This window comes from Nicotiana tomentosiformis, chromosome 8 (genome assembly GCF_000390325.3).
Source record: "Nicotiana tomentosiformis chromosome 8, ASM39032v3, whole genome shotgun sequence".
Classification (NCBI taxonomy): Eukaryota; Viridiplantae; Streptophyta; class Magnoliopsida; order Solanales; family Solanaceae; genus Nicotiana; species Nicotiana tomentosiformis.
This window is the reverse complement of record NC_090819.1, coordinates 108224627-108293803: the sequence shown is the minus strand read 5'-3', so window position 1 is coordinate 108293803 and position 69177 is coordinate 108224627. Positions and strand designations below refer to the sequence as shown.

General features: G+C 36.1%; 2 protein-coding genes and 1 long non-coding RNA gene across 3 annotated transcripts; 2 read left to right on the top strand and 1 right to left on the bottom strand.

The window, feature by feature from the left end:
* Positions 1-10598: 10598 nt before the first annotated feature.
* Positions 10599-11760, top strand: LOC104090300 (zinc finger protein 1-like). Its single transcript, XM_009595366.4, has one exon. It carries the CDS (start codon positions 10862-10864, stop codon positions 11609-11611), a length of 750 nt encoding a protein of 249 aa, XP_009593661.1. The 5' UTR covers positions 10599-10861; the 3' UTR covers positions 11612-11760.
* A 21078-nt stretch (positions 11761-32838) lies between these two features.
* On the bottom strand, positions 32839-35066 carry LOC138896707 (uncharacterized). The gene is made up of 2 exons (XR_011410105.1): positions 34769-35066; positions 32839-33873 (listed from the first exon to the last, which is right to left on the bottom strand). It is a non-coding gene; the product is annotated as an uncharacterized lncRNA (long non-coding RNA).
* Positions 35067-38351: 3285 nt separating this feature from the next.
* LOC104090299 (deSI-like protein At4g17486) lies at positions 38352-41443 on the top strand. The gene is made up of 3 exons (XM_009595365.4): positions 38352-38923; positions 39856-40143; positions 40987-41443. The coding sequence occupies exons 1-3, from the start codon at positions 38791-38793 to the stop codon at positions 41235-41237; spliced, it is 672 nt and encodes a 223-aa protein (XP_009593660.1). The 5' UTR covers positions 38352-38790; the 3' UTR covers positions 41238-41443.
* Positions 41444-69177: the final 27734 nt, after the last annotated feature.

Sequence of the window (69177 nt, the reverse complement as noted above, 5' to 3'; positions counted from 1 at the left end):
TGTGGGGGAAATTCCCTTAGGATTGATACTGTTGTGATATGTGAGCGTCGTGTGCGTGAGGTGACGAGTGCGTACATGGGCCATTTGTTGTAAGACCCGATTTTTACTGAGTAGTAACATGTTTTCATCTTAATTTAGTTATACTAGCATGTGTAGTTATCCTGCTTAGTCTAATATCACATGTCTACATGCTTTATCTGCTTATTTGAACTCTATGCAGCATGCCTAGTTGAATTCCTGTTTCTCCTTGATTTTTATTGGTCTTAACTGTAGGGTTTTTGCTGTTAACTGTTGTATTTATCGGTTGAGTTGTGTGTTTACTTTTGAGACTACGAGGCGGTACCTCGGGAGTTCTCCCTGCATATTTACTTTTGGGACTACGAGGCGGTACCTCGGGAGATCTTCTCGCATATTTACTTTTGAGACTACGAGACGGTATCTCGGGAGATCCCTTGTTGAGTATTCACTTTTGGAACTACGAGACAGTATCTCGGGAGTGCCCCTGTTGTTATCACATTGTGTTGTGTTGTTATTTCTCTGTGAATTATTTTTGTTAAATTCTCCATTTTAGTTCATTTTATTATATCATCTATCTTATTATTATATCCCAGTAGGGCCCGGACCTGACCTCGTCACTACTCTACTGAGGTTAGGCTTGGCACTTACTGAGTACTATTATGGTATACTCATGCTACTCTTCTGCACATGTTTTGTGTGCAGATCCAGGTGTTTCTTATCAGCCCCGCTATTAGCTGAGAGTGCTTATTATTGTACGGAGACTTCAAGATACATCTGCCGTGTCCGCAGACCTCGGAGTCCCCCTCTATTCTCTTCTATGTCATTTACCTTCCGTATTTCTTTTATTAGACTCTGGTGTATAGAGGTTCTAGTTTCCTTCTGTAGCTTGTGACTTATGATGTTCCGGGTTTTGGGAATACTGTGTATTACTAGAGTGTTGGTTATTGTACATGCCGAACAGCATTGTTACCAGTTATTTAGTTATCTGTTGCTGTTAGTTGTTAAGTTTTGCTTCCATTTTTTTTTGTTATTTTCGTATTTTGTTAGGCTTACCTAGTCGTAGATACTAGGTATCGTCACGACGTCTTACGAAGGAAGAATTGGGTCGTGACAAGAGGTGACAAGCCTTGAGGCAATAAAAGAGTATAATCCATAAAATGATATCCCCATTTCGAGAAATGAGTTGGTGACTCCAACGTGATTACGAGAAGGAAAAGTTAGACCCCCGGAGTAATAGAAATCAGTATGGGCTGGTGAATAAGATAAATTGAACATGAATTAGGGATCGAAGGATTTTGTAATAGTTAGCATCATGAGAATTTCAGAGATAGTTTTCCGGTAATAATAGAATGGACAACAAAAGAATAACCTTTAAAGTTCATTCAGGAAGACGCTTCCCTAAAGCAAGCATTGTGAGCAGAGTTAAGCTTAAGGAACTAATTGTGCCAGTTACACTAGGTGTCACCCTCATGAGTAAGAAATTTTATTATCCTTGGTACAGAAGGGTTACCGCAAGGCAAGTAAGAGTCAAAGAAGATGTGAAAAGACGCCAAAGATGAAGAGATGGGGGAAGATGTTGTGATATGGTATTAAGTAAGAGTTATATGGTTCAGATAACTATGGAGTAGTAAAGGAAGAAGGCGATAAAAATAAGAAAGGGATGAGATTGCACTTATTCAAATCCCACATATAGGTTATGACTCCAGAACATTACGCAAGCACGATGACATGGAGAGGCAGTAAGGGTTCTCGCCCAGATGTTATTGATAAATAAGTTCAAATGAACACTTGATATATAAAGAGACAGTGCGAAAGGCACATTTAGACAAAGAAAATAACCCAAGAGAGATTACGCAAAATATAGATATGAGAATGGATTAACGAGCAGTTAGTAGTTAATTCAGTAAGAGTCGTTATGACTAGACAAGAGGTTATAGACAAATCAGCAGATCATGCAAGATAAACATAGTAAAACCCAATATAGTGAATTCGGCCTCGCAGTTATGACATTGTAATACTTGAGATATATTCAGATATGAGTTGGGGTAGTTAAAGGTACCGTATGAGTGTTACGGAAATAAAAGAGAGTGCCACTGGGAAGACAGTCAAAATATCAGTTCAAAAGTAACCCTACAAGCACAAGGGCGTGGAGGTAAGTAACTACAGATAATTATAGGCGAGGAAGAACACCAAAATTTTTGTTGAGTATACGATGTAATAAGCTCGCAGCTTTACAAGAGTCAGAAGGTCCTCTCTAAGTACTACAATGAAAGAGTAGCAGAGGAAATAAGGAAGAAGGCTTCAACCTAAGTACAGTAACTTGAAGAATAAATGGTCATGTAAAAACAGTCTCACTACAACATTGTATGCACTCCATAAGAAAGTGGCACCTACCGTGGCTAATGAACGGGAAGTAAAATCAAAAGTAATATTCGAGAACATATGAGTTGCACAAAAATTTCGGCATGCGTGGGAACTAAGATAAGCTAAGCATGCACGCAACAAGGGGGCAGAAAGACCAGGAAAAGTAATTGCTCACGTTTAAAGAAAGTTGAGAAGGAACGAAAGGAATTATTCAATCAATGATCGAGAGTTAGTTACGTTATGAACGCACTTAGGATTTCGGAGTATTATCCATGAAGCATATATGTTGACATTCATATGGCCGTAGAAGACTCCGATATAAGTTAAAAGAAAGAATTGAGTCGAGGTCATAGACAAAGGATTGAATTGTTAGAATATTGTATCACGGATATTCCATAGCGCCCATGAAAGGCTAAAGTAATAACTAATACCATGAGACGCTGATTGGAAGATAGCTAAGCCTACATAAAGGTTGATTAGAGGAAAGAGGAAACTAAATAGTTACATCAACTAAGTAAATTAGGAGCCTGATTATTGGACCTAGAAAATTATAGAAATCGTGATTGAGAACATTACAGAATCACTCTTAATATCAGAGATACAAGAGAGATAGTACAGAAACCATACTCTATAACGGCTCTACGATAAAGCGAGTTAAAAGAGTACCGGCCTCATAAGAAGTTAGTATGAAGCTCCCACCAGATTATGTATGCACCAGAGGTGCAAGTATTATAATAGAGCTTCAAGTTGTGTATGTGAATTATACCTATGTGGAAGGGAGGTTGTGAAAGAGATAGAGGTTATGGCGACAAGAATAGGTAAGGCCTCGGGATTAAGCCCATCAAAACAAAAGAGCTGATGGTTTCCGTAAGTTATAGAATGCTCAGTATAGCATGAATGAACTCAGAGGAGTCTATGACTAGGAGAATTTAGAAGAATGGAATGATTCCCTGGTAGTAGAATAAGGGTGCAATTGGGATAGATAGGAGAATGACGTCCTTCGATTGAGTAATGATTCATAGAGAAGGGATTTCACGAATTGCATTGGATTATAATACCCCCATAATATGAACCACGAAGGGATGCCATGAAATATGGTTATTAAAGTATAGTATCGCCCCTAGGTGGATCAGGAAAATAACTTCAAATGTTACTCGATGCAATGTGAGCCCTAGTAACAATGTATTGCGTAAGAGGTTTCAAGTTATCAGTGGTAGATTTTAGATCAACATTGAGGTGAATCAACAATGGATGGATAAAAGTTACAAAGTAAGAGATGGGATTAGGTCGTCATTCTTAAGATGAACAGTAACTAGGAAGCATTAAAGGACTTAGATTTATACATATAGGATAAGCAATTAGAGTAACCTGGAGTTTGGTAGCAGGCCTCAGTAACGATAAATCAAAGTAAGAGTTATGGTATAGTATGACCTACTTAGATGTAGTAAAGCCATAGACGCCCAGAGGGATAACTTGTCATAATTTTGTTTATGTTCACAAAGTGAGGCCTAGAGATTGGCTTAAAGCGGGAGGAAAAAGGAGAGAAGAGTCGCATAGGCGCACATATAAGGACAAAGTCTTACAGACTGCATGATAGAAGGTAGCAACAGTTACGAGATTGGAAGAATTCGACCACAAGCCGTGGTGTGAGAAAGAGGCCTAAAGGGGGTAATGCCCTGGCCTTTGAATTTATTCACATAACAGTTGCCTATATGGCAAGGATAGTACTAAAGTATTCGCAACAGCTATAGGATATGATAATGATAAGTGTATCAGTCAACATTCGAGGACGAATATTCCAAAGGGGGGGAATGATGTTACACCCCATATTTTCGTACGTGAAAGTACGCCATAAGTCAATTGATGTAAGCTCGAAAATGAGATTATCTTTGAAAGAATATAAAGTGATCTAATGATATTACATCTGTATTTTCGTTTAGCATACAAAAGACTAGGTTGAGGACAAATGCACTTAAACGCGAGAAAGGAGATTTTGGACAAATAAAAACAAGCCGCCTGCCTACCCGACGTGCCTGCTTCACCAACTTACTTTCCGTCCTACTTGTTTGAGCTACTTGACACATGTGTAAATTATTTAATGAGGATGAGACACATGTTTCAAAATGAAAAAAAAAAACTAACATGAATCACCTATTTGATTAAGTAGGTGCATCACCTACTTAGAGCTTGTGGATAAAATTAAAAGGGAATAGAAAAGGATAGAGATGGACAAGTCTTGGGGCATCCCAAGACCCATCTGCCAATATAGATATATCTTAATTTCACTTAGAAGCACAATTCATCATCCCTCTCACTCTATTGCAATGTGAATGAGCTCCAAAATATCATCCCAAGATCTCTCTCAAAGTTATCTTAGGGTTCAAGACCAAATCCACAAGTTGTTAAGGTGATTTCTCTCTTTGAAGATCAAGATCGCCTAGTTATCTCTCTCTACTTTGTTGTTTGGGGTAAATAGCTTGTTTGAGCTTAAAGTAAAGCTTAGTTGGACAAGTGTTCTTGCTGCCAAGGTAAGGTTTAACTTCTCCTATATGTATTTAAGATCATCTATGTATATCTAGTTGATTTGATAAAGGAAACTTGTTAAGTATGTTGAACTTCATGTTGAAGTGTTGTAGTTGCTGGACTATTTTGGAGTTGAATTCTTGATGTTTTATGGCTGGATATCAATAGAAATAACTTAAGAATACTATTGCTATTGTGGTTGATGTGTTTAGAAGAAGAGAAGGCTTGAAAAGTGCAAGTTAGAACTTGGTTGTTGGGTGAGATGGTGTGGACTATTTTGGTGATGTATTGTAATGAATATGAGGTTTTATATATATATATATATATGTTTTTTGATATTCTAGACATGTTGGTCTTGTTTGTGGATTTGAGGAAAATGAAAAGAATAAGGGGAGGTGCTGTCCAAAATTTCGTAGATGAGCTAGTCGCTCATTTGTGTTGAGTTCTAGCTTTCGTAAGCTTAACAATGGTCCCTTATTGTTTGTTGTAGATTGAAGTACTAACGGGCTGAACCGATGTCGTGTGGTTAGGTAAATGACAAAGGTATGTAAAGGCTATCCCTTCTTTCCTTTTGGCATGATTCATACGATACAAACAAAACGAGAAAACATACAACTTTCATAAATACCTCTCTCTCTCTCTCTCTCTCTCTATATATATATATATATATATATATATATATATATATATATATATATATCCTTTCTTTCCTTTTGGCACGACCCTATGGTCCTAGCGCTTCGTGTTCTTATATATATACGGCTATACCTATATATATATATATATATATATATATATATATATATATATATATATATTTGTTGACATTCTAGACATATTGGTCTTGTTTATGGATTTGAGGAAAATGAAAAGAATAAGGGGAGGTGCTGTCCAAAATTTCGTAGATGAGCTAGTCGCTCATTTGTGTTGAGTTCTAGCTTCCGTAAACTTAACAATGGTCCCTTATTGTTTGTTGTAGATTGAAGTACAAACGGGCTGAACCGATGTCGTGTGGTTAGGTAAACGACAAAGGTATGTAAAGGCTATCCCTTCTTTGCTTTAGGCATGATTCATACGATACAAACAAAACGAGAAAACGTACAACTTTCATAAATACCTCTATTCATAGAAGCACTAGGGGTGCTTATGTTCTTGATTCTCCATGTTCTTATTATTGTATCTTCTGTTCATGGGTCTCAGAAAAATACGTAGTTGATAAAGTTTATTCGAAGGCATATTGATCTTATGACATTCCGAGAGATCTTATTGACTTACTTCTTATGCATTGCATTCATTTATACATCTACATTGACCCATGACCAAATGGCATTATATACGCGTATATTATATGTATATGGGGTGGGAAAAGGTTATGGTGTTATATACGCACCACCACCTGATCAGCTGGTATACGGTGATGATTTCGCTCACAGTGGCCGAGATAATATAATGGGATGCCCTCAAAGGCTTGATGATGTTATGTACGCATATACCTATGCATGGTATGACATTTATACACATATGCATGACATTAGAAATGTTTCATGATTCACAGAGCTATTCAGACTTACAGGTTGAGTCGTTTACTCCATGTTTCTTTCATGTCTATTATATACTGCTTTTCATGCCTTACATACTTGGTACTTTATTTGTACTGACGTCCCATTTGCCTGGGGATGCTGCGTTTCATGCTCACATGTCCCGATAGACAGGTTGTCAGTCCTCCAAGTAGGCTATCAGCTCAACGGAAGGTGTTGGTGCACTCCATTTGCTCCGGAGTTGCCTATTTGGTCAGTATGATTTGGACATGTATTGATTAGTATGGCGGGACCATGTCTCGACCTTTATGACGTTTATGTACTCTTAGAGGCTTGTAGACAGATGTCATGTATATGGATACTTGTATGGCTTTATTGGACTGTGTTTTGAGTGTACAAATGATTATGTCGGCCTTATAGGCCCGTATGTCACATGTATAAGTTTTTATATCATGTTGGGTCGTCCTATGTCTAGTATTCCCTTATATTTTATTCCAGTTATCTCATGATGGCCCTTCTGGCCCATTTATCTATGATGGTGTGGTAAGAAAGATATGTTACGTTGGTACTCGGTGGAGTAAGGCACCAGGTGCCCGTCGCGGGCCTCCGATTTGGGTCGTGACGATAGTATTATTATTATATTATATTTGACAATAAACTAATGTATAATCATTATACTATGCATACTAAAATTGTATTATAAGGTAAAACCATAAGCATACATAATAAAGTATAATTTTAACTTTGTAGATTATTTAGTCTACCGCATGCCACCTATTATTTAGTTCATGAAAATTTAACAATACTATATTCATGAACAAGATGCTCAAGTTTATTATGATGAAATATCACAACAAAATAAAAATGAAGGAACCAACATTCATTCGGCGGAATATACTCATATGTATATCTAACATGAAAATCTAAAAGAATTGTTAGGCTTGATAATTTTGACAATAGATCATCGAGATATACCTTACCAGAAATGGAATTCAACCTTGAGGTTAGAGACTTCGTATTGATAACGTGTTATAAAATATAGCTCAAAGTAACAATATAGAATAAGGAAAAACAAGCTCAGAGATATAGAGAGAAAGAGATGAGAGATTCTTATTTCTTCTTCAATTGTCTTTTATTTCCTATCTATTACAAGGTCTTTATATAGGCATGAAAAGTGAAGAATCACTATTGTAAAATAGTGAGTGAAATGGCCACTATTGAGAGAAATGGCCTCTATTGAGTGGAATGGTCACTACATAAATATGTCATTGAATATATCATTAAGCATTTGAGAGGAAGATCATGTGGGAGGTTATGGAGATAATGGAGAAGAGTATTGAGCATTACTCCTTTGGTGGTTATGGACATCCACCATAATTCAAAATTTTATATCAATATTAGGATTATGAAGGAATTGTTAAAAGAGTCTATTCTCTTTTTTCTTTTTTCTTTTTAAAATGAGTTACCAGCATAAAATTTACCCTTTAAATATGTTAAGTTCAAAGTATATCAGCTGATTATATCAATATCTTCAGTAATTCAGATTTTGCTATTCATAATCGATTAAGTCAACTTTGAGTACCGGCCCCTTTCTCGTAAGAAGGATAGTGGGTAGGGGTATCTTTCTCAGGATATTTTACTCATTGAAAATAATTCCAATTTCCACGTATATAAATTGAGGGGGAAAAAAGGGAATTCAAACGGAAGTGATTAATAAGTATTTCTGTTGGTATATGAGCTAGGGCAGATGCAATATTGAACCACCGGATTCATTTGAATCCAGTAAAAATAATGCAAAATCTTACTTAAATTGTAATAAATAATAGGACCGAATCCATAATTTAAAAAATATAATAGAAGTGTTAAAATTCTTAAAGTTTAAACCCATAAAATTTAAATTCTGAATCCGCCTATAATGAGGCAGCAGAGCTAGCCTGTGCTGAACTGAGAAAGAAAACAATCAAAGAGTACGTAGAAGTTCAAGCATGAAAGTGGAGGCACCTCGACCAAAAGCTCTTTAAATTGACATTTAATCTCTCTTTTTTCAATTTATTTGGTATAATTTAACTCGGCATTATAAGAACTTTTACATTTATAGTCTCAAATTTATCATATATTTATGTATAAAGTATTTACGGTAGTCTAAAAAAAATACCATAGATACTTTGTATAACTATAAAATCATGACAATCATTAAGGATAACATAAAAAATTTAAAGATAAATTATTTTTAAATATATAAAGATATCCTTCGGTATAGACTAAAAAAAAATCACATAAAATAAGACAAAAATAGTATCACTTGTTTTTTCTCACAAGCTTGATTAAACACCTTTTACTCTTCAAAATAAGTACTTATTTTTTACCAGACAAATGACATTTCTATAGAATTTTGTAAATGTTTGGCCAAACAGACTGCATGCCCTTGGAGAAAAATTAGCTAAGGCAGTTTAGGCTCAAATGAGAAAATGCTATGCTCAAACAACCCAATTTTCTAAATTAATCTTATCTTAATAACGTGTTAAAATCAGGATTTAACTTCAACTTCTATAATACTACAACCAAATTTCTCTCATTCATCAATAGGGTGAACATGACAAAAAAGAAAAGAGAAAAGGAGTAACACCGTAAACGAGGACTTACATCATGGAAATATATTATAGTAGTAATTAAAAAGCAAAGATTATACTTATCTCAAGGGTTTACTTTTAAGATTTGATGATGATAAACAAACAAAATCACTAAACTTAGAGGATTAAAATATAATTAACGAGGCACAATCAAAGAAAGTTTCCCCTTTCACTTTGTCGGCCACTTCTCATGTTCTTTGACATCCACGACTACATACGACAAACCACATCTGTCTTTGACACGTAGATTCATAATTTTTTTCTTTTGAAACTACAAATAGAAATGACAAATTACTAGTTGTGGGAAAACCGCCAAATAAAAATAAATGTTAAATTAATAAAGAAGGTGTCATGGTTGACGAAATATGATATTAGGCTTTACTTATGAAAACATGAGTTTAGGGTCTCTATAGAACCAAGAAATGAGATAAATGTGAAAAATAGATGATTTAAAGAGTATTTCTGAAATATCAATGTTAATCATTTGATGTAGTTTTTAGTGACAAAGTTAGTAATTGTTTAATAAGATCACAATAAGAGAGATAACTAATATCTCCAAATACAAGAGAAAGCAGGTTTTAGAAAGTAGGCTGAACTTTCCCATGAATATAAATTAAAATTGGAAAACTCAATTTGCTGTTTTTTTATTCTTGAATTAAACAATTGCTTTGTAAAATGAATTAAGTGATAGGTGATTAGTATCTTCTCTCGGACTCTTAGATAGCAATGATGGTCATTATGTACAATCGTCTTTTAAAAATTTAGGTTTTGTTATTCAGTTTGTCTTTTACTTATAGTTTAAGATAATTACACATATATACCTCTACTACAATATGCGACTACTTCCTGAAAATTAAATTTTCGACAACTAACTCTAAAATTAGGAAGTTTACGTAATAATAAAACAACATGCATAAAACTCAAACATCTATATAAAAATTGTCCTTTTTAATTTAAACGCCTCTTCCCCTCTTTCCCCTTCTCTGGATCTCACACGTTACACAGTTTTGCTAAGCATGAAATTGGACATGTTATCTAGTTTTTTTTTCCTTTAGTATCTAGTTTTTTTAATTAAATCAAACTATTATTTTCGTACGTCTATCATTGAAGTCACATCAAATAGTAGGTGACTTTCGCATAATCAAATAATAGGGAAAATGAATTCTACCTAGATTTATTATATTCTCCAATCAAGCATATGAGTCACATACCTTCGTTAAATTTGCACTTAGGCCTGCTCTCCACTTCGACATAAATTTTCCCGGGAAGTCTATTCGATATTTTGTTGTTAATTTTTTTTAAAACCCTCTTTTTTTGTCTTAAATTTAGAAACCAAAACTGTAAAGTTATCCTTCAAAATGAACTTCACATACTATAGTATTATTCTAAATTATTGTAATTCTCTTGACATTATCCTATTAAAATTATTTAGTCTTTTTTGGGGTCCCTTCATATAATAAATTGATTGAATCAATAGGCGCGCATTCGACTCTAGATAAAAGTAGTATATTTATATGACTTATGTAAAAGGCTTTGGAGGGTAGGTATTGCTTACAAGCGTAAAGTCAAGAATAGAAAATTGCAGTAGCATCAACTTTTGGAGTTCTAAAAATATAGAAGTAGAATCCTATCAAACTTTCTTCTCAATTCCACAATCAAGTTCATATATCAGTATTCTATTATTCTATAAACACTGATAAAAGCATATCTCTTCCTCCTACAAAGTACTTGTCAAATTAACTTGGAGCTCTTTTTTTCTAGCCATAGGCTCCAACAAAATAAAGTTCAATGGTAACCCTCAAAAGAGATGTACATTTACACCCCAAAGGTGGTCAAGACGTTCTTTCTTCTTCTTCGTCTTCGTCTTGTCAAGATGAAAGAAACTATCGTAAACAAGAAGAAGATCATCAGAATGCCACAGAAGATATCAGACTCCGTGGGAAAAGCAGTGGCGATGGCGATGGAGATGAGTCGGACCATAGAAAGAATCCGGAACTGAATCTGCTTGAACGTTTAAACACAAATAATAGTCCAATATGTAATGAAAATGATCCAACATCAGATGGTGCAGAGCCAAGAGTATTCTCGTGCAACTATTGTCAAAGGAAATTCTACAGTTCACAAGCATTAGGAGGACATCAAAATGCACATAAGAGAGAAAGAACACTTGCCAAAAGAGCTGGTCAGAAACCAATTGGACATCACCTTTTCAATTTCACCCCAACAGCTGCTGCTGCTGCTTTTGGCCATCATCCATATCTAAGAGTACAGCATCAGAATAACTATAATTTTGTTAGCAGTATGTCTACCCTGCCTCTAAATGGTGCAAATTATCAGAACAATTCTCTGGAAATTCAGGCACATTCTATGATTCATAAAGCAACAAATAGTAGTGGAAATTGGTCAAACAGGCAATTCATCAAACACCAACCAGGTGTAGGAAAACTGTCTATGATTCCTAAAGGAAATATTCACTTCATTCCCCAAGAAGAGAACAAAAGTGACTTGCAAAAAATTGATCTTTCTCTCAAGCTCTAGTTCTTTCCTTTTGCCAAAACCCATGTTTTTCATTTTGTGATATTATTCAGTCAAATTCGGGGTTTTGGTTACTTTTCGCTAGCTCTTAATTTTGTATGACATTGCCCTGTACGATATATCATTTGATATCAAGAAACCCTTTTAGCTTTTGTTGATTCCATCATTTAAATTTCTAGCTGTTTCAGCAATTTATGATGCTAAATTCAATACAAGCTACCACTTTAGATCACAAGTCTCATACAAATTACAACCTTCTTTTAGAGGTTTTTCAAATTATTTCAAGTAACACCAAATTCTTCTGTACATGTTTAACATAAGGCTAATTTTGGGCCAAGTTTCTGAATTCCAACACGATTTAACTCTCAATTCTAAGCCATAAAAGTCGAATTAAAATCAAGATCTTCGGATGGGACACCGTACTTTTCCTTTCACATCAATTTTCTAAAAGTACTCTCGGTCTTGATCATTTTATTTTTTTATCTTGGTTTGGTTTAAAATAAGTGTTTATTTATATAATTAAGAAGGAATTAATTTTATTTTATCAAAATTTATTCTTATTTACGTATTTCAATATATCAAAATAACAACTAATTAAAGTTAATTTAATAAAAATATTTTTTTATCTGGGGAGTTCGTATTTCCTTGGACAAGAGGGAGTAGTAGCTATTACTGTCATTTGAAGACATTGATTACACAGGTGGATTTAGCGCGAGTTTTATGGATCGAATTGTCTCAAATTGTGTATCTTTCCATACAAAAACTAAAATGTATGTATATAATAAGATTACAATCATTAAATCTAGAAGCTACTAGATTAATGTCCCTCGTCTCAATTATGTCCCTCGTCTTAGAGGTAGGCAAATGGGACCTCGTATCAAAACAAAATTACAGTTATCATTAATGTACCCCGACAACAGTACCAGGTTTTCAGCAATCAAGAAAACTTAATCTAGAAGCTACTACGTTGCAATCGAAGAGTTTGGTGGCACCTCACAAGACTTTCAGTAATTACAGCAAGCTGTCGGTTGTTTCCACATATTAAACAACTCATGTTAACAATAATACTATTAATAAAACCATTAATTAGGTTTAACTGGATTTCAGCATAATTAAGAAACTCAATGTATGAACAAATTGGACAGTGTTTCAACTGTTGAAGTAGTTAAAGAAAATGGCTGTTTATTTTGTCGTAGTACGCAAATATTTTATTGAATGGCCCTGTCATCAGCCATTAATTAATAGAGATAATGTTTATCATCTTCAATGACTCTGTACGGTGTCACATTACATTATTTCATTGCTAGATCTTCCAAGATTTGATTCTTGTGTTATAATCTAATATGATAGTGAGTCCACTTTTGCCTTTTAATTATTTATTTTAGTTTTTTATTACATAATTGTTTCACATTTGGTAGGATGATCCAACCTGGAAGTATAGGGTTTCTATTTATGACTTTCACTTGACACCTTGCTTTGACCTTATATATGTGTGGGCCGAACATGTATTATGTTGAGCGTGCAAACAAATTAAAGTTTTGCAACAGATTGGAAGCTTATACGTAATGCGTACGATCTCTCAGCGGTGTGAGGCATTTTAGAGAAATTCGTGCAGGCTTGTCCTAAATTTCAAAGCGGATAATATCACATCACATTAAGAATATTTTTGACTTATTTTAGCCCAACTAACTGAAATCAGAACCCAAGTTCGGCGGAACGCGTACAACAATGGCAGAGTAATGGCGTGAGACTCAATTTACTTCCCCCAAGAAGTTTGTTGAGGGTTTCGATTGCCATAAATACTCTAATAATATGGGTCGCACACAGTAAATCTCGAAAATTGACCTGTAGATCGTGATAATGAACCACGTGGAACTTCCTTCCACTACTAGAAATTCGGTAAAAACCGACCAAAAAAACCGACCAACGTTGGTCGGTAATGGCAAAAAACCGACCAAAACGCGACCATTTATGTGTGGACGGTATTTTTGTGGTCGGAAAGGAATACCGACCAAAGTTGGTCGGAAATTACCGACCAAAGTTGGTCGGTCAATTAAATTAAAAAAAAAATATTGCAAAAAAAAACCGACTAAAGTTGGTCGGTTTTTTTCCGACCAAAGTTGGTCGGTATTTTAATTATGTAAAAAACAAATTCACCATCTGGGAATCGAACCGGGGTCTGTACTGTGGCAGAATACAATTCTACCACTAGACCATTTGTACATTTTGTTTTAAGACTGTCTTTTATTTGATTTATACTCTTTAATCGTATTTTCGCACGAAAATAACCGACCAAAGTTGGTCGTTTTTATTAAAAAGTAAAATTACCGACCAAAGTTGGTCGATTTTTTTAAATGACCCGCCGAATTAACCGACCAATTTTAATCGGTTTTTTTAATATTAATTTTTATTTATATTAATTGAAAAACCGACCAAAGTTGATCGGTTTCTTGAAACATAAATTTCGCGGGACTCAAAAATAGTTTCCCGCATTTTTGCGCCAAAGAAAACCGACCAAAGTTGGTCGGTTTCGTAAAAAATAAAAATTGAAAAACCGACCAACTTTGGTCGGTTTTTTGGTCGGTTTTTTTACCGACCAAAGTTGGTCGGTCGACCTTGGTCGGTTTTTGCCGAATTTCTAGTAGTGTTCGAGGGGAGATTGTAGGGTGTGCGAAAAAAATCCTACATTAGTAGCTAAAAAGATTGGGAGCCTAAGCCCACATTTGAAAGAAAATATGGAGGCTTTTTTCCTTCCTATACAATATTTGAAACTTATTTACCAAAATTATCCTAATTTTGTATATTACCCGCCCTAAACAAGGATTACTTATAAATTATATACAATCCATTATTAATGCCTTAAATTAGGAGATTTAGTTACATCCTTTTCCTATTTTCTTTCCACACCTCTTTCAATAAGTATTTTCCTTTCCAAATTCAATCAAACAGAGGACCGTGAGAACCATATGAGATAAAATCTACTAATAGATTTTGACCAGCAGTATGTTCCCCTTTCAAGAAATGTAGAAAAAATTAAAAAAAGAAAGAAATAATAGAACATGTAAAGACATTGATGAGAATATTTACTACATCTCCAAACATTTCAAGAAATTGTATGTAAAAGTGATAAGCGAAATTTGGTATTGAACTCTTTGAATGTGATTGACTTTTCCATTGAATGGCTCTGTTGAAGCATTGTACTACTGTCCAAAGTTGGATGAAATGAGTTGGATAAAAATCCTCTTCGACTATGAGCAGTAAAGAGTTTTTAATATTCATGTGTTTGACTCTCCACCATTGACAGCCATAAAAAAGTTTTGAAGCTTTGAATTTGAATTTGGGTTTTCAAAACCATTATTTGTTTGGATTGGGTGTTGTTGCAAACAATTAAAAATATTGTTTGGAGTTTATATCTCAATTTTAAGGGTCTTTGGTGAAGATTAGACTTGATTTTAGCTAAATTTCATATTGAAACTCGTCGAAGAAGAAGAAGAAGAAGAAGAAGAAGAAGAAGAAGAAGAGCACATGACATACCATGTGATCTTCTTCTTCTTCGAGTTTACAACAGAATACAATTTACATACAATTACTACATTTGGCTTGAATTAATTTTGGACAAACTGTGATTTATAAGATTTTTATATTTTTTTCTATATCCGCTTTTATTGCTTGATTATTAAAATTATTAAATAATGACCTGGATAATATCAAATGGTCCTAACCGCACCACGCAAGCGAATGTGCGACCGAGACGAAGAAAAAAATTTATAGCGCGCCTAATGTTTGTCTAGTGCTTAAATTATTTACTAAGGTTATTAAGTTACATAGGTAATTAAGCTACATAGTTTAGAAGAAAATATCACATATTGAAAATTATCTGAAAAGCTGATAATTAAAAATTTGGACCAGCTTTGTTTATTGGGTTTAAAATGACATTGGGCCACTTTCTTTGTTATTGGGGCTGTTGGGCCAATTTTGGTGCATTTACACTGCTGGCCTATTTTGGACAACTTTAATATTGGGCCAGCCCTTAACTTGTTGTAGTTGGGCCTACAGAAATTTAGGTTTTGGCCCAGGATACTTTGAAATTGGGATTTGCATAGACAGCCACCTGAAAGCCAAATTATTAATCCAACAAATTTTACTATAGCCATTTCTACCAAGTCATGACTTCATAAACAAACACTTTACTAAACAACCGCTTTTATCTTAATTAAGATCTAAATCAGAGTGGCAGGCCAAAAATTCAGCACTAATCGATTTTCAATACTTTAAACATAAAGCATTCAAAACTAACATCCATAAACATACAAAAAAAATAGTTTCAACTACCCATGTAAAAGAGAGTTAATGTTAACTGACTTCTAGCACGTTTTCATGCTCAATCACAATCATAATATTTAGTCTTAGACAAAATTGAATATATTCATTTTCCAACAATCCAAACTAAATTCAAATCTTTATTACTTCTGAAAGTATCTGCAATACAAAGTTAAAAAAAAAAATACCTGGATCGCAGAATTATAAAAATATAGCCGTAGAATGAGTAAGAATAGCAGCAAAAAAATAGCAACAGAAATGGCGTTAAAATAGTCTAGAAAACCAATAAAGATGCTTGAAACTAGTGGCTAAGCAACTTCAAAAATTGACTGAAGGGTCTTTCTATTTTTCTCAAAGGTTTTGCACTCTAAGAGACACTCACAAAGCTCACAATTTTCACCTACTAAAGATGATTTTACGAAAACATTTCTCTCAAAATTCTCTCCTTTTTTTTCCAGTCCGTAGATATCTCCTTGCTACTCTAAAGATGTATGTTTTTTATAGGAGAAAAAACAGGCATTTCATAATTAAAAATCTATCTTTTTTTTTGGATAGATTTTTCAACAAAATCTGCTTTAAAATTCAAAAGGTAAAATTTTCTAGTTCAATCTTGTCCAAAAGAGAGTATTTCAAATAAAATCTGCTCTTCACTATTCAAAGATAGACTTTTGTTCAAAAACTATCCAAAAGTATATATTTTCTTACCAAACAATTGACTTTTGTGTTTTGTACTCAAAAAGTCTCTGAAGCAGTAAGTAAGAAACCTAACAAGTACCCTATACTCTAAAGTATTCCTTCATTACCTCATCTTTCATCAATACAAAATCATTCTACTACTTCAACAAGTGCAAAAACAGAAAATTTAGCATTTCAAACTTTAAAAACTAATGCTAAAATAATTAATGAGAGAAAAAAAAAATCTGGAAAAAAAAAATCAACCATGAAAAAAGATTAGAATTTTTACCATTTTACAATTCAAGTGGCCGAAAATAGTGGTATGCCAACTCGGTAGAACTTTGAACTTCGAGCACGATTTTCTTATTGATAAATCGTGACCGCTAACTCTGGTGAGCCGAAGATCACTCACGATATCATCAACAATAAAGTCGTGTTTCGAGTTCGAGGCTAGCCTAAGCAGAGGCGAGGTAGTGATGGTAGCTGGCGGCAGTGGCGGTGGTACCGCAGCGGTTAGGGAGAAAGAGAGAGTGAAGAGAGAGAGAAAAAAGAGGAAGGAGAAAAGAATTATGGGTGGAAATGGGGGCAATTTTCAAATTTTTGAGGCATTTAATACCTAGGCAGATAGTGAATGAGAGTCATTGGATCTAGATGGAATGGATGGGTAAGATTTGATCTTGCTTCATTTAGTAAAACGACGCAGTTTTATTATGAAACTACGTCATTTTGATCCGGATCTTGGCAAGCCAACAATTGGACTGGTTCAGCCGAATTGGGCTAAAATATTGGGCCTGATTTGTGTATAACTCAACTGAAAAATGACATTAATTCAAACCTTTAAACCCCTTAATAAATTAATTAATAATTTAATGCTAAAGTCTATAAACACACACAATAAACCTAAAAACAATGTAATGTAGGAGAAATAGAAAGAGCAAAAATTAGATATTTACACCTGGTTGGTATTTTGAAAAAACGTGACCGAACCTTGCTTCTGAGGTTGCCTGCATATCCTTGGCCATAAAGAAATCAGGTTAGTGTAGTTCTGGATAAATTTTGGTAGCTGGGACTACCAGACACTGGAGTTAAGACTGCTGATGTTGTTGTTGTTGTTGTTAGTGTCACTTGCTGCTTACATCAAAAGAAAAAGAGAAGATAACTACATATGTCTGTAAGCTAAGAGTTACAAAATTCCTATCTATGTGTCTTCTGGAGTCAAATCTTGATTCATGACCTGGTCGCTTGCGTTGACCTTAGATTGGATCTTGACGCCCTTTAAAGAAAATATTATGGCTCATTCTCAATTGCTTGATTTTCCGATCAGAATTTGAGTAAATGAAACTTGAGAAGTTGTGCTGCTGACACATTATCAAAGCTAACTCCAACTATCTTATGATCGAAAGATTTCTCTCTTCTGATGAGAAACTGAAACTGCAAGCTTCAATCGTCACTTGTGCTTAAGGCGGGTCTTGCAAACCCATCAAAAATGAACAAAACGAACAAAATTTTTCTGCCCTAGTTTGGACTAGGGAAATTTTGTGAGTTGTTAGAGAAAGCTATAAACTATCTAACCTAATTAAAGCAAGATAAAGACAATAGTAGCTATGTGAGGATATGCAACCACGGGCTAGTACCCTGTGTTACCAAAAGGAAATGTAACCAGGGGTTGGTACCATGTATTACTGAAAAAAATATAACTAGGGGTTGGTACCCTATATTACTGAAAGAATGTAACCAGGGGTTGATACCTTGTATTACTAAGGAGGAATGTAACCAAGGGTTGGCGCCCTGTATCACTAAGGAGAAATGTAACCAGGGGTTGGTACCCTGTATTACCAAAAGAAAATATAACCAGGGGTGGGTACCCTGTATTACCGAAAGGAATGTAACCAGGGGTTGGAGCCCTATATCACTATGGAGTGTAACCAGGGGTTAGTACCCTGTATTATCAAAAAGAAATGTAACCAAGGGTTGGTACCCTGTATTATCGAAAGGAAATGTAACTAGGGGTTGGTACCCTGTATTACTGAAAGGAAAAAAAATCATGTAACTAGGGGTTGGTACCCTGTATTACTGAAAGGAAAAAAATATGTAACCAGGGGCTGGTACCCTGTATTACTAAAAGAAATGTAACCAGAAGTTGGTACCCTGTATTACTGATGGAAATGTAACCAGGGGTTGGTACCCTGTATTACTGATAAAATATTGAATCCCCTTAGGCGAAAAGGTTCTACTCGAGTTAAGCTACGGAAAGCGAGAATGGACGAAGAGTACTTCTACCCAAAAATATGAGCCGGATGCCCCTAGGCGAAAAGGTTCTACCTGGGTTAAGCTACGTAAAATAGCCTGAGCGAAGAGTACTTCTACCCATAAATTCGAGCTGGATCCCCTAGGCGAAAGTATTCTACCTGGGTTAAGCTACGTAAAAGAGCCTAAGCGAAAAAATACTTCTACCCGAAAATATGAGTTGGATCCTCCTAGGCGAAAAGGTTCTACCTGGGTTAAGCTACGTAAAACAAATTAAGCGAAGAATACTTCGACCCGTAAATATGAGCTGGATCCCCCTAGGCGAAAAGGTTCTACCTGGGTTAAGCTATGAAAAATAGCCTGAGCGAAGAGTACTTCTACCCGAAAATATGAGTTGGATCCCCTAGGCGAAAAGGTTCTACCTGGGTTAAGCTACGTAAAATAGCTTGAGCGAAGGATAATTTTACCTGGGAATATGAGCTAGATCCCCCTAGGCGAAAAGGTTCTACCTGGGTTAAGCTACGTAAAATAGCGTGAGCGAAGAGTATTTCTGCCCGGAAATATGAGCTGGATCCACCTAAGCGAAAAAGTTCTACCTGAGTTAAGCTAGGTAAAACAGACTGAGCGAAGAGTACTTCTGCCGGGAAATATGAGCTGGATCCCCCTAGGCAAAAAAGTTCTACCTGGGTTAAGCTACGTAAAACAGCATGAGCGAAGCATACTTCTACCTAGAAATAAGAGCTGGATACCCCTAACAGAAAATGTTCTACCTGGGTTAAGCTACGTAAAACAGCCTGAGCGAAGAGTACTTCTTTTCGTAAATATGAGCTGGATCACCCTAGGCGAAAAGGTTCTACATAGGTTAAGCTACGTAAAACAGTCTGAGCGAAGAGTACTTCTACCCGAAAATATGAGCTAGATCCCCCTAGGCGTAAAGGTTCTACCTGGGTAAAACTATGTAAAACAGCCTCAGCGAATAGTACTTCTACTCAGAAATATGAGCTGGATCCCCCTAGGCGAAAATATTCTACCTGGGTTAAGCTACGTAAAACAGCATGAGCGAAGGATACTTCTATCCAGAAATATGAGTTGGATCCCCCTAGGCGAAAAGATTCTACCTGGGTTAAGCTACGTAAAACAGCCTGAGCGTAGAGTAGTTTTACCCGAAAATATGTGCTGGAACCCCCTAGGCAAAAAGGTTCTACTTGGGTTAAGCTACGTAAAACAGCCTGAGCGAATGGTATTTCTGCCCGAAAATATGAGCTGGATCCCCCTAGGTGAAAAGGTTCTACTCGGGTTAAGCTACATAAAACAGCTTGAGCGAAGAGTACTTCTACCCCGATATATGAGCTGGATCCCTCTAGGCGAAAAGGTTTGACCTGGGTTAAGCTACATAAAACGGCCTGAGCGAAGGATACTTCTACCTGAAAATATGAGCTGGATCCCCCTAGGCGAAAAGGTTCTACCTGGGTTAAACTACGTAAAACATCCTAAGCGAATAGTACTTCTACCCGGAAATATGAGTTGGATCCCTAATAAGTGAGGATTTTGACTACTTATTAGCGCCTATTTGCTTTCGTTTTAGTCCAAAAGCGCTTAATTGTGTTCCCAAAAACTGATAAAATATGCTTAATTGTAGGAATATTGGAAGATGAGCTCCAAAGATGAAATCCACTTCAAGAAGGAGTAATCTGAACTTAAGGACAAAAACAACACAAAAGCCAAAAGTGCGGTCCGCAGAATACCATCTTGCGGTCGCAGGTCGTGAAGCAATTCCATCAAAGAATGTTGCAAGATGCGGACCGCACATGAAATTGAGCGGCCGCAGAAACTCGGTAAAAGCCAAAGTTCAGAGAACCTGCATCTCAAGTTCAACAAGAGTACAGAGCGACTGCAGAAGAGCATGATACGACCACAACCACATTTGTGCGGACCGCAAAAGAGCATGGTGCGGCCGCAGACATATTTTTGCTTTTTGCAGAAAGAGAGAAGTGCGGCCGCAGTTCAGAATTGTGCGGCCGCAGGTTTCTAATCCTATCAGGCTGAAGCAAGGTGCGGACCGCACATGGAATTGTACGGCCACAGAACCTCCGAAAGGGCATTTTTGTTCGAAAATTCCAGTACTGTATAAATAGAAGAGTTTTATTTTTTTAGGTTAAGTTTTGACATCAGCTGCTACAGTAGACCGTTTCTTTTACTCTTTTTAGTAGTTTTTGCTATTTTGAGCTTTTTGAATATTGATTCCATAATTTTAGTTATCAATATGGGTTTAATTATCACTTCTTCTTCTTTTTCTTCCAATTTAAGCATGAGTAGCTAGATTTTCACTAGGTTTATGACCCAACCCTAGTGTGTAAACTTAATGGGTGTTTGATTTATTGCTTGTTAATGGTTGGGTGTTTATTATCTAGCCTAGTTCTCGCTTTTATGTGAAGAATTAATAGTTGCAAATATTATTTCATGCCTATTTGACTTGGTCTCTACTTGAGAAAGAGAGACTTAGTCTAGGAAAACTTGGCTAGTAAGAAATTAGGTCAATCGAGAGATTGATAAGCCTATTTAAAGGGTTGAACCTAGAGATAGTAAAACCCGACTTGAGCTTATTATCAATTGTTTTGTTCAATACCCATTTGGACTTGAGAAAGCCAAACTGGGCGAAACCATTCTCTGACCGAGAGGTATTGAGTAGGTACTTGATTGTTGAAAGTTATAATACACCCCGACCAATAAAATAAATTTTAAAGTTTACAACCCATTAGGCAAACACCTAGGTAAAGGTCATAGCCCTAGGCCTTTTATATCATTTGAAAAACAACCAAAAATAATTTTCTAGTTTCATTTTTTAAATCGCAGTCGTAGTTTAATTTAGATTTTCAAACAAAACCAATTATTGCGGAAGTGCAAATTTAGATATACAAACTCACGCGCTAAGATATATACTACTAACACTCATTCACATAGCTACCTGCGGAATTCGACCCCGACTCTTGTTGGGTATTACTATTGCTTCGACCGTTTTTATATCCTCAAATAGAGGAGTGAAATTGGATGAGATTAATCCCCCTAGGCGAAAAGGTTCGACCTGGGTTAAGCTACGTAAAACAGCTTGAGTGAAGAGTACTTCTACTCGGAAATATAAGTTGGATCCCTCTAGGCGAAAAGATTCTACCTGGGTTAAGCTACGTAAAACATCATGAGCGAATAGTCCTTCTACTCGGAAATATGAGTTGGATCCCTGATAAGTGGGGATTTTGACTACTTATTAGCACCTTTTTGCTTTCGTTTTAGTCCAAAAGCGCTTAATTGTGTTCTCAAAAACTGATAAAATATGCTTAATTGCAGGAATATTGGAAGATGAGCTCCAAAGATGAAATCCACTTCAAGAAGGAGTAATTTGAACTTAAGGACAAAAATAACACAAAATCTAAAAGTGTGGTCCGCAGAATACCATCTGCGGCCGCAGGTCGTAAAGCAATTCCATCAAAGAATGTTGCAAGATGCGAACCGCACATGAAATTGTGCAGCCGCAAACTGCGTAAAAGCCAAAGTTCGGAGAACCTGCATCTTAAGTTTAACAAGAGTGCGAAGCGGCCGCAGAAGAGCATGATATGACCACAACCACATTTGTGCGGACCGCAGAAGAGCATGGTGCGGCCGCAGACATATTTGTGCTATCCGCAGAAAGAGAGAAGTGCGGCCGCAGTTCAGAATTGTGCCCATGAGGGTTTATTTATCACTTACCATCATCTTACAGTGCCCATGAGGGTTTTCACTAGTAAGACTCTCATTTTTTAATTTTTTTTTGCTTTCTTGTGTGAGCAACATGACATTGTTCTATATCATGTGACAACTGTTGCTTATTGCGTACTTCGCTTGGCATTCTTAAAGATTGATTAGGAGGTCTTTATTTGGAAGGCTTTTGGATGGGGTTAGAAAGAAATGGTTGCATAAAGGCTCAAAATAGATTCAAGATGAGGGGATTGTATCTTACAACTCTTGAAATCGACTCTTCATAAAAACATAAAAAAACTTCTGCCCCAGTTTCAGATACTGGGGAATTTTTATTTTTGATTTGGTTGGACTGAACTCTAGCATAGAGTTGCCTATGTATCCTTTAAAGGAATCAAGTCAAACGTAGTTCAAACATCTGATCTAACTATTTTTTTTTTCATCTTTTATTTTTGCTTAATGCCCCAGCTCTTATGTTCTAGGGGCATGGACCTTAGACTATTTTTTTTGGATTTTTGACTCTAGACTTTATTCCTGGGGGGGGGGAGGTGGGTCAAATATTATAACATAGGCTCAAAAGGGGTAACAAGTGGTATAAAGTATTTGGGTAGCAGAAAAAGAGCCTCTTAGGCTCGAGAACGCCAAACATATTATCTCTTCACAATCATGACATTGATAAACATGTTGTCTTCTGGGTCTTGTCCAGCGTAAAGCTGTATGAGCAATAATTTCCTCGCAGGGAATGCCCCTTGTCAATTTGGGTGACCTTTCTTTCTTGATATGGAAGTGTGTATTTCGATACTGATTGATTCATTTCAAATTATCTGTATTGCACCTTCTATTGAAAAACATTTTCTATCTTTTAGTGCCGAACAGATTTCAACCCATCTGATCATCCTTAAGCCCGATCTTTACAATAATTTATAGGTAGAGATCCTTAACCTCCATGGGTATGACTGCTTTGATTCCACGTATACTTAGCTTATACTTATTTTTGAACTGTTTCAACTCTTTATTCATTTTCAAAAGTGTCTCTTTCTTTTAGTTATCAAATTCAAGACTAGATCAATTTTCTAAAATCTGGCCAAAAATTCCGCATCATGTCATTAGAACTAGCGGAAAAAGAACTATGCATAAAATGGACACACATGACTGACTCTATTTTATTGAATAAAGAATGGAAGGGTCCGATAACACAAAAAGAAAAAGAAAATACGACAAAATAAGCTACCATGACTCCTACCCGGCTGAAAAAGGAGTGACTTTTCAGTTACTAAGCAACATCTTAGCCATGGACTTGCACATCAGCATTCTACGACATTCAATAATTTTGATTGCTTTGGAATCAACATTCAAATTTTGACTTTTTGATCAAATCGTTCCCAATATTGGCTATCGGATTTCAAGACTGGCGGTATGAGAAATTTCATAGCAACCAATTTGCCAAAATTTGGAAGAATTCTCATGTCTCCCTATCATCACATATCGTCTCACACCAAGCATGTCCTGTTGCTCAAATCTGGTAAGAGTCAACCAACATTTGCCTCTGCTTTTCACCACCAAACTGTATACTTGCCTTTTCGTGACTTTGGTTGGATCAACAATAGCAGTGCTTATTCCCTTGGTTGAGAAGATGATAGAGTGATCCTAGATTGTTTTCGTGATTCACCATTGCAAACTAATAAACCGACCACCTTTAACTAACTTTTATATCAAAACAACAAGTATGTTAGAATGAACACACTATTTTGCTCCTTTATTTTTTCTCTTTTTTCACTTTTATTTTTAAAATCATTCGATCGAACCTGATGTGGGTTGTCTACGTATCATGTGGGAACATGAATCAGATCTTGTGTAGTTCGGAGGATCAGGAATAAAGTAAATAAACTAACTCTTTTTTTTTTACTCATATACAAATAACCCCACAAAAGCTCCTAACAAGGAAAATATTTTGGATTTTGTTTTTGGGAATTGTTGAAAGAAAACTTCTAAAGAGGAAAGAAAATATTTTAATTTTTTTTGTTTTTAGATTTTTCGAAAGAAAGACTTCTAAAGAGGAAAGAAAATATTTTTGGATTTTGAATTTTGCTTTTGAATTTTCAAAAATATTTTTGGATTCAGAGTTTTCTTTCTAATTTTCGAAAGAAAAACTTCTGAAGAAAACGAAAATATTTGGATTCAATTTTTTTTTTGTTATTTTTTTTTAAAAAAAAAATCGATTTGCTGTCTCAAAGATAAATATTTTTGAATTTTTTAAAATTGGGGATTGTTGAAAGGAAGACTTCTAAAGAAGGAAGATTTTTTTTTTTAATTTCGCTTTTTTTTTTTGTTTTGTTATTTTTTTGGAATCTTCGAAAGAAAGACTTTTTAAAAGAAAACAAATATTTTGGATTTTTTTTTTGTAAATTTCAAAAGAAAGAAAATATTTTTGGATTTTTATTTTATTTTTGCATTTTTGGAGAAAGACTTCTAAAAAAAAAAAGAAAATATTTTTGATTTTTTTGATTTGACGTCTCAAAGAAAGAATTCTAAAGAATGAATTAAAGGAGAATATTTTTTTTGGATTTTTTAAAATTGGGGCCGGAGCCCGATAAAGGTTTCCTACGTATCTCACATCCGGTGAGAATCAGACCTGTGTAGTTCGGCCAAGACTCGACAGATTTTGTTTTCCAGACTTCTCACGTCATACTACTTCAAAAAAGAAAAAAAATATTTTTTTTTTGTAAAAATGAATTATTTGTACTAAACCGGGGGAATGTTTTCTTTTCAATTCCGCCCAACTAATTTTCGAAAATCGATCAACAATGCAAGCAGGCCTTTCAAATGATGTCGCAAGTAGCACATTAGTGAACATGAAGGTCTCTAAGAGAGTGCCTGGATTATACGGACTCGGACCCCGTGCCGAGTTTCGCTAAGTCAAATGCACATGATGCAAGAAAACGATCATACTAGGGATAACCAGGCATGTGGCTTGTTCTTCTAGGTTTTAAAAATCCTAGGGGATGAGGTGTATTTAGACTAGCCATAAAACGAGCGGACAACTCGAGTTGAGAAGGGGTAGCGTACTGGGAGCAATATTTCTCCGGCTTAACTACTAGACCCTCCCCATTCTTAAACATGGGTGACTAATAATCCTTCACCGAGAGCCCATGCTCACTGACTTTATCTCAACAAAGAATGGGGTGTGTATCTACGATTCCCAGGGTTATATTTAGAAGACTTACAGAGGGTGCGTGAGAAGACAATTTATATGTACAGTTCAACAATATCAAAGCGGTAAAAAGTGGACAAGTAGCACATTAGGCCCAAATAAATCACAATATACACAAAAATTAATAAAACCAAATAAAGTCAATGTACAAGCTTGAATTCTTTAAATCCCCAGCAGAGTCGCCAGATCTGTCACACCCCATTTTTCTACCCCCAAAAAGATGTGCGTTTTATGGATTGTGGTGGGTTAAAGAGTTTTTCTAATTAAAGTGACAAGTTTTTGATAGGGATTATTTTATTTACAGAGTCGCCACTTGGAATTGAGTTTTGGTGTTCCAAGTCACCTTATTGAATCCCTAATCAAAAGGAAATCGACTCTACTTATTGTTGGTCTGCGAAAATAAAGTCTAGGTAAGGAATTCTGTTGACCGGGGAGAAGGTGTAAGGCATTCCCCGAGTCCCATGGTTCTAGCACGGTCGCTTTATTGACTACATTTAGCTTGAATTAATTTTGAACAAACTGTGATTTATAAAATTTTTATGTTTTTTTCTATGTCCGCTTTTATTGCTTGATTATTAAAATTATTAAAGAATGAGATAATATTAAATGGTCCTAACCGCACCACGAAAGCGAATGTATGATCGAGACGGAAAAAATAATTATAGCGCGTCTAATGTTTGTCTAGCACTTAAATTAATTATTAAGGTTATTAAGTTACATAGGTAATTAAGCTACATAATTTAGAAAAAAATATGACAAATTGAAAATTATCTGAAAAGCTAATAATTGGAAGTTTGGACCAGTTTTGTTTATTGAGTTTAAAATGGCATTGGGCCACTTTCTTTATTATTGGGGATGGTGGGCCAATTTTGGTACATTTACACTGCTAGCCTATTTTGGACAACTTTAACATTGGGCCAGCCCTTAACTTGTTGTAGTTGGGCCCGCAAAAATTTAGGTTTTGGCCCAGGATACTTTGAAATTGGGGTTTGCATGGACATCCACCTGAAGGCCAGATTATTAACCCAACCAATTTTACTATAGCCATTTCTACCAAGTCATGACTGCATAAACAACCACTTTACTAAACATGTACTTTTATCTTAATTAAGATCTAAATCAGAGTGGCAGGCCAAAAATCCAGCACTAATTGATTTTCAATACTATAAACATAAAGCATTCAAAACTAACCTCCATAAACATATAAAAAAATGATTTTAACTACCCATATAAAAGAGAGTTAATGTTAACTGACTTCTAGCACGTTTTCAGGCTCAATCACAATCATAATATTTATTCTTAGACAAAATTGAACATATTTATGTTCCAACAATCGAAACTAAATTCAAATCTTTATTACTTCCGAAAGTATCTGCAACACAAAGTAAAAAAAAAAAAATACCTGGATCGTAGAATTGTAAAATTACAGCCGTAGAATGAGCAAGAATAGCAGCAGAAATGGCGTTAAGATAGCCCAAAAAACCAACAAAGATGCTTGAAACTAGTGGCTAAGCAACTTCACAAATTGCCTGAAGGATCTTTCTATTTTTCTCAAAGGTTTTGCACTCTAAGAGATACTCACAAAGCTCACAATTTTCACCTACTAAAGATGATTTTACTGAAATTTTTCTCTAAAAATTCTCTCCTTTTTTTTTTCCAGTAGATATCTCCCTGCTACTCTCAAGATGTATGTTTTTATAGGAGAAAAAACAGGCATTTCATTATAAAAAATCTATCTTTTTTTGGACAAATTTTTCAACAAAATCTGCTCTAAAATTCAAAAGGTAAGACTTTCTAGTTCAATCTTGTCCAAAGGAGAGTATTTCAAACAAAATCCGCACTTTACTATTCAAAGACAGACTTTTGTTCAAAAACTGTCCAAAAGTATATATTTTCTTACTAAACAATTGACTTTTAAATTTTGTACTCAAAAAGTCTTTGAAGCAGTAAATAAGAAATCAAACAAGTACCCTATACTCTCAAGTATTCCTTCATTACCTCATCTTTCATCAATACAAAATCATTCTACTACTTCAACAAGTGCAAAAATAAAAAATTTAGCATTTCAAACTTCAAAAACTAATGCTAAAATAATTAGTCAGAAACAAAATTAAATCTGAAAAATAAAAATAAAATAAAAAAATCAGCCATGAAAAAAGAATAGAATTTTTACCATTTTAAAATTCAAGTGGCCGAAACAATAGTGGTATGCCAACTCGGTAGAACTTTGAACTTCGAGCACAAATTTCTTATTGATAAATCATGACCGCAAACTCCGGTGAGCCGAAGATCAATTACGATATCATCAACAACAAAGTCGTGTTTCGAGTTCAAGTCTAGCCTAAGTAGAGGCGAGGTAGTGATGGCGGCGGTACTGCAGCGGTTAGGGAGAAAGAGAGAGTGAAGAGAGAGTGAAGAGAGAGAGAGAAGAGAGAGGAAGGAGAAAAGAATTATGGGTGAAAATGGGGGCAATTTTTAAATTTTTGAGGCTTTAAATACCTAGACAGATAGTGAATGAGAGTCATTGGATCAAGATGGAATGGATAGGTAAGATTTGATCTTCCTTCATTTAGTGAAACGACGTAGTTTTATCCGGATCTTGACAAGCCAACAATTGGACTAGGTCGGCCGAATTGGGCTAAAAAATTAGGCCTGATTTGTGCATAACTCAACTGAAAAATGACATTAATCCAAACCTTTAAACCCCTTAATAAATTAATTAATAATCTAATGCTAAAGTCTATAAACACATAATAAAACTAAAAATAATGTAATGTAGAAGAAATAGAAAGATCAAAAAGTAGATATTTACACTATTTCAATTGAATGAGGATTACTCTTCAGCTCTACTTTCAAAGTCTTCCTGAATCCGCTCATTATGTGCATTTTGAGCTTGAAAATAAACATCAAGGATTAGTTATTCTTGCGGTGCAAATTTTGAGTCAGTAGAGTATATATCATCTTATTGTAATGGTCAAAGGAAGAGGAATTGGATCTCTGAATGAAGAACTCGTATGTTATATTAGAATTCTGTTGGTAGCACAACCATTGTAGAAGTAGCAACAATTTTATCAATAAAATCTTGGGCCTAGAAAAATATGATTATAATTAGGTAAACTTATTTTGGTAAAATAGGTATAAATTAATGTCATTTATTTTTTACAAGTTGAGTATAAAGTAATTAAAAACAAGTCATCGATTTCTCATTCAAAGATCCAATTCTCCTTATTTCGGAGATCAAGTCTTCAACAGTCACGATATTAAAAGAACTCTTGGAAAAAAGGTATATGATTAGTTACGAAGATGAACAGCTCTTCAATAGTTTTTCGCATTGTCCAATAGAATGGAAGATAATTACCTTTTGTCGAAGTTCAAAGGACAGGGGAGCTAACTTTATTTTTATCTTTTTACTCAATCGTTTTCATCAGTTGATGTAGGTTCCTAACGGAGAGTAGATTTTAAAGAAAATTCCGCAATAAAAGGGTTCCTATTATGAAAAAGATACAGAAGATGCAATTCGGTTAAACAAATTGGACAACGTGCAGACATGAAATGTTAAAGAAATAATGTGTAACCTTTTTTTAGGCCTAAAATATACAGTTTTGTAAAATTTCAACCAGAATGTCATTACAGATCTACCAGTGCTTTACCATTTTATTTTTTAAAATTGCAATTATACAGAAGGAAAATAAAGGCAAAATCAGATTCAGAAATTTCAAAAAAGTAACAATTGAACAACATCATCCCTCCAAGATTATTTTGCCTATATAGAAACAACACCACAAAATCTCCTTTTCAAAGACATAGCACAATATCCAATCTTAAACTAATAATATTACCAAAATATTTCCTGGTAAACTACCAGATATAAAATGGCGCAATTAAAAAAAAAAAAAAAGTGGAGATATCAAGAAATAGTTGAATTCAATGGAATAGAATATAATAAGAGAGTGAAAATTTCTGGTAAAACATAAATTAATTTACCTGGCGGTGAAGAACATTCCAACACAAAAACTACCTATACAAAGAAAAAGAGTCCATTTTTGTGAAATAACACTTTTTGTTGGCGGTTCTGCCACTCCTATGTTCTTGAAAGACATATCAAATCTAATTGCCCTAACCACCTAGAATCCTAGCTAAGCAATTTATTTAATTTAATAATTAATATTTCCCAACTAAAATCACAACAACAGAAGAAAAGTTTTTTTAAGTTGTTTTCTGGAGAAAAGGCCGAGAAAAAATTGCAGAAAAGGAATGAAATCCCTCAAAAAAAGAAAGCATTGTGAAAATTAGGAATTTTATGAATTGTTAATCAAGAAAAATCCAAGAGTAAAATAAAAGGGGGCAAAAAATAGAAAAATTAGGAAAAGGGACGACAAATATTTGGGCATATAAACATGGAAAGGATTTTTGGCAGAGAGCACACAAAGGCTGAATCAAACTCTCACCTCCGTCAACAGCTATGACAAAATCACAAGGGCAAAAATTGAAATAACACAATATGAACAGAATTCATCAACAGCTAAAACGCAAATCAGCAACAGCGAGAAAATGAAAGAAGCACCGCAAAAATAGACAGAGATGAAGAGAGTGTGGGCTGAATCAAAGGCAATTGCCTATTCCTCAAAGGCAATTGACAATTATACCTTCAGAAACGCCAGGCAAGCATGTTGACATGGTGCCCAATAAAACTATTACCTAAATATTAGAGTCATAAACATGTGTATGCTAAAGTTAGAAATAGTTTATCTTCAGATATTTCTATACTAAACTTTTACTCAGGAAAATTATTTTACTCAAAGAAATATTTTAATGTTATTTCTGTATTAGAGTTAGATGACCAATTATTGATTATGAAAATTTATACTACTATTGCTTTATAGGAAACAAAAACTCTTAAATTTTGAATGATAGGAAAAAATTTACGTTTAAAAAAAGAACTTTTGAGAACACATATGTCCAACTAATTATTTGTACAAATGTTAATTATATAATTCAAGTTAAAACGGATCAAATTAAGAGAAAAAAATATAATTGTACAATTCTTTTTTTAAAAAAAAGCATAACCCTAGCATCAATTATCAATTAACAAAATATGGTAGCAAATATTTTATATTCCATAATAGAATCCCAATTGATCTCAATCACATTGCAACTGAAACTCCCCTTTTCCATACATCACTCCATTAATTATATCAATCTCTAGATTATCTATTATCATAAATATATCATTATATATAATTCTGGTGTGAAATAATTCTAGTATATCACAAAATTTAACTAAATTATTTAATTATACAAATAGAATAATAATACAATGTATGTGTATATATTTATTATGCATTTTATTTATAAAATATTTCCAGTATATTTACAGAATAGGTAAAACATATATAAGATATATATCAATATACATGAAATATTTATGAAATAATTTTAGTATATTTCAAATTTAATTAGAAAATCTTAATTATACAAAAAGTATAATAATTGTATAATGCATTTGCCTTATTGAAAGGTCACGTGCAATAAGCTACAAAACTTGACCTTTATGTTGAATTAGGATTGCTCATTTATTATTCAATTAATTTTATGAAAGAGATAGAAAATAAGAAGAGAAGAAAAAGGACTGTTTTTCAATATTATCTCTAATGACATTGAAACAACCGACGAGGGCCCACTTAATCTGTAAGTGCCAGTCTTAAAGTGTTGCAGTGACACGTGGCATGAAAATTGAGGTGGACCCCATAATTCAAGAAAACTTATCAAATGTGTACAAACAATAAAGCTGACAAATACAATACCGTCAAAGCATATAAACTACATGAAATTTCAGAAATATCCCTATGCCCGGCAGAAATGTTGACGATGAGCTGTCTGATTATCCCACTTATAGTATAGGCTAGTAAGGGATAATTCATGCTGCGCATGGGCCTAATAACACTATTACCTAAATATTGAAGCCGTAAAGATGTGTATGGCAGAGTTAGATTGAGTTCATCTTTAAAAGATACTAAAGTTAGTCAAATTATTCTTAGATCGAAAATAGATTTAAAAATACATGACTAATGTCGTTTTAATTTTCCAAAACAACATTTATTTTGGCCAAATATATTTAACTAAATAAAATGAATTCAAACATATATTTCTTTTCCTTAGTTTGTTTTATCATACAAAAATGGTGTAGAGTAGGAGGATTGGGGATTTTCAAAGAAAAAGTGAAAAAAAAAAATATGGCTTGTAACAATCCATTTAAGGAAATGGCGAATTCCAAGCCATTGTTCTTGACGATCTATGCAACGGTGTTGATCGGGACAGTATTCTCTTCTGTTTATGTGTTTTCAGCCATTCTCCACCTCTCTCTCCACTGCTCCTTCCGCTTCTTCAGGTACTTTAACAATTGCATTTGGCATTTTTGGATTTATGCTTTTCTAATTTACTTGTGTATATTTGTACTGAGTTTAAGTTTTATACACTAACCGTGTAAAATATCCACTTAATTACAGATAGATCTCTTGAAAATTAGTTGGTAATCTCACAAAAATGAATTCACTGATTGTGTAAAATAATCTTTACACTATATAACTTTGTATATACTTAACCCATTAGTTCATTAACTTTGTTAATTAGCTGCTTATGTCTTGAGAATTAGTTTTCCCCCTTCTACTTTATAAGATTTTGAGGTTTGCTTTTATGAGCTTTTTATTTTTCTAACAGGTCTTTTCTTTGCCATTTTAATAGCTATAGTTGTCTTTAAACTTCATTCCAAGCATTTTAAGTTTCCATCAGGATCAATCCCAGTACCAATGTGACATTGAAACAACCGAAGAGAGGCCCCCTTGAGTAGGTGCCGTTTTAAAATGCTGCAGTAAGTTCAGGTGAACCCCAAACTTCCACCAATCTTATCAAGAGTGTACAAGCAGTAAGCTAGCACGTATAATCCCTTGAAAGCATATTAAGTATGCAATTCCAAAAATGTCCCTATGCCAGACAGACATGTTGACCATGAGCTGCCTGATTATTCCCACTTATAGTATAGGAATAGAAATATAGGAATAGAAGTAAAGTAAAGTAAAGTAATAACAAAGCTCGAACCGAGTCCAACCGACCTTGTTACAGTATAACCGAGCTTGAATCGAGCCCGCATCGATTTTTTAAGGGGTTGTTTGGTATGTGGACTAAATGATTGTAATCCCTGGACTAATTTTTCCTCCATGGAAGGTGGTATAAAATAATTCCTAGTTTGATAGGATAACGTGATATAAGATGAGATATCTAGTATTAAGCCTTGGATTAAATTTATACCATGTTTGGTTGACGGCATAAATGTATCCTGTGATAAATTTATACTGTCAACCAAACAAAGTATAAATTTAATCTCACAACTTATCCCGCGTACCAAACGGCCCTTATGTCCGGGGTACGCGGCACGGGTACACCAACTGAAGAAATGACAATCTCACATATGGAGTGTTCACCTCAGTACTCATTGTCAAATCCTTGAAAGTAACAAACAAATGGTCAAATCGAGAAAAAAGAATTAGGAATCTGCAGCAAGAACGAAAACTGAAACAAGATGGACAATTTATTGGAACGAATTTGTAATGTTACTTTTGCTTGGCAGAGGCAGTAGAGGATATGCAGCGAAAAGGGGTAATTTAACAGATGGTCAATCAACTTTTATTTTATTGCATCAAAATTACTAAACCATTTTTTGTAACGCAAAAAACCAATCAATTTTGCATAAGTATCACAAAAAGTCACTTTAGTAACTTGACTGCATCTAACCTTTGGTTTCTTCATTTTCATTTTCGTTGTAACCTACTTCATTAGTACCTCTCCTTTGTGGTTGTTCCCCATGGTATATCCATTGCACATAACTTTCAGAAATTCCTTTGATCAACAAGTGGTCAAACACTACTTCTTGTGTTTGAAAATTTATGTTCAAACAGTCTTGGCATGGACATCGAACTTTAGAGTTTTGATCAAAGTTACACCGAACAAGTTTCATAAAAGATTGAACTCCCTCAACATATCTTTTAGAAAACTTCTGTTCCTGCATCCAGCTTCTATCCATGATCCTCTGCACAAACATACCAACAGCAAAGTAAATATAGTATTATAGATTTAAATATATGCCAATTGCCAGGCTCCTTTAAACGGCTGTTTTACGATAATATCCCTTTTTAGGCCACAGTTTAAATTTTGTCCATGTTTTAAAAGGGTGTGCAAATATGACTCTTGGGAAATTACCAATTCTAGACAACATTAGACTCGGGTCTAATGTTAGTCATATAATTTTTAGTTTGCTCATAAAATATTAGATTGTTGCAATAACTTACAAAATTTTAGACCTTGATTGTTTAACGTATCAAATAAGATTTTTAAGCAATGATCTAAAAAGTCCATCAGTTGGAAGAGAAATAAAAATAGGATCATTTACTACAAAAAGGGTCAGCCGCCGAAAGTTTATTCCTTTTAGATTGAGCTACTACTACCGAAATATATATTCCATCAAAAGTTGGAAACTAGGAAAAATTCAGCGGATTGAATAATTATTGGAATCAGAGGAGAAACTCCATTTTGTAATTTGTGCACGTATATAAAGGCGTGAGATTTTGTGGGGTTGAACTTTGTCTTGTGCTTCTGCTACTGGTGCAGGGCCAAAGTTGAAAAGTACGTTCATGATTCAACAGTACAGAGTCTATTTCGTGTTCTACTGGATGTTAGGCAACACCACATTACACTTGGACAAAAAACTTACAACGTACACGGCATTAACAAGTCTAAATAAAAAATAGTTTATGTTTGTAAATCAAGAATTTTATTTGTAGCTGTTTTATTTCTTGTCTTCCTCTAAATCCAAACCAAATAAATTAGGCAAGTACCATTCATTCCTGGTAAGGATCAAATAGAGTGCGGAAGCCAGTAAAAGTGTGAGGGGAAAATTAAATTGAAATTAAAGAGGGAAAACTTACCAGAGAGGTCTGAAGGAGACGGACACAATTTCAGCAATAAATTTTTTATGGAAGGGCGAAAGAGACGAGATGTTGCGGGCTTGCGGCAACAACTTCCTATTTAACAAAAAGAGCAACCAATAAGATTTTTGAAAGAAAAAAAAAAGAGTAACCAAAAGATATAACTACATCCCCGAGATATTCGTACTCGAATTGATTGAATCCTCCAAATATTATTTTAGATCCCTCTCGTTGGAAGTGTTAAATAATACTCCCCCATGCTAATTTAAGTGGTACTGTTTGATTAGGCATTGGGTTAAAAAAAAAATAAAACTTGTGATCTAAAATAAGCTTTGAACATTTGTGTGCTTGTAAATTATCTCATTAATGATAAAAAAAAAAAATTACGTTAAAATTTATTCTGAATAAGAAAAGTGACATACTAAAAAGGAATGTATGCTACTTAATTTGTGACAGATGAAATACTATCTATGTCATCAAAGATGTAGGACTATTTATCATGGTACATTTAAATAATATCTGAAGTTGATTTAACTACTTGATCTACCTAAAATCTTATTCAAAATCAAATAAATTATTAATTGATCGAATTTTGATTCATGTTTCAATATTAGTGGAAGATAAGTACTAGTGTAACGGGGGAAAAGATAAGTATCAGTGGGAGGGAAAGATAAAAAGTAGGGTTGGATGAAATTTTGAGTTAACCACTTCTTCACTTTCTACGTTTTTGAGATTATTTATGATACTCCTTTCTTCCTAAGACTGTCTTTTTACGCTTATTCTGAAAAGCAGCCATGGATGCAGGGCTAGTTTGTGAGAAAATTCAATAGGTTGGAGATTTGGAGTTAAAATAAAAAAAATTAAATGATAAAATAGAATTATAGAGTAATAAGTAAGGACATAATTGAAAAGGAAAATAGAAAACGATCCTGTCACACCAAGTCGGTTGTTTCATAAAATAAAATTTTTGATTGTTTCTGAATAATAGATTTCACAATACATTATAATTAATTTTAAATAAATAATTAATATAAATATTATTTTAAAATAACACTACGATACGATATCATAAGTAACAACCATTCAAACAAGCGGCTAAGAATAATATAATACTTATAATGTTTGGTTGGTGGCCCTAACTTTTACTTCTGAATGAGAGCTATAGGATCAAGTCCCAAAAGAATGTCCAGCCTTTTCAGCCTAACAGATCAGCCCATGACACAATAGCCCAGCCTAGATTCCTACGGCACAAGATCGATAGCAATGAGAGAAGTTGGAAAATAGCCACTTTTAATATCATAATCAAATATTAGCCATCATTTTAAAAGCTATTTAAATGTAGTTAGTTTTTAAATAAAAAGAATTCGGACAACGTACCTCCAACCAAAACGCGAAAAACTCTAGAAACGATTACTGAAGTTTTGAATATTTGTCAACTTAAACTTCATGAATTATTAATGCAGTTTAAAATGAGCAATTCGAACTCACGGAATAATTTATGGAGTTTAAACCTTTAATAAATCAAAGGTCATAAACGATTAATAGAGTTTAAACATTCACAAAATAATTTATTTATAGCAAGACTTTTTTGAACTCCATGACACCATCGTGAAATTTCAACGTGTAGAAATTGAAACTTCATGTCATTGACCTGTAGTTCAAAAGAAGTGCCATGAAATAATTCTTTTTATATTAGTTTACGAGATCTATTTTAAAAGTTATATATTTTATTATTATTATTTTATTCATGATACCTAATTTAAACTTTATCACGAGGTATCTGAGTTGGAATAATCCTTTAACATTTTTCACTCTTAGTGTTTATTTCAAACTTCATGAAAAATCCCTATAGTTTTAACCTTTATAAGTTTCAAATTCCATGAAAAATTTATGAAATTTAAACTACGCCCGTTCAAACTTTAGGAACAAATGCTGGAGCTCGAACTGTCACGACTTAAAATTTCATAAAAACTTTTCTAGAGTTCAAAATATATTTTTATCTCCAAAATTTTTTGTGATGGAGTTTCACTTGTCAAACCTTCGAACTTCAGCATTGCATGCTAGAGTTGTTCCGTATTGTCAGAGACGAAATCGGACCGGATCGAATTAATTCGATATTTTGATTATTCGATACAAATTTTTCTGTTATTCGGTATTTCGGTGCATATCTCAGTATTTATTTTTTAATTTTCTAATATTTTGATATACCGAAATATCCTATAATTATAAGCAAGCCCAACTGTAAGTTACCCAACCCAAGTCCAAGTGTCCAACCGTAATGCATAATCCCATTAAACCTAAGCCCAACCAAAATACTTGATGCTTCTGCTACTTCTGCAGTATATAGTTTGTAGCGTGCAATACAGCCAAAGGGATCGTTTGGTGTTGGTTTGTCGGGGAATTCTTCATTCTTTGCCAGTTTGCCGCGCCATTGTTGCGACTCTTTTTTCTCCTCTGCTTTTACTTGAAATTGTATTATATCAAAATTTATGTCAGAACATATCATTTCACTGAACTCTAACTCTAATCACAATTGCTTTTTGAAAAAATACAAGGACTACAAGCCGTACTAGAGGGTAAAGATCCGTCGTCTACAATTCCATAACAGTGCTTTCCTATTTCAAGTGTTGGTGTTGAAAATTTTTTTAGTAAAAGAATTAAAACTGTTTTGGCCAATTATGTTAACGTTTTATACTAATGCAAAAATTAGTTCAGCTTAGTTTGGTTGGCTACCGAAACCGTACTGAACCAAACAAAGAAATACCAAATCGTATCGAACTAATATGGTCTGGTATTTGGTATGCACAATCGATATACCGGATACCGACATACCGAATCGTAATTCTTAAATACCGTACCGAAATACCGAACGCCTACCCTAGCCTTACCCTCCAACCGGCCCTGCGTATTGTTAAAGATATTTTTGTTCCATTCCGCCTTAAAGTAGTAACTATTTTTTTTACATTTCAAATAGTGGATAAATATTAATAAGGAAAAAGGGTCAAAAATGTCCTTCAACTATGTGAAATAGAATAGTTTTGCCCTTATTTTGAATTTGGTCACAAATATGCCCGTGATTTTTGGTGGACTCACTCATATTTGTCCCTCGAATGTGAGAAATAGAATAAATTTGTCTTTCATTTGAATTTGGTTCCAAATCTGTCTTATCATTAGCGGACTAACTCCGGTTTGCCCCTCAAAACTAACGAAATTCACTTTTTATTTCTCAAAATTTTCACTTTAGGCTCAAAGGTTTATTTGATTTCTAACTATAATGACAGATTGGGACCAAATTCAAATGGGGGACAAATTAATTCTATTTTTTATTATTGAGGAGTATATTTGAGCCAATTCAAGAATGATAATGGCAATATTTGGAACCAAATCTAAATTAAGAGGAAAAATATTCTATTTCCCATAGGTGAGAGGCATTTTTGCCCTTTTCCCTATTAGTAACAGGCAGTTCAAAAATTAGGCATCCAGGTTAATTTTTTAAAAAGCAATTTCGAGTTTGTAAATGGCAGTTCCATAATTCTTACCACTTTGGGAGGCCATTTAAGTACTTGTAAAATGCGTTAAGGTTACGATTGAGAGTCACTTTAACACTTTCGCCGGGTGATAGGAAGCGACGTCCCTTTATATTTTGGCCGTCGTCAACAAACGGCGTCGCTGCAAGTCACGGCCGCCGGGGGGAATATTTCAATCCTTGAAAAATAAAATATCTAATTAAATATATGAACAGAAAACTGAATTCCAAAACCTTGTTAGGTTGATCTATTTTTTTTTTCATGCGCGTGTGAATTTGTTATTCTAGTATAAAAATAGTACTCCATATTATATATTGAAAAAAGTATCGGGTTTTGATATTAAATTATTCAGGAATTTTGTAATTGGAAATTCCCATAATTATCTTAGGGAAGTGTACAATATCGCTTTCCGAGGAGAATTTTCCTATGCAAAATTTCCTCTTTTCATTGTTTGATTGAAAGATTCAAGGTTTTGAGAAGAGGAGATAAGAGAAGATGCTGTGTCAAATGCTACGTCGGAAGAGGAAAACTGGAGCAGTTCCAGTTTACCTGAATGTGTACGATCTCACTCCCATTAATGGCTATGCTTATTGGCTTGGCCTTGGTGTTTACCATTCTGGTGTTCATGGTTCGTTTCCTTTCAGATCTTGTGTTCATTTTTCTTTTGGTTTCACTTGTTATCTGGGTTTAAAATAACATGAATCTGTGTTAAATCTCAAATATTTATGCAAAAGTTGGCTCTTTTGATCATCTTATGTTTGATTTTGAGTTTCTTTTTCTCCAGAAATTAGGGGTTATGTATGCAAAATGTCAACAATTTATGCAAAAAGTTGGGTTCTTTTTTCAGTTTCATTTTGGCTTGGTCTGGTTAGTTTTGCTTTTTATTTGAGTTTCATGGTTGTTGGATTCTTCATATGGATTTTGTGGTTCTATGAGCTGCTTCATTTGGATCTCAAATGATTGTAAAACCCTAATAAATTTTTTTTTCCTTTTACCATGACATGAATCCTTTGCTATAACTTGGGTAGGTGCTCTTTTTTGAATTAGTTGAAAATTTTCATGTCTGGTGAGGCTGTAGTAACCGAGTCAGCCTGAGGTAGAAAATTCCACCATTTGTCCTTTTTATATTCTGAAAATATTTAGCTGGAGATTGCTTATATTTTCATTACTGGGTGGTGACATCAGTCTAGTTCAGATTTCTCATTTCAGCATCTACCTTTTAGAGGAAGTTTATTGCTGTACAACTTTGCTGCATATGGTTCTTTTGATCTATGGAGACTTGGAACTTCTTTGTTTTTTCTGAAAACTGTGGTGTCCGGGTCAGCTTACGCACACCTCAACTAATTTCATGGGATACCTGCTACCTCCCGAGGAGACTTGGAACTTGTTGGTCTTTGAAGACAAATAGGAATATATTGAAATTTGTTGGCCTTCCTTTTCATGTATTATCATGAAAATTTGAGTAACAGAAGAAGTGTGGCAGACCTTTTATTATTTGAAATTGTTGTCTAGGGAAATCTGGACTGTTTTAGTGAATGAAATTGTTTCTCATTTTGGTAGTACACGGAGTCGAATATGCATTTGGTGCTCATGAACATCCGACTACTGGGATATTTGAAGTGGAACCAAAGCAATGCCCTGGTTTCACGTTTAGAAAATCAATTCTTATAGGGAGAACAGACCTGGGGCCAAAAGAGGTCCGGGCGTTTATGGAGAAACTGGCAGAGGAGTATACTGGCCACTCCTACAATCTAATCACAAAGAACTGCAACCATTTCTGCAGTGATGTCTGTGTTCGGTTAACAGGGAAGCCAATTCCTCGATGGGTGAATCGACTGGCACGACTTGGTAACTGCTTTACCTCTTGCTTGTATCTTCCATGTTTTCCATCTCTTTCTTTACTTTGGCTCTCATTTTCTCACTGTCCCCGTTATTTAAAGCACATAGTCACTACCTTTGAAATAGTTTTAATTGTTTGGATTGCTTCAAAACTGGTTGCACTCCTGCATAAGAAAAATAAGGTAATTGGCACAGTAACTTTTTTCGTATGAGCATCTATCAGCTTTCTGGAATGAGCTCCTTATCTCATGTCCAATTATGATGTCAATTTTCAATTCAGCAAGTTGGTGAGAAGCCATTTTTTTAATGTTCCTCTTTTGTTTTCTTTATTCTGTTTTTTAGTAAGGTTGAAGGCTAAATTAACTTAAGCTTCATTGAGTATTTTAAATCTAAACAATCTTTTTCTCCTTCCTGTATCCAACTACAGATTGGGAATGGGACAACTAGGACACTTTTTTTCTATATGGACCTTGCTTGCAATACTTAGTTTTTTTTAACATGGTGGTCCTTGGAGTCTTAATTAGTGCTCCCTTATAGTTCAAGTTAATTAATAAAGTCTTAGGATATGTGGAAACATAAATGATGGATCTGGTTTGATAATTCACATGATTTTTCGAGCCAGCCTGTGACCAACTTGTAAAGGTTTCTGCACCTCAAAGGTGCCAAAAACTAAAGTCTAATCCAATATTGGTACGTTGAGTTGCACTTTGGACATAATTCACATATACTTTTCCTTAATATAAAATTTGAAACAACTTTGCTTGCTATTAGAGAATAATTTATCAGTATTTATATCCAGATTCATATTTTTTTAGTAGATGGATTAACTTGTTGCTTTTGACTCGATTCTAGGCTTTCTGTGCAATTGTGTCCTACCAGCCAGTTTGAATGAGACAAAGGTCCGGCACATTAGGGCAGAAGATAGGAGCATTGAGAAGAAAAAACTACGAAGCCATTCAAGTAGGTTTGTAGCCTCTTCTAATCCACCTAGCTTGTCCTCTCGTCCTTCAGGATCTGCATCGTCGAGTAGTAGACACAGAACTCGTCATCCTCCAGCCGTGCCCTTGATTCGTTCAACCTCACCAGCAATATTGAAGCTCTAGTGTGATGGCTTTTCTTTCTTTTATGACGCGATAGGCTTTCATAGTATTAAAGAGGAGGGGTGAAAAAGAAGATTATGATTGTTTTTTCTTGAAATCCTTCTTTAAAAAAGGAAGCTGCTTGGAAAAAATATATGCAGCATTTGTGAATCTGTAAATTAGACATGTTGTATGATTGATTTTGTGATAATTGTAGAGCGTTTCGTTAATTTTTGGTAGAGTTGGTAATCAGCTTTTTGTAAAGTCGACCAGGGTGTTCTAGAGTGGTTTTTAGTTGAATGAGCACATGACAATAGTAGTTATTATATGACATTTAGACTAAGCTACTGATAATTTAGTATTTTGCCTTTGGTTCTGCACATGATTCTTTCAACTTGGATACAGCTCAGCCACTAGCCTTATTAGTTTAGTATGTTGGACAGGTAATTTTGCAAGGCACTTGCATCTAAAACAGGTCTTAGTTCAAGAATCAAGGAGTAATTTTTGTATACTTAAAACATAAAAGTGCATTTTTTTTTATACTTACAGAAATCTTGTACGAAGTTTTATTAGAGAATAGAGATGCTGGGATTGGCTTGGCGGGGCCTGAAGTGTTGGTAATAAATTTACAATTGGATGGTATGGGCTGCTTTGAATTGGTAGTTAATTTGTCTCTATCAATTCTGTCATTTGAAGACCATTGACCAATAGATCCATACGTCTGGTTTTGAATGGTTTTCCTGCCTTTTTTAAAGTACTCACGTGTTTTTTAAAACTAAAACAACATTTGGTTATTAGCAAAAAAAAAAAAAAAAAATTTGGTTGGATTTTTGGTTCCGGTATAGGCATTATATATATATATATATACTATGGTTCTTGTATAATTTTATATTGTACATGGGATTTTCGTGAGTGAGCGAGTGTAATCATAATAGGGCATCTCAAAGCCTCGAATTTCGTTAGCGTAGCTAGTCTGAATTAGAATAGCATATCCACGAGCAAATTAAAAATAAAGGGTTTGAACATGAATATAAATAGGTATACACAACTGCTTCCCATGTCACTAAGGGGTCGTTTGGCAGGGTGTATAAGAATAGTGCGGAATATGGTGTATTAGTAATACAGGGATTAGTAATGCATGAGTTAGTAATGCAAGCATTAGTTATGCAGATATTATTTTTTATAAACTGTTTGGTGTGGTGTATTAAAAATTATAATTTATTAAATAATTTTTTAGAAAAATAGTTATTTTCAAAAATGCCCTCCATATTCTCTAGCTTTAAGGGGTTTTAAGGACAATTTTGTCTTTAACCATACTAATGCATGCATTAATAGCCTTGGTATTACTAATGCCATGATTTTCTATGCATTACTTATACATAGACTAATACCAAGTATGATGTATAACTAATGCAAATATTAGTTATACACAGATTGAAAAAATATACCAAACAAAGTATTAGTAATGCATAGAGCTAATGCTTGCATTATTTTTTCTAATACCTCCTAACAAACGACCCCTAAGTTTATTACTACTATCAACTATTGTTCGACCCATTGTTGTGAATGTTTCTCTCGATTTCCAAAAGCACTAGCCACAGTAGAGATATTTAAGCACATTCTTGCCAAGAACGATGTGAGTTATAGTATTCACTAATGATATGAAATAATTTTTGTGCTAATGGTGTAGTTTAATTGATTATTGTATAAGGTGAAAACCGATTTTGCCCTTCGTATAATTAGTCGAGATTGGAACATGATGGACCGAGGGTCGTCATCATAATATCGAGATGAGATCTGAAGCCAGGTTATCGAGCTCAAGATTCAGGGACCGATCAACACCGAGCTCGAAGTCAATATCGAACTCAAGTCCAAATCGAACTATGATGTGAAGTGGTGTTATCGAGCTCGAGATCCAAACCGATCAATACCGAGCTTGAATCGATATCGAGCTCGAGTCAATACCGAGCTCGAGTCAATATCGAGCTCGAGATCCAGAGATCGACCAATACCAAAACCGACCAAGATCGAGCTAAGAGACAGAGAGCCGTTGTAGCCGCACCAGGGGAGAGAATCTCGGCGTGAATTAAGGAAAAACTAATTAACTAATCTATCATGGGATCCCCATTATGTATTTTTAATTATATCTAAAGTAGGATTCCTCCACTATATGAAGGGTGGCTATCATTTCTGCAAGGGACATTCAGCATTGAAGATTAAGACATCAATACACTCTCACATTTTAAAGATTATTGATATTTACACAGATATATAGCAGAGACTATCCTTTTCTGGGCTTTGGACATTGATTCATCTTGTTTGTTTATAAATCATTCTCTACTCAATTTTTTTTGTATTTTCATTCCTTTTTTACAGTCAATATTCGATATATTTCTACTTATTTTTCCAATTTTTACCAAGTTATACCACGTATCCTTAGAACTACGTATAAAGTCAACTCTATCCGTTTTTCGGGTAAACAGTTTGGCCCCCACCGTGGGGCTAAGGATAACAGTGGTTATTTGATACGAATCTCTGCAAAATACACCATTTTACACTTGCTCTTGGAAGTGTCTTTGATTTCAGGTTAAAAACGACGAACTCTCAATTAATGGCCCAACCTATCGACAACGAAGCTAGCCTTCAAGATAAGAACAACAACCTGACGACCGGGGACGAAAGTCCACTCGGCGATCCCGTTGGAACTCGGGTCGCAGATCCAATTGACCTTAATTCACATGTGGCCATCGAGGCAAACCAACGTTCCGACCCCGAAAACATCATTCATAGTGAAACTCGATCTGCAGTTCAAAATACCCAAAATGTTGGAGAAGACGGGATCAGCCTGCGTATGATTTTTAAAATGTTTCAAGCCAAACAGGTAGCAATAGCTCAGTTGCAGAGCCAAACCCAGGCACCGAGCAGGGCCGATCCTGGTCCACCCCGAGAAATCACCCACAAAACGGGACCAGTTGTAGTAAGATCAAATGAACAAGAATCGGGGACTAATCCCGAAATTATTAGGATGCTCGAGGAACTGACAAAATGAATTGAGTCAGGAGAAAAGAGGATCGAAGCACACGACAAAAAAAGTAGAAACTTATAACTCCAGAGTTGATCAGATCCCGGGGGCACCACCAGTATTGAAGGGCTTGGATTCCAAAATATTTGTACAAAAGCCTTTCCCCCTGAGCGCGACTCCCAAACCGATCCCCAAGAAGTTCCGCATGCCCGAAATTCCTAAATATAATAGGATGACCGACCCTAACGAACATGTCACCTCTTACACATATGCTATTAAAGGGAACGATCTAGAAGACGACGAGATCGAATCCGTATTATTGAAGAAGTTCGAGGAAACCCTGTCAAATGGGGCAATGGTATGGTATCATAATTTACCGCCTAACTCTATCGATTCCTTTGCTATGCTTGCAGATTCTTTCATAAAAGCACATGCCAGAGCCCTAAAGGTAGAGACCAAGAAGTCGGACCTTTTCAAGATAAGGCAAAAAGATAACGAGATGCTAAGGGAGTTCGTATCTCGTTTCCAAATAGAGCGAATGGATCTACTACCGGTCACAGAGGATTGGGTTGTTCAAGCTTTCACTCAAGGACTGAACAAACGAAGCTCGATGGCTTCATGACAATTGAAGCAAAACTTAATAGAATACCCTTCCACTATATGGGCCGATGTGCATAATAGGTATTAATCAAAAATCAGTGTCAAAGATGGTCAGTTCAGAGTCCCTTCGGAGCCTATTTATCCAGCCAGGAACATCGAAAGAACCAAGAGAGACACCGATCGCGGGCCAGGGTCAAGCAGGGATCGACACAGCCATATAACAAAGATCGGAGGAGCATCGGACCCGGTCGGAACCATGTGAGAAACAAAAGAAGAAATGATCAAGGTCGAAATAATTAGGGGTCATGACCAAAAATGACTTCGACAGGCCCGTCAGGAAGCACTGAGGCTATCGGGCCTAACAATTGGAATGTAACTCACCTAAAAGCGATATTACTGCTGAGGTATGACCCCCGTTATTTTCTCTTTTTGATGCTTCAAAATTAACAATTATAGGTAACTTAGAACATCGGCTCGGTGTTAAATGTTGCGTCATCAGTATCCGAGGCTTCTCTATCTGATCAACCTCGAATACTGGGGGGCGTCGCCCTCGGATATCAGCTGCAGAAAAGAAAAAGATTTACGTTAAAAAGTCCTCGAGAAGACAAGATTATTGTATAGGCCAAACGGTCAAATGAACCGTGCCCGCGTAGATTGCTCAAGCCTTAAGCATAAAACATGTACGCATGTAAGATTATTTCACACAATAATGAAAAGAGGTCCCTCCAAGAATTTATTGCATCCGATTTCTATGGATATATCGAGCCTAAGGACAACTTTACTTCGAGTTCGGGATGTTATTCTAACTCGACTACAAAGCCTAAGGGCTACCTCATTTAGAGTTAGAGCAAGTCCTCACTCGATCACTAAGACTAAGGGCTATTCTTATTTCGAGTTAGAGCAAATCCTCACTCGACTATAAATACTAAGGGCTACCCTAACTCTAGTTCGAGCAACCATTCTCACTCGGGGACTATCTATAATTCGAGTTCGAGAAATTATTCTCACTCGACTACAAAGCCCAAGGGCTACCTTATTTCGAGTTTGAGCAAGTCCTTACTCGACCAGTAAGCCTCAGGGCTACTCTTATTTTGAGTTCGAGCAAATCCTCACTCGACTATAAAACCTAAGGGCTACCCTAACTCGAGTTCGAGCAACCATTCTCACTCGGGGACTATCTATCGAGCCCAAGGGCTGCCATTAATTCGAGTTCGAGAAATCATTCTCACTCGACTACAAAGCCCAAGGGCTACCTTATTTCGAGTTCGAGCAAGTCCTCACTCGACCACTAAGCCTAAGGGCTACTCTTATTTCGAGTTCGAGCAAATCCTCACTCGACTATAAAGCCTAAGGGATACCCTAACTCGAGTTCGAGCAACCATTCTCACTCGGGGACTATCTATCGAACCCAAGGGCTGCCATTAATTCGAGTTCGAGAAATCATTCTCACTCGACTACAAAGCCCAAGGGCTACATTAAATCGAGTTCGAGCAAACACTCACTCGACCATTAAGCCTAAGGGCTACATTAGTTCGAGTTCGAGCAAACTCTCACTCGACCATTAACCCTAAGGGCTACTCTTACTTCGAGTTCGAGCAAACACTCACTCGACCATTAAGCCTAAGGGCTACTCTTACTTCGAATTCGAGAAAACACTCACTCGACCATAAAAGCCTAAGGGCTATATTAACTCGAGTTCGAGCAAACACTCACTCGACCATAAGGCCTAAGGGCTAAATTAGTTCGAGTTCGAGCAAACACTTACTCAACCATTAAGCCTAAGGACTACTCTTACTTCGAGTTCGAGCAAATACTCACTCGACCATTAAGCCTAAGGGCTACTCTTATTTCGAGTTCGAGCAAACACTCACTCGATCATTAAGCCTAAGGGATACTCTTATTTCGAGTTCAAGCAAACACTCACTCGACCATTAAGCCTAAGGGCTACTCTTACTTCGAGTTCGAGCAAACACTCACTCGACCATTAAGCCTAAGGTCTACATTAACTCGAGTTCGAGCAAACACTCACTCGACCATTAAAGCCTAAGGGCTACTCTTACTTCGAGTTCGAGTAAACACTCACTCGACCATTAAGCCTAAGGGCTACTCTTACTTCGAGTTCGAGAAAACACTCATTCGACCTTCGAATAATTATTCAATGCTAAGGCATTTTTGACCTTTGTATATATTACCAAAAAAGCAAAAGATTCGGAAGCCATAAAAAGGAAAAAAAAAAGGGTAAGTAAGTGAAGAAGATCGAGCTACAAACAAACTGAGAAAGAGGCTTACTGTGGCTACGGGCCTCCCATCGACCCTTTGATAGTTCCACCCAAGCACGCTCAAAGTGCGGTCTCTGCAGCATGAGACCTTCAACCCATTGTTTAAGGTCCGTGATCGGTTCCGGCATCTGAGCCACAACTGTAATAGAAAAGAAATAGTGGATCAAGAAAATAAAAGGCGACCCCATATTAAAATGCTCGAAAGGAAGTAAATACTCACGACTCATATTCCATTTCTCAGGAAACGGCATGTCGGCGGCAGAAACCAGGTTCGAGGTTTTGACTCGAACAAACCGGCCCATCCAACCTTGATCACGAGTTTCATCTATAATTGAGAACGATGCTTTAGTGGCTCGACGAGCTATATTGATCAGCCCTCCTCGATAGAGTCGGGGACTATAAAGGCGCATAAGGTGATCGAGGGTGAAAAGACGGCCCTCGATTTTTCTTGAGAAGAATCACTATTCTCCAAAACGAAGGATGGATTTGGCCAAGGGTCACGTCGTATCGTTTACAAAAAGCAACGATGATGGGATCTAATCGACCCAACATGAAAGGGTAAGTATAAATACTTAAGAACCCTTCCATGTGGGTAGTAATTGATTCTTCGAGCGATGGGACTACCACGTACTTGTCGCCCCAGTTGCATTCCCTTCTTACCTTTTCGAGAACTTTCTCGGTGATTGAACACTGGTACCTCGAGACCGGCTCACATCGGCCCGGTACCGAAGAGGGTTTTTTGACTTTGAAATTAATGACAATCGAGCACCCTACCGAAACGAACTCTTCGGGACGGAGCTCCGCCGCATCCTCGCCACCGGTAGGCCGCGATGAAGAAGCGACCTCTTTATGCGACATCATTTTCGATGTTTTCGTCATTAATGAATAAAGGAAAAGAGAATTGAGTTTGTTTATGATGTAAAGTATATGAAGCAGAGGGATTTTTGAAGAAGATACTAGAGTAGAGGAAAAACTTTTGAGTAAAAAGTTTGGATGTGAATAAAAGTTTGAATATTTATAGGCCTGATGATGACGGTTCAGAACCGGTAGTGGCCGACCAACGACTGACAAACATTTAATGTCTTGGTAACTGGACCGATGGGACATTTGTCGCATACGTCATAACCGGGCTCATCACTGATGTCATCGCCCACCTAGTTGGAGTTCGGAAAATCATGTCGTTTCTCGCCATATTCCTTCCGAGAAACGAGGAGACTATCTGTATACGGTCAAAATCGATTTTGCCCTTCGTATAATTAGTCGAGATTGGAACATGACAGACCGAGGGTCGTCATTATAATATCGAGATGATATATGAAGCCAGGTTATCGAGCTCAAGATTCAGGGACCGATTAATACCGAGCTCGAAGTCAATATCGAGCTCAAGTCCAAATCGAACTATGATGTGAAGTGATGTTATCGAGCTCGAGATCCAGACCGATCAATACCGAGCTCGAATCGATATCGAGCTCGAGTCAATACCGAGTTTGAGTCAATTTCGAGCTCGAGATCCAGAGATCGACCAATACCAAGACCGACCAAGATCGAGCTAAGAGACAAAGAGCCGTTATAGCCGCACCAGGGGAGAGAATCTCGGCGTGAATTAAGGAAAAACTAATTAACTAATCTATCATGGGATCCCCATTATGTATTTTTAATTATATCTAAAGTAGGATTCCTCCAATATATGAAGGGTGGCTATCATTTCTGTAAGGGACATTCAACATTGAAGATTGAGCCATCAATACACTCTCACATTTCAAAGATTATTGATATTTACACAGATATATAGCAGAGACTATCCTTTTTTTTGGGCTTTGGATATTGATTCATCTTGCTTTTTTATAAATCATTCTCTACTTAATTTCTTTTGTATTTTCATTACTTTTTTACAGTAAATATTCGATATATTTTTACTTATTTTTTTAATTTGTACCAAGTTATACCACGTATCCTTAGAACTACGTATAAATTCAACTTTATCTATTTTTCGGGTAAACAATTATATTAGATGGTCTGTATTGTTTTTAGGTTACCAATAAATACTAATCATGAGCAAATAGTGTAAAATTTATTTACATTTTTTGTTTTCAAGTTACTAATTTGAATTTATTTGATCTTTAACCAAAAAAGAAAAAGAAAAAACAAACCATCGTTACAACTCCACGGTGTAACTTTTTTTCTCTCTTAACTCGACAAAAAATAATAACAACTACAAACTCATTGTAATTTTACAAGTAGGGTCTGAGAAAAGTAGTGTGTGTGGAGACCTTATCCCTACCTCAAGAAGGTAAGTAGAGAGACTGTTTCAATAGACTCTCGGCTCAAGAAAAAAATATGAAAAAAGAAGCAATAGCAATAAGCAGTAATAATAACAAAATAACAAAAAAATTGAACCGAAAGAAATAACAGGTAATAATAAAAATCTACGATAAAAAAATACAAGATTACAATAATTTCCTCCTAATTCGACCGCTTAAAAAGAAAGAAATAGTTTCAAGGCAAAAAGCGTTGGTAGTATGGATTTGACAAATTCAAAAGCAGAAAAAATTCCGTTAATCTTCCATTATCTAATGTACTTCATCTTTTCTGTTTTGTTTTGTTTTTGTCTTTTGCGTTTGCTCTTTTTTCCAGTTTTGTTGTGTGTATTTTGGCTACCATACAAATAGCAAAGTTTAACGTTCAACTGTACTTACACGAGCATGTGTCAAGCTCGAGTAGTGAATAACAATTAATTATGGCGGACAAATAGTCCATGAGTCCAACACCCCCCTTCAAGTTGGAGGGATAACATCTGCAACTTGCGAAGAAATTGGTGATGAAGCAGCCCAGTTAAAAGTTTTGTGAGAAAATCAACAAGTTGCTTTGAAGTGGAAATATGAGAAAGTTAAATGAAATCATTAGAAAGTTTCCCTCGAACAAAGTGATAATCAACCTCAATATGCTTTATCCGCTCGTGAAAAACGGGATTTTTGGCAATATGAACAACTGCTTGGTTGTCACAAAATACAGAAATAGGATAAGAGACGTGAACACCAAAATAAGCTAGAACCCGTGCAAGCCAAGTCAATTCAGCCACCACCTTGCTGAGGGCTCTATATTTAGCCTCAGCACAAGATAGAGACACTACGAGTTGCTTCTTAGACTTTCAGAGATTAAGCTATCACCCAAAAACACACAGAATCCAGTAACAGACCTCCTGGTGTCCGGACAGGCTACCCAATCACTGTTTGAATAGGCTGAGATAGTGAAATCAGAGGAGTTCGAGTAGAATAAGTGAAGATCAGGTGTACCCTTGAGGTACCTCAGTATATGTAGAGCAACAACCATATGAGGGACTCTTGGAGATTGAAGAAACTGACTAAGATGTTGCACCCCAAAACAAATATCAGGCCTAGTGTGGGTTAGGAATAACAACTTTCCAACCAGACTCCTATATCTCTCAGGTTGAGCCAATAGATCACCATAATCAGCTTTCAGTTTGGAGTTTAAGTCCAAAGGACAAACAACAGAAGCAACCTCTAGACAATCAAATTCCCTCAAAAGATCAGATACAAATTTCTTCTAATTTAAAAGCACACCACCAGGTAAAGAAGAAACCTCAATCCCCAAAAAATAATGAAGAGTGCCCAGATCTTTGTTTTTGAACTGGGCATCCAGAAATGACTTCAAAGTAGTAATTTCAGCAAGATCATCCCCAGTTAATATTATATCATCAACATAGACAACAATGATAACCATATGACCAGGAGAACCCTTGATAAACAGTGAGTAGTCATTAAGAGAATGAGTATAACCTCTAGAGTAGAGGGCTTGAGAAAGCTTAGCATACCATTGCCTCTAGGCTTGTCTCAAGCCATAGAGGGACTTTTTAAACGACAAACTAAGGTAGAAGAGGAAGAAGATGGGGCAGTAGTGACAGAAAGACCAGGAGAAAGCTTCATATAAACTTCCTCATCCAAATCACCATGTAAAAATACATTGTTAACATCTAATTGAAATAAAGACCAACCATTCTAAACTGCAACGACCACCAGACACTTAAAAGTGGACATATTTACAACAGGGGAAAAAGTTTCATTAAAGTCTACCCTCTATGTGGGTGTCACCCCCTAATAATAACCCTAGATTTATACCTTTCGATAGTGCCATCAGCCTTATACTTAATCTTATAGACCCACTTACAACCAATAGGTTTCTTCCCACCTGGCAATGCAACAATGTCCCAAGTGTGATTGACCTCTAGGGCCTCAAACTCTTTCCTCATAGCATCCTGCCAAGCTGGTATAGGTGCAACTTGGGAATAAGTAGTGGGTTCAAAAGTAGCAGGAGGAGTTAGAGTAGTGATGCAAGAGAAGGAAGGTGGAAAATGGCAAACATAATCAGTCAAGTAGGGAGGAAATTGATGAGTTCTGTTAGACCTTGTGAGAGGGCCATCAGCAGGAGGAGCTGTTGTAGGAACAGTGGAAGGAATAATAAGTGAAAGAGCTGAATCACAAACAAGAGAAGAAATAGGATCAGAGGGAAGAGAGGGTGAATCATAAATAGGAGAAGAAAGTGAAGCAGGAACAAGAGAAGTAAAAGCAGAAGTGGGAGGAACAAGATCATGAGTGGGAGAAGTAAAAGGAACAGAATCAGAAGGAGAAGAAGGTGGTGGGAATGTAACATGGGTTTGGGAAATAGGGGAGGAAGAAGAAAAGGGGAAGACATCTTCATGAAATACCACATCCCTGGACACAATAAACTGCTTGGTTTCTAGGTTATAAAGTTTATAACCCTTCTTGGCAAAGGGATAACCAAGGAAGACACAAGACATCACTCTGGTTTTCAATTTGTCCCCACGAGCAATAGGTACGGTAGCATAAGCCAGACATCCAAAGGTTTTTAAGTGAGAATAAGAAGGAGTTTTATTGTAAAGGACTTCAAAAGGTTACTTATTGTGAAGAAGCCTAGATGGAAGTCTGCTGATGATATAAGTTGCTGTGAGCAAACAATTCCCCCAAAACCTAATAGGAGCCTTGGATTGGAAAAGCAAATCTCTACAGGTCTCAAGTAAGGTTCTATGCTTCCTTTCAATCACCCCATTTTGTTATGGTGTATGGGGACAAGTAGTTTGATGGATAATACCATTGTTAGAGAAATAAGAAATGACAGAATGGCTACCCCCAAGTTCTAGGGCATTGCCACTCCTAATTGTTTGGATAGTAATGTGAAATTGAGTTTTGACCATGGCCACAAAAGCTTTAATAAAGGAAAATGCATTACTTTTGGAACCCATTAGATGAGTCCAAGTAGATATAGAAAAATCATCAACTATGGTTAGGAAATATCTAGAACCAGAATGTGTAGGAGTGTGGTAGGGTCCCCAAGTATCCACATGTATGAGTTGAAAAGGATGAGTACTATGAATGGAACTATCAGGGAATAGGACTCTGGTTTGTCTAGCCATAGGACATATTTCACAAGGAAATTGTTGCTTAGAAGATAAAGAGGAAGATATAGCATATATGCCCTTCATTCTAAAAATAAAAAGAACACGTCAAGTCTTTGGTGCCAAATAATGTCCATTTTATTCAATGCAACTTCATTATAAGGTGGAACATATTGAGACAAAGCATTTTGAGAAGAACTAGAATTACACAATGAAGAACCAGAACTAGGATCAACAATACTAGAAGGTAAAGATGGAAAGCTACATGTAGTAGGCATAGTAAAAATATTTTGAGTTGAAGAAGAAAATGCAGTAGTAGGGCTGCTTATCGGGCGGATTGGCCGGTTATTTACTCTTAACGGTTTGGCTTATCGGTTATCAATTTTTAAATGTATTAATCCGCTAGCCACCCGATAAGATATTGGGCGGATTGGTATCAGTTTAGCTCTTATCGGGCGGTTATCATGCGGTTTATCGGGCTAATTCAATCTATATTGCGTGCATTAATTGTTTGCTGACCGTTGTGACTCAAAATAAAATTCCTATGCTCAACAGACTACATTCCAGTCTATAAAATACCATAGATGAGTCCTTTACATACCAAAGCAGACTACATTACAGATGAGTCCAGAATACATGTCTTTCCTCCGCTCACAACTGCAAAGGAAAAGTCAATGCTCCCTGATTAATTTTGAAATGATAAAATTCCAGTCTATATTCAAAGTGAGTCCAGAATACATATTTTAAAATGATTAATCCATAAATGAGCAGACTACACAGAAATGTTTGGCCTGCAGCTAACGCCTAACAGTGCTTGAATTTCTGCAACTTCAAAGTTCAAACAATAGCTTAATCCATAAGTGAGTAGATCCCTGTAAAAAATATGCATACACCAAATTTCAGCATTAGGCAACGAAGTAGAGACCGTGATAAATACTACTGTCTTGATTCTTGTTTGATGTTTAGATGACTTTTCTCATACATATATATGGATATAAATAAATTATATATATTCTTAACAGGTTAACGAATTATCCGTTAAGAAAATTGAATAATGCGCCCCCAAACCGATAAACTATTAATAAAAAATTTTTAATATGTTTCCCGTCCGTTAAACCATTAACCCGATACCAATAAGCCATTAAGTTTAGATATCGGTTCGATTTTCGGTTTCGGTTTGGTTTTGAACACCCCTAGGCAGTAGTGCAGGAAAACTTGTAAAGCCCATCCTCTTACTTACCAAGATCCAGAGGCATCTTCAGAGAAGGGCCCTGTAGCAAGCATGAGTCAGAACTAAACTGTGCTATGCATCTCAATAACAAAACAAGTTTGTGCACAAAAATCAGATTATGTTTAAAAGAAGGAATGTAAAGAACATCAGGAAGAATAATGGAAGGATATAAAGAAAAAAACCCAATGCAAGTAACTTTAAATTTATATTCATTAGAAAGTGTGACAAGGTAAGGAATAGAGAAAAGTGTAATATTGGTTAGAAAGTCCTTGTTATAAGTTATGTGGTCAGATACTCCAGAATCAATAATCCATTTATTAGGTGAGGACTGACTCAACATGTAAGCTAGAGAACTAGTCACTACTTTGGGAATGAGCACATTACCAATAAAACTGGCAGAAGCCATGAGGTCAGACTGAGGTGCAGAATCAGATACATGTGTCACGACCCAACTGGAGGGTCATGACTAGCACCCGGGCCATACTTGCCGAGCACCAACGTACATTTTATCTAACCTTCCTTATTATCTTTAAGGGCCGACAAGATCAATATAAATAGTAGACATGGATCATAAATATCCAACAATGAAAGATAATGTCATGAACATACATAACATGGGACGACAAGACTGTCAAGAAACTATATATAAGGTACGAGCTACCATGCTGCCATGAAAGACTATACAACAAAAATCAGCCGACAAGACATTCTAAACCATACATAAGTCGACACCTGTCTATGAGCCTCTAAAAGAACATAAATGCTACAACATTGCCGGAACAGGGCCCCGACATACCCATAATGTCTATAACAAAAATGCATACCAAGACCATGGCAAGTCCGGAGAAGGGATCTCGCCAATAACCGCTGAACCGGATAGCCTACTGTGATGGGGGAGCTGCATCTACCCGTCTATCAGGACCTGCAGCATGACATGCAGCGTCCACAAATAAAAAGGACGTCAGTACGAATAAAGTACTGAGTATGTAAGGCAGGAAAGCATAAGTAAGAACAGTAATGTAAACAGGAATAGAGAATATACAACCTGTGACATCTGGGTACCTCTGAGGGCTACTGACATGAAATATATGATACATACATATATATACATAAACTTTTAAAACATACGCCTTTGTGGGCATCACCATCATCATATCATACCCGGTCGTAATAGGCTCGGTAAAATATACCCGACCATCATAGGGCTTGATAAAATCGTACCCGGCCACGTGGAGCTCGGTAAAACCCAACTGATCAGTGGTTGCACAATAGGTGCCATACCCGGCCGACTATAGCGCGGCTCGATAGAGTAAAATAGATACATATATATGATACATGCTGGACTCATTGGAATCACATTTTGAACCTTTCGGAGTGACGTAAGGTCGGTATCCTTCGTACACGTTATTAGGATTAACTCTTCATTAAGAATCTTATAAGAATCAGGAAATACCAACAACATTGATAATATAAGAATAAGAGAAGTAACATCAATATCAATCGTTTCATAAGAAGGGCAGCAATGTAAGTACTGCTAGCTTCTAAGAGTAGAGTATCTTTGGGAGCTCGTTCATTACATTATGTACAATCGGAGTCGTGCAAAAGAATGAAGGGGATAGCCTCACATACCTTGTATATACTGCCCAACCTCAAGCTATGCAAATGTCACGACTCCTTAGTCTACAATAAGACAAATGACACTATCATTATCGTTTAAGCGTCGTAACTATTATGTATCGACCACAACCTATTTTACGATGAAACGGACAGCACCTCCCCTATTTATATGACTTCCCACAAGTCAATACAATCACCAAACAGCCCAAACAACATCATTAATAATCATATTGAGCCTCCAAAACAGTCCACCAACCAACAACATTACTACCAAGCCTTTCGATATATATATTTCACAAGTTCTAGCTTCAACGACTTAGCTGCAACTTGGATAATCTTAAATATATATACAGTAAGAGGTTCCTTACCTTTAAACAGAAAGAACAACTCTAATTTGACCTTAATTTTCCACGAAATATCCCTTCAATTCTGCCACAAGAACAAGGAAGCGAAACTAGCAATTAATTCGGGTTTATCGGCACTAGAATTACTTTAGAAGACTTGAAATCACCTAGGGTTGATATTAAAAATTTGAAGGTGTATTTACAGAACATAAAACACTTAAAACAACCTCCCACACAAGCTGGAACAACACAAAAATCAGCAACAACAAGAAGAACAAGAAACTTACTAGCGCCACGGGATTCCCGACATTTGATTTGTGTTGTTTGCACTTTGTTTGGGTCTTGGATCATGAGAGAACCTTGAGAGACTGTTTTTAGGGTTATAAGGTCTGAATATACTGAAAAATAATGACTTTAAACGGGATTGAGGTATCTTATATATGTCCATATATCTTAAACCGCCTTTGTGGGCCCCATAGAGAGCAGCTTGGCGCACTCTCGCGAAAACGCGAATATCTCTCTATTCCAAGATCGTATCGACAAATGGTTTAATGAGTTAGAAACTAGACTCATAGATCTTCAATTTAATAGGTAGATCACCCCATAATTCCAAGCACATTGGGAGAAAAATGCAATAACATTTGACCTAAAGTTTAAGTAAAATTATAAACGTAAGTTGCGACAACTTTTATCGACTTTTATTTCATAACTCGTTTGATTTCAAGACTTATGATACGGATATTATATGATTCAAATAAATTAAAACATGACCTCTTGGGACAGTTAATCACCTCTAGTGTTACCCGAAAATACGGGTTACAACATCCTTGATTCGTTTAACTTCAAATACTTGTTAACCACTCTTATACACCCTTGTATCGTTTAAGACCAATAGGATTAACTTCTTATCATCTCAAAGATAATTTCTTCTTGGATTTACGTCGACTAACTTATGACGTGATCTAAGGTACGCGAATGTGGGTTGTAACAACATGAGAATATTGTAAAAGAGCCATTAACTGAGAATATTGTTGCTTGGTTAAACCAGGTACCAATGAACCTTGTGCATCATTGTTAGTAGTTCCACCAACAGAAAGAGAAGGAGAATTTGTACAATCATTAGAAGAAAAATCTATTCCAATAGTTATATTTCCTGCAATTTTCTTCCCTTTGGTGAATTTGAAATCAGGAGGGAAACCATAAAGCTTGAAGCACTTATAAATTAAGTGTCTCTCTTCTTACAATATCTGCAGAATATATTCCCTTTGGCTTGATCAAAGTTCACTTTTTGGACATATTGTCTCTGAGTGTTGGAACAAGGAGGCTTATAATTTGTGTTGGGACTAGACTGATGGTTGATTTTGGCAGTGAAGGCAGCTGAATTAGGACCAAATTGAGAATTGGAATTGATCTGCCTCTGCCTTTCATCTTGAAGAAGAATGTTATATGCACTGTCTTGTGTTGGAGGTGGTTGCATCATGAGCAAGTTGCTCCTGACACTAACATAGACTGCATTCAGTCCCATGAGAAACTGATGAAGTCTATCCTCCTCCTCCTCTTTGAGAATACCTTCCTTTGCACCACAAGTTTAGTGATTTCCATGACTTTTACGAACAACTCTCAATTCATTCCACAATTTTTTTAATTTGTTAAAGTACGAGGCAATATTTAGGTAACCTTGATAGTAGAGGCAAGCTCTGTCTTAATTTCAAAGTCTTTAGTTCCACTTACAATCTCATATCTTTTATTTAAGTATCTCCATATTTCTTCAGTTGTTTCAAAATACTGGACACTATCCGCAATATCAGGAGATAAAGAACTTGTTAACCATGAAATTACCATGTTATTACATCTGTCCCACTGCTTAGACTCGATAGAATTATCAGGAGGTTTAGGCAAACTACCATCAACAAACGCAACTTTGTTCCTAGCAGACAAAGAAACAATGCTACTCCTTTTCCAACTCCCAAAATTCGTCTCAGAGAAAGGAACTGGTACAAGTGAAATACCAGGGACATCTGAAGACTAAACAAACAAGGGACTAGAGGGTTTGGGAATCGATTGGGATTTGAGAAATTGTATTAGGGTTTATGTAAGAGAGAAGAGAGAAGAAAAGATCTTTCTAGATCTGATTTGGAGAGATTGACCCCGGTGGGGCTGATCCGGGTTGTACCTTCTTATTATATAGGGCCCAAAATATAAAATGACTAATACAATATAAATCTAAATAAACTAACTACTAAAATATAAATGGGCCACTTCCATAATTACAATAGGCGCAATTACAAGTAAAATAAATAGAAGGCTATTCTGATCAGTCTTTCTTTTTGGTCCCAGATACCAATTAGTCCATGAGTACAACATTTGTCTCATTACTTCCATTATTATGTGGTATGAACAATTACTACAATCTTGAAGAATTAGTGACAACAAATCATAAAATACACGAATTGTGAGGCAAACTTTTGAAAGGCAACCTGAGACCTGTTGCAAGTAATTTTATATCACGTTCAACGATGGCAGAGGGTGTCAAAAGACAGTGTTATGTCGCAACTTGCAACAGTTTCTCTTTGACAGAATCTTTGAGGCATTGTGATTCATCACTCAAAGAGATACACAGTGGAACGACACTAGATTATGAAAGGTTGTCTTCAAACGTGTTATGACATGGTTTTCGAACTCAAATAACTGTTGGCTATTTCTTGGGGAGAATAGAAAAGCCAACAATTCTCTATTAGTGGAATTGTCGAATTGCAACTCTGAGGCAATAAATAAGGAAGAAAATGGTAAAGACCGGGTTCTATTTTCTTAACCTTACGTATTATTTATTTATGAATTTCTATCCTTTGTTTGTTTTTTTGTGAAATTTATTCTTATAGGATAGATGTCTATTATGTGATGATTCATATTATAAATTGTATGCGTGATTTGAATAATATAGTTTTAAAGGTTAATTTTATTATTCCTTGACCAAATAAAAAATATTTAATTTGGTAACATGCATAATATATGTGAAAGATTATTTTCAAGGTTGTAAGACATGAATTAGGTTTACACTAACTCTTGGAAATATTTTGAGATCATGAACATAATATATGTAAAGGTGTACATATATTTGTTTGATTAGCATAAAAGATCAAACTATTTAAAAATTACTCCTATAATGGTTTAATTGGAAAGCCATTTGAAAATAAAATCAAAATACTTGTGATTTTATACCCCTAGTTTGGAGAGTAAAGTCTTTGTGACTTTCGACTCAATTATCGGAGATTAAAGATTTCGTGACTTTCTACTTTGGATAGAGATTAAAGACTAAGTGATTTTCTACTCGTTTTGGAGATTAAAATCTTAGTGATTTCTACTCCAATTTGTTATTCGGTTTGAAGATTAAAAACTTTACTGTTTATTAGATTTGGTATCAGATATTACTCGGTTAGAAGGTTAAAAACCTTATCGTGTATTAATTCTGGTTAGGTCAGATCGGTTTGAAGATTAAAAACTTCACCATTTATTTTGGCTTTGTCGTGACACAAATAACAGTTCTTGTGGTTGGCTCTACAAAGTAATAGGAGCGGCGAATATGAATCTCCTTTTGAAGAAATATGTTTGGAATATGGCATTATTCACCAAACGACTGCCCCTTACTCACCGCAATCTAATAAAATTGCAGAAAGAAAGAATAGAACATTAAATAATATGATAAATACCTTGTTAATAAGTTCTGATTTACCCTAGAACTTGTGGGGGGAGGGGGGAGGGGGAGCTATTCTTATAGCTAACTGAATATTCAATCGAATTCCCCATACAGAAACGCAATCCATTCCATATGCAAAATTGAAGGAAGAAAACCCAATTTAAAAATTATTTTAAAGTGTGGGGGTATTTGACTAAAGTGAAAGTTCCAAAACCCAAAAGGGTAAGGATCAGACAAAAACCAATTGATTGCGTTTTCATCGGTTATGCAACAATTAGTAAGGCATATCGTTTTTTGGTTCATAAATCAGAAAATCTCGACATTCCTATTAATACGGTAATCGAACAGATAATGCTAAATTCTTGTGAATATTTATCCGTGTAAAAAGAAATGTGAGTCGTCTAGTTAAAAATCTAACCGACCTCGGGAAGAAGCAAAGGAAAGTACGGTTAATAAGAAAAACCCAAGTCGTAGTAAAAGGACAACTACTTTCTTTGGACCAAATTTTCTGATATTGTTGTTGGAAAATGAGCCTCAACCGTTTAAAGAAGCAATGTCTTCTTTGGAAGCATAATATTGGAAAGAGACAGTCAATAGTGAGATAGAATCCATATTAAGTAATCATACTTGGGAATTGGTTGATCTTCCTCCATGAAATAAACCTTTGGGTTCTAAGTAGATTTTCAAAAGGAAAATGAAAGCTGATGGTACTATTAACAAATATAAGGCAAGATTAGTTGTCAAAGAGTTTAGACAACGAGAAAGTCTTGATTACTTTGACACATACTTGCTGGTAACGAGAGTTACATCTATTCGGGTGTTAATAGCGTTAGCCGCCATGTATGGCATTGAAATCCATCAGATGGATGTGAAGACAACCTTCTTAAAAAGAGATTTAGCGGAAGAAAATTATATGGAACAACCTGAAGGGTTCGTGCTTCCCGGAAAAAAGAAGAAGGTGTGCCTAACTTAATAAGTTGCTTTACGAATTGAAACATGCACCCAAAATAATGGCATATGAAATTTGACCAAACAATATTATCAAATAGTTTCAAGATCAATGAGTATGGAAAATATGTTTACATTAAGAACACTCTGAATCAAATAGTTATTATTTGATTATATGTGTATGATATGCTGATGAAATATTTAAAATGTGGGGGATTTTCGCTTATGCATGACAAAAGCTAATGTTAGACGTAATGTCTAAATAATATAATTTTTGAACCCCACCAAGCCTTAGTAGATATTGATATAATAGTCGGTGAATTCATTACTTGTTCAATCTTAGTGATGACTAGTTGATGAAACTACCAATTCGAAGTTTTTCACGTGCCTTTCCAGAAATGATGTATTCTTTCTTGAAACATTTATGAAAGGGAGTCACCTAGAAGGTTGTGGATTTTCATGAAAAGATGTGTTTGTACATTTTTGTATGGACATGACCGTTCATGAACAGATGTATTAATATGCTGGTCTATATTATGGTGAACCGACGGATGAACATGACCAAAATTCATTGCAAGTTGGATTTATTTCATGAATGAAGGTGCTATAATTTGCATATCATATAGACGTATGAATAAATAGCATACAAATATTTGAAAATGGCGAAGTGGTTGCGAAATGTATTATATGTTAAAAGGTTGTGGCCACAATTGACGTCAATCATTCCAGCTATTGTTATAATATATTATTGCTATATTAAGTGTAGTCAATAATCTGATATGCAATAAAAAGTCGAGACCTATTATTCTATGACATAAGGAAGTTCCCATTGAACTGTAATGACAATGAAATTAGTTTTGAGATATTTGAAATATACTCAAAATTATGCTTTGCACTACAATAAATTTCTCGCGTTAATGGAGAGGTGTACTGATGCAAATTAGATTAGCGGTTTAGCTGTGTATAAATCCACAAGTGGATATATTTTTACAGTCGGTGGAGGCTGAGGAGCGGTATCTTGAAAATTATCCAAATAAACATGCATTGCTCGCTCTACAATAGAGGCTGAGTTTATAGCCTAAGACAAGGCCGGTGAAGAAACATAATGACTCAGGAATTTCTTAAAGATATTCTATTTTGGCCCAAATTAGTGGCACCTATATACATATATTGTGATAGTCAAATGGCAATAGGAAGGGCTGGGAGCATCATGTATAACGAAAAATCTCGTCATATACAACGAAGACATATAACCGTTAGATAACTACTCTCTAGGGGAATTATCATAACTGACTACCTGAGGTCAAGTGATAATGTGTCATATCCAATTACAAAAGGACTAACTAGAGAGGTAGTTGAGAGATCATTGAGGGGAATGGGACTATGGCCGAGGACAAGTCATTGTAGCGGTAACTCTACCTAGAAGACTGGAGTTCCTAAGATCTAGGTTCAAGGAGATCAAACAAAGTCATTAATGACGGTTCAACATTGTCAAATAAAACTTTGGTCCATTCTCGTGATGAAGACAATGTTAAGTACCAAGGATAAAACATTAAGGCTTTTTAGTGGTTTCTATATTTGATACGGGGTATATCAAATAGTGTATTTATGGGATAACACATTTAGAAATCACCTATTTAGGTATGAAGTATAAGCCGCTTCAAGGAGGATTTTGTAAGGCCAATTCTCTATGCACTTATGAAATCAGGCGGTGTTCATGGCTGAAACGAACACAACAATGAGAACCAAAGACGGTTAATGATTGATTGTGTGACTTATGGTTGTCTAGGAATACACCAAAGTTCGACGGTTTAAAAATATCAAATCTACTGATTGACCGAGTATATCCGATATAAGTTCACTACGGAAAGTTCAAAGGGAAACCTACTTATCCAGATGCAATTAATCCTTACTTGCGAATCACATAATGTTTTATGCATGTTTTCATCATATAGCCATTCCCCATTCATGTAGGGGATTGTTGGGTTTTTCTTTAAAGGGTGTGAATGAAAAATAGAAGAGGCACCTCTTGAATTGCATCTATTCGTCTCACGCTTTCATTGTTTATAAATTTAGAGGCTTGGTCTCATTTTTCATACATAAAAAAATCTGAAAACTTCACCCCTCTTTTCTACATTGTTGCATTATTTTCTAATAAATGTAAGTGTCAAGTGTGATTTACGCCGTTTGTTGAGTTCGCTGAAGTTTTATGATTTGTAGTGCCGCTATCACAGAATAGTTATTCTGCTCTATCCTGGGAGGAATTAATCCATAACCTTGGGCAACAATGAGAGGATTAAATTCCTTAAGGACATACAAGCAACTTGTGGGTTCGAAATTATTTTATGTTTTCTTTATTGAAATGACATTTTTCCTTCTCTGATTTTCTGATTTTGAATATAAATTACTAACAAGTATGACTTAGTACTTGATGCATTTCCCATACTTTTAAATATAAGAATATCTCACTTTATAAGCTACTGACGAGACATATATTCAAGATTATATTTAAGACACAAACACAGTAAAGTCAAACACATCTTATAGAAATAGCTATTTTATCCCTTCTGTCATTAACCCTGTCTACAATGGATCTTGAGGGATGTTGGACTCTGTGTAAATTAATGGGCCCAAAGAAACCTTGTAGAATTTCAACTCAATAATTTGCTGGACCACAATGCTATAACAATAGTTGGGATCTTTATATAAATAGTCAGTCATATTTATTATTTACTTTTTATAACTAAATACATAGATTATACATTCATGATACATAATTATACACATGTAATAATAAATTATGCATGTATTATACCTCCGCCGGCTATTTTTAGTTTAAGCGGTTAGGTGGACGGTATTTGGGTTAATTCTTCACAATAGTTAGTAGGACTACATCGCTAGTGTATGTACGGTTGATTTACAAGAATGACCTTCATAGGGGGTGATTTTAAACTTTTGGTCCCGCTTAACTAATCTTTGAGAAATGATCTTTGTTACCCCTCGGGCATAAGTTGTGGGCAAAACTTAGTCTTGCCTATGAGGCAGGAGTTCGAGACATTTCAATTCAATGGGCCATAAGTTCTACCTCATAGGCAAAAGTTACTCGAGTTGCTTAATTGTTCACAAGTTAATACAACTGAACCCTTTAGGCAATACCTTACTATCTTTATTGTCTTTAATTTCTTTAAATTTCCTGAATTCTTGCCCCATAGGCAAAACTACCTATGCGCACATTACAACTAGAATTTATGCCCGATGGACTCCAGCTGTTTAGTCTTGTAAGAATTATACTTTCTGGCAATGGAATAATTAAGAAAAATAAGACGTAAGATTTGCATATTTTAGTTAAAGTGGTTACCTAAAGGTCGAAGATGCTTTGAAGACTTCAAATTTGAAGTCATTAATGTAGACAGTATAGTGATTCATAAGAGAAGACATAAAATGAAATAACGGAAGAGAAACTGAATCTTACGATGCTTAATATAAGTGGCAATTGGCAAATGTAGTTTGTGACTTTCGGTGAGCTACTTGCTAAATTCGGTCCTATATTTCTCAAAATCTTCCAAAGATAAATTCAATTCTTAAAATCCAAAATACTAGTACCAGCATAATCTGAAGTTTTCAATTTGTCATCAAATGATATGATATTGACATATAAATGGTAAATACTTATTTTAAAAATGTCATTATCGTTAGAGGCTGATCGAGCCTATTTGCAAGATTCAACTAAACTCAATATTTTAACACGAAGCATAAATACTTATTTAAAAATTTATAATTTTTTTAATAAACATTATTAATAATTAAAAACTCAACGTGTTTAATTATTATATAGGCCAAAATCCGTCCCTAGAAAATTTAGCGTAATATGGCATTAAGGAAAGAGTCGGTCGAGCTCGGCCAAGATACAGCAAAGTCATTGGCCGAGATGCCGACATGAGCCGTAATCGAGATGTCGACAAGTATCGTAGTCGAGATTATCAACAAGGGTCAGGGTCGAGATTGACTATTGACAATAAGACTTGTAACGGCTAATTTGTCAGGAGAGGAGATTAAGAGGGAATATTCTAGTGGATATTCCTTTCATTTGTACTATTAGGGTTTCCTAAGCAAAGACCTCATATATATATATATAGAAAAATAGACAATGATATGGGCATGTAATATTCATTTTGATAAGAACACTTTTGAGAAGAAGATTCTCTCTCTCTCTTGCAAGAATACAAAGACTACCTTTTGATAAAGAATCTTGTTCATATTACTCCCCACATTTCCAATTGTTCATACGAATCTTGGACCTATCGGTCACTCATCATTGTCATGAGAAACATTCATTCAACCTATCCATTATTGGGTGAATCATTCTCCTTATTTACTTAAATGTCATTTTCTATCATTTATTGTTAGTTATATCTCCATCAATGTTCATGCTTTAAGAATATTCTGCACTTGTTGTCATAAACTATTTACTGGATATGTCCCCACCTACTGCATGTTTTAGAGATTAGCATCTAGAGTTATTATCCTTAACTAGATTTAACCTCTTATTATATAAATTAAATAGTTTAACCGAAAATTACACTTTTTGGTCAAACAATTTGGTACCGTGTGTGGGAATTTTCTAGCTAAGTCTTTTACTTTCTTCTAGATCTACAACCGACACTGGTTAGTGACGCAAAAACAAAAGAACCTTCTTCTCTTTGCATGCATAGATCTAACGTGGCAAGTAACAGAGAAGAAAGAACGAGAATAACGAGTTACCTCCCAACCAACTTCATGGACATCATCCACGAAAAATCTGAAGTAGTGGATGAGGACGTAACGCCCAATGCCTCTCTCCTAGGTGAGGTGGATCACCCCCTCCCAATGCGTCATCACAAAATCCCGTGGCAAGACAGCCTCCACATCCGTGGGAGAGGAGACACTACCAGCGATAAAGAAGCTCCTTGATGCTTGGCTAACTGATACACTGACCAGCGTCTTCCATAAGCCCATTCAGGACGCGACCGCAGCAAAGGCGAGAACCTGTGCTGCATCACCAGTGGACGAGCAACATGATCAGCCTCCTCCTCCACCCATGACGATAGGTATTACTCACAATGTTGTTAACAATGCAGGCGGCGATGCTTTCACATCCATTCTAAAAAGGATGGAGGAAATGGAAAACGAGAAAAAGACACTTTGGGATCAAATGAGAGAGCATCAAGAAAGGGCCGATAAATTACTTGGCGCTCCTAAGTTATTGTCGAAGAGAGATTTCGGTCGGTTCGTCGAGCAGCCGTACAGTGATAGCGCTGCCCCACATGCCATACCAAAGGCCTTTAAAATGCTGCCTTATCTGAAAATATACGATGGCACGATCGACCCCGAGGATCATGTGTCCCATTATGTACTGCTGTGAAAGGCAATGACCTCTCAAAAGAACAAGTATACTCCATTCTTCTAAAGAAATTCGGAGAAACCCTCACGGGAGGTGCATTAACCTGGTACTCGCAACTGCGAGCACGTTCCATCGAAACCTTTGAGAAAATGGCCGATAAGTTCGTGACGGCCCATGCCGGGGCCAAGAAGGGCGAGGCAAGAGTGAATGACATCTTTCCTATCAAACAGTCCCCGGGAGAAGGACTGAGGGACTTCCTCGCCAGTTTCAACCGAGTAAGAATGATTTTGCCTAATGTATCAGAATGAATAGCGGTAGCTGCTTTTCAAAATCGGGCTGAACACAAATGGTTCAAGGGCGACAAGAAAATTATTAAGCATGCTTATGAAATATCCCCCAACGACTTGGGACAAAATACATAATGCGTACTGTGCCGAAGTTCGAGCAGACGAAGACGACCTCAATGGGCCGACTCATCAAATGACCTCAGTACAAGAGGAATCTAGAAAAGATCAGAGAAGTGATATCACAAGAGATCTAGCGGCCTCACGGCCAAACCGGGAATGACATCTCCCATATGTCAGAACTACCGCTGTATCCTCATCTCGCCATGAAGAAAGCCCACCCCGATCAAGAACAGAGACTCACTGGAATGAGAGAGGTATGCCTCTTTTACTATCCGCTCATAATATTTACGTGTCACGTACAAAGTTTGTCTACGTCTTGGAGAAGCTCGGACCAAAGGTAAAGTATCCACAAAAGATGAGGTCGGACCCGAATACCAAAAAATCGGACGCTCTCTGCGAGTTCCACCAAGAGCAAGGACACAAAATCAAAGATTGCATTACCTTAAGACGGGAGGTCATAAACATGCCGCGACAGGGACACCTCAAAGAATTGTTGAGCTATCGGGGAATGACCAATTTTGCCAGTGGACACGAACAACATCAAGCCCACCGAAGACGCCCTCGCCAGCCCGCACCATCCACATGATTATCGGTGGCGGGGACATCAACATCGTGAAGTTCACCACAACCCATAAGCTCAAACGGTCGATCACCCACGAACGGTATGATGATCTCGAAAAAATTATCACCTTCGATAAGTCAGATACCAACGGTTTGGCATTTCCTCATTGTGACACTCTCGTTATTACCTTACGAATTTTAGATACCGACATGAGATCAATTATGGTAGATGATGGAAGTGGCACATGTATTATCCATCCTCGAGTACTCATACAAATGAAACCCGAGGACAAGATAGTACCACGCTGCATCACACTAACATGCTTTAACAATGCAGTTGAACGAACTTCCAGCGAGATCACACTCCCTCTCGTAGCAGGTGGCGTCACTCTAGAGACCACATTCCACATCATGGGGACATGATATACAACGCCATAATAGGGCAACCATGGATATACCATGAGAGCTATACCCTCCACCTTGTACCAAGTCATCAAATTCCCAACTCCATAGGGCATATTCAACATACGCGGGAAGCAACGTACATCCCAAGAGTGCTACCGCATCGCCCTAGACTGCACAGCCACCCAATAAGTAAGAGATAGAGAAAGAGGCATAGCAATCAATAGGGTCAAGGTCGGTAAGCGATGACAGCGAATACTTCATCAAAGACCCTGACTCGGTCGAGGCCGCATGATCGACCATAGAGGACCTTGACCCCGTCTAATTAGACGACAACGACCACAACAAGAAAGCTTACATCGGCTGCAAACTTCAAGAACCAGGTAAGTTTTGTGAAATTTTAACTGCTAACGTGGACTTGTATGCTTTTAGCCATGCAAATATGACAGGTATTCCAAAGGAGATTGCCACACATAAATTAAACGTCGATCTACTCTACCCCCCGTGAGGTAGGTTCGATGAAAGTTCAACTTCGCAATCAATGACGCAGTGCACGGAGAAGTGGAAATATTATTGGAAAATAGTTCTGTTAGGGAGTCAAAGTACCCCCAATGGGTCGCCAACGTGGTCATGGTGAAAAAGAAGAACGGCAAGTGGCTTATGTGTGTAGATTTCACCAACCAAAACAAAGCTTGCCCCAAGGATTCGTTCTTATTACCTCATATCGACCAGCTCATCGACGCGACAGCTGGGCATGAGTTGCTAACTTTCTTAGATGCCTACTCGGGCTATAACCAGATCCTTTTGGAGGACGAGGACCAGGAAAATACCACCTTCATGTAACGACCAATCGGTCGTTTTGAGCATTTACACTTCGCTCGGTAGCTTATGGGCATGGGTATCTCCGTATGATGCATTATGACTTATGTGAATCGTCGGTTTTGATTTTCAGGTTATTCGGAATTGAATTGGAAGAATGGATTTCATTGTCGAAGCTTTAAATTGGGAGAGTTAACTAAGTTTGACTTTTTGTGAATTTGAACCCGGAATGGAATTTTGATGGTTCCGTTAGCTCCGTTAGGTGATTTTGGACTTAGGAGCATGTCCAGAAAATTATTTGGAGGTACGTAGTGAAATTAGGCTTGAAATACCGAAAGTTGAAGTTTTGGAAAGTTTGACCCGGGGGGCTGACTTTTTGATATCGGGATCGAAATTCGATTCTTAAAATTGGAATAGGTCAGTAATGTGAAATGTGACGTGTGCAAAATTTGAAGTCATTCCATATTAATTTGATGTGTTTCGGCACAAGATATACAATTTAAAAGTTCAAAGTTCATAGCTTTCGAATTGAGGTATGATTCATTGTTTCGATGTTGTTATGTGTGTTTTGAGGCCTCGAGTAGGTCCGTGTTATGTTATGGGACTTGTTGAAATAATTGGTTGAGGTCCCGGGGGCCTCGGGTTAGTTTCAGATGGTTAACAGATTGATTTTTGAATTTGTAAGACTGTTGGAACTGAAGCCTTTTGGTGTAATCGCACCTGTGAAACAGTAGTCACAGGTGCGAGCTCGCAAATGTAAGCAGGGGGTGCGCTGAAGCGAGGTCCGCAGGTGCGGAAAGAAACTTCGCAGGTGCAGAATCGCACCTGCGTGAGAAGGAATGCAGATGGGGGGATGGGCTAGCCTGGGCAGGGCGCAAGTGCGAGGGAGTTAACCGCATCTGCGAGCCCGTAGGTGCGAGCGAGGCTCCGAAGATGCAGAGTTGAGGGGAAGTCAAGTCCGCAGATGTAGACCATTTAGCGCAGAAGCGAAGGTCGTAGATGCGACCTCTTGTCCGCATGTGCGGATTGACTCGACAGAACCTTTAAGTTCGAGGGTTCGTGGTTTTTCACCATTTTCGGATTTTGGAGCACGTTTTGGGCAATATTTAGAGAGGATTTTTCCATACAACTTGGGGTAAGTGTTCTTGACTTCCTTGTGATTATATTTCATGAATTTATCTTTATTTTTGGTGTAAGATTATCGATTCTTCAAGAGAAATAGAAGAAAA

Excerpts from the sequence above, each read along its gene's own strand:
- LOC104090300 (XM_009595366.4), top strand. The coding sequence starts at position 10,862 with ATGGTAACCCTCAAAAGAGATGTACATTTACACCCCAAAGGTGGTCAA.
- LOC104090299 (XM_009595365.4), top strand. The coding sequence starts at position 38,791 with ATGCTGTGTCAAATGCTACGTCGGAAGAGGAAAACTGGAGCAGTTCCA. Across the intron at positions 38,924-39,855 it reads TTACCATTCTGGTGTTCATG|TACACGGAGTCGAATATGCA; the intron begins GTTCGTTTCCTT and ends TCATTTTGGTAG. Across the intron at positions 40,144-40,986 it reads GAATCGACTGGCACGACTTG|GCTTTCTGTGCAATTGTGTC; the intron begins GTAACTGCTTTA and ends ACTCGATTCTAG.